Consider the following 72,089-nt stretch of genomic DNA (forward strand, 5'->3'; position numbering starts at 1 on the left):
GTGCTGGGGAGGCAGGCAGCTTCCCCAGGGCACTCGAGCCCACCCCTGTAGCCGCAGGAGCCCGGGGCCTCTGAGCAGAGGGCCAGCGAAGACCAGACCCTGCACCGTCATCCTCAATGGACATCTGAGCCGACGCGGACACCCAAGGCCCAGACGGCAAAGTCAGAACCTCCCACCCACCCAGACATCTCCGCGCTATGCAAGGCCCACACGTGCGTGTGCACACACACCCGAACACAGACAGGCCCCGCCTGGAAACACAGACACGCCCGCATCAGACCCACAGGCAGAGTCTAAGACCAAGTCCCACCCTCTGCACAGACCCTCCCTGGGTGTGACCGGCCTCTGAGATGCGGGGCCCCGTCCAGAGCACCGAGCGCCTCCTTTCGTGGGGCATATCCTCCCCTCTCCAGACCCCACAGGCCTCTGCTACAGAGCAGTGAGAGCCGAGAGTCCAGGCGGACTCCAGCCCTCGGGGGGGTGTGCTGCCATGGGAGGTCCCTGGAGCTTGGGGTTCTTGGGGGGAGGGGAGGGTCAAGGTCTGGATGGGAGGGGCTGCTCACACCCGCGAGGCAGCCTGGCCTCACCACCCAAACGCCCACCGGGGGCCAATTTCTAGCAGCGAGAGTCTTTGTGTCAAGGAGTAGGGACCCAGCTCCTGCCCAGGCACTACATGGGCCTCAGTCTTCTGGGGGTGGCATGGGGGTGGTCAGGAGATGCTCTTGGGGTGACCCCAAGACCAGTTCAGGGGTCACCAATCGCATGAGGGTGCTGCCTCCTGGACACCCACCCCCAGGCTTCTCTGACCCTGACGAGACACCCAGTCCCCGGACCCTTCGAAGGCCCCTCTCGTGAGGGAAGACTGAAGCGCAGAGAGGGAGACAGCCAAGCGTGAGGTTTCCCAGCCCCGACAGCGCCCCGGAACGCTGCGCCCAGAGCCGGACCCTCATCCCTGGCAGGGCACCTGCCCGCTCGGCCTACTCACTGACCCTGCGAGGCCGTCCGGCCGCCTCCTCGCGGGAGGGCCTCTCAGACTCTCCAGAGAAAGACAGGCAGTCAGGGGCGGCTCAGAACCTGAGACTTGGCCGTTTACCTCCTGAACGCCTCCCCAGCCCCCAGAGCGGCCTCTCCGGGCTGGACAGCCCTCCGCAGGCAGCCTGCTCGGGCCTGCGTCCCCAAGGAGGAAGGAGGGCCGGAACCCTGGGGGCCGCGCGGCCTAGTCCCGACCCTGTGGCCCCCGGAGCAGTTAGACGCCGGCTCACCTGGACAGAGCGGCCCAGCTCTTCCTGCTGACCGACATGCTGCCGGACCGCCGCGCGTCCCGTCCGCCCCGCGCCCCGCCCGCGGCGCAGGTGGGCTCACCTGGCCTCTTATCCCGGCCGCGGCGTAGGTAGCCTCACCTGGCCTCTTATCCGGGCCGCGGCGCAGGTGGGCTCACCTGGCCTCGTATCCCGGCCGCGGCGCAGGTGGGCTCACCTGGCCTCGTATCCCGGGCCGCGCCCGCGCAGCCGCGCCTCCTCCCGCCTCGGGTTGGGCTGCGGGTGGGGGCGTCGCGGACGGAGCCTCCCGGTCCCCACTCCGGCCTCCCGGCCCCGCGCCCCAGACCGGTCGCCGCACCGAGGGACAGACGGATGGATGGACGGGCGGACAGGTACCCAGGCCGCGCGGGGCGGGGCGGCCGCTCAGGGCGGGGACCGAGACTTCCTGCTCGGAACTGTCGAACCAGCCCGCCGGGCCGCCCCCTCCCGCTGGTGCCCGACCGGGAGTGGGGTGCCCCGGGTCAAGCCCGCTCTCCGCCCGCCGACCGCCTCGACCACGCGAAACCCGGCTGGGAAGCGGGCGGGCAGGCGCGCATCTTGGGTCCGGAGCCAGAGCTCTCCCCAGGAGCGCGCGGGGCGCGGAAATCTGCGGGCACGCCCCGTGCAAAGCCAGCCCCTCCAGAAAGAAGAGCCGGGATCCCTTCTTCACACACAGCGCTCAGGGCTCCAAAGACGCCAAGGCTTCGGAGGCGCGTTCGGACTTTGGGCTGGCGGGGCAGGGGTTTGAACCAGGCCAGCTTCCCAGCGGGGAACAGCGAACGCGGGAGTAGCGCCGGAGCTCTGGAGCGAGTGAGGTTCCACCTGGCTCCCTTTAGGCGCACGTCCGGCTGCGCGCGCCTCCCATCGAGCAGGACCTCAGGGGACCAGGGAGGGTCAGTGCCTAGCAAGGGAATCTTGTCTTCCCTGCGCATCAGAACTGTTGTGGCTCCCAGAGCAAGGAGGTGCAACCCCCGACACCAGTAGGAGAAGACGGGGGAAGGAAGGCTGGAAATGACAGCGGCCTGCTGGGTCTCCGGAGCTGGTGGTCTCTACAGTGCCTCCCAGCTCTGAGATCCCCAGTGAAGGGCAAGCCTGCTGCTGAGCAAAAAGTCTGGGCTCACAAGGCAGCGCCTTCCCCCAAACACCCCCTCCTCCAGGGAGTCCTCCTTCTTGGCTAGAGGAGCTGAACGACTTTCAAGGAATGAGAACTGGAGACCAGGCTTTGGGCTCTGGCATGGATGAGCCATATGATCTGGGGCCAGTCACCTGTTTCCTTTTCTGGGTAGTAGAAATGACACTTTACCCAGCTTCCTTCCAGGTTGTGGGGGTCAAAAGAGTCTGCCGCTGAATGCGGGCAAACCTGGGGTGAGCAGTGAGAGCTGTGCAGGGCCATGCAGAGGCCAAGGCAGGCCGGGCCACTGTCTCCTCCAGGGAGAGAGGAAGAGGGTGTGGCAACAACCCAGCCCGTGCATGCTGGGACTCAGGGCCACCCCTTCCGGGGCACCCGCTGTCTCCAGGGACCCAGAAAATGTCCTTCCCTTGGTTTGTGAGCTGAGAAAGAAAAGTAACCCTGTATTGGAAGCCCAGCAGTTGGGAGTGTCTCTAAAAGTTCAAACTCCAACACCGGCGCTATGGACACTAAACCGAAAGACACGGAAGGCTGGTGTGCAGACCCCTCCAGAGGTGCAGGAAAGTGAGCTTTGTGCGTGTGTGTACAGGTCAATTCCAAATTCCCTAACTATCCCTTCCCCCACACATCCCCTGTGATAACCGGAAGTTCGTTCTCTAAGTCTGTGAGTCTGTTCCTGTTTTGTGAATAAGTTTGTTTCATTTCTTTTTAAATTTAGCATATAAGAGATATTTCTCTTTCTCTGTCTGACTTATTTCACACAGAATGACAATCTCTAGCTCCATCTATGTTGCTGCCAATGGGATTAATATCTTAATGTGAGGACTCAGGCAGAAGGCACCAACCAATACCCAGGAAGAAGAGGGCTCTCACCAGATAAGGAACCCATGCTGGCACCTTGATCTTGGACTTTTAGTCTCCAGAACTGAAAAAAAGTCTTTGTTTCTAAGCCATATTTTGTAAGAACACCAAGATAACTACTGATTTCCTCTTCTAATTTATTAATTTTTGACATATAATTGATATATAACATTATATAGATTTCAAGTGTACAACATAGTGGTGTACAATTTTTAAAGGTTATATTCCATTTATATTTATTATAAAGTATTGGCTATATTCCCTGTGTTGAATATTATATCCTTGTAGCTATATAACTAGGACTTCCATTTGTTTTTTCAGCTTCTCCTTTTTCTCTTACCCCACCCCTAGTCACTAGGGACACACAGATGAAAAGAAAGATTCTATTCTCAGCTGACTTGAACTGACTTAAGTAAAACATAGAAAAATTATTAGAGCTTAGTGGTTGAAGTGGCTGCTAATCAGACTGTCCTTGATTTAAGCCCTGAATTTTCCACTTAACTATGTAGACTTTACTGTGTAAATGGCTTAATTTCTCAAAGTTTGTTCCCTCTGTAAAGTGAAGAGTAGTGTAGTATTCTGAGTAAGAAGAAGGCATGAAAACAAGTAAAATATTTTGCACAATCTGTAAATATTCGATATATCCAATTGTTGTATTTGGGGTCCCCATGGAGGCATGCATAGTAGGGGGAGAAAGAGGGAGAGTTGACTGAGTCTCCTTGTGGCTCAGGGGATAGTACTTGGGGCAGGGCCTGAGGGTCCCCGAGGAGCTGACCGCGGGGACTGACTGTAAAAGGAGAAGTGTGTGGATGCTCCGCATGGAGATGCAGGTTGACCATGCACCCAGAACAGGTGGTCCCGGACTGTAGCTGGGGGACTGATAGGTAAAAGGGAGTCCAGATGTGTAAATAAGGACATTTGTGTCATTTGAGAAGTTAAACCTTAAACGGATTGGCATTTATAAAAAAAAAAAAATTATTCTGATGGCAGAATGGAGAATGGATTGAAGAAATTTAAAATCAGTGCCTGGGTAGTGAGTGACAGTCCTGAACTGAAACAGGGGCCATGGGGAAGAAAGAGATAGATGTGGGGACTTTTCAGGATTCACAGTTCTCAGAACTTGAAGTTTGGTTGGATGATTTCCTTGGTTTCTGACTCACATCTGTGGATGGGTGGTGATTCTCTATGAAGTGTCAGAATATGAAAGCAAGAACAGGTTTCATGAAGGATGATCTTTTTTTGGACATCTAGCATTTGTGATTCTTTGGGACATGGTAGAATTGGGCAGTCCCTGGAGGACAGAAGAACTGGGGTTAGTAGCTTAGGCGGTGGTTATATGCTAAAAAGGTGGACATATCCATCTCAATCCTTGGAAGGACTGATGCTGAAGCTGAAGCTCCAATACTTTGGTCACCTGATGTGAAGAGCCGACTCTTCGGAAAAGACTCTGATGCTGGGAAAGATTGAGGGCAGGAGGAGAAGTAGGGGGACAGAGGATGAGATGGTTGGATAGGCTCAATGGACAAGAGTTTGAGCAAACTCCGGGAGATAGTAAAGCACAGGGAAGCCTGGCATGCAGCAGTCCATGGGATTGAAAATTGTCAGACACGACTGAGAAACTGAACAACAACAATCCATCTCATAAGTTACGACAAGGTGGAGAGTATAGTGAGGAGCAGGTGTGGAAGGAGTTGAGGGAATGGCTCCTTGGCGGCTTGGCTGAAGGATATTGTTTAAGACCTGAAGGGTTGAGCTGGCCCCCTGATTCTGAAGTCCAGTCTATGCAGTGATTAGAACTGAGGGGCTCAGGTGTCAGCTGAGATTGAATATCCCTAGGCTGGAGAAGTACGTACTGAGAAGCAGACTCAGGGCTAGGGGGCTGAGAGTGGAAGGCACTGCTGAGGAAGTCAGCAGGGGTCTGCAGTGAGGTGGGTCGCTGATGACACTGGGGGTGATCGGGCTTCAGAGGTGGAGAGGAGTTTGCACAAGGTGTGCTTGGCGCATTCTCTGTGTAACCAAATGTCCGGGTTGTGCAGCCACATTCCATGAGAGGAATCAGGAAAAATCACCTTTCAGCTCAGCTGTCACTCGCTTACTTATCACATCCACCTCGTCGATTACAGTCTTGGGTCCTCAGTCCTGGCTCCTCACTGCAGCCCTGTGGTTCTCAGCTCACTGTATGACTGGCAGTGTCTGAGGACATTTGGTCACCACAGTGTGGGGAGGGGTGCCGCTGGCATCTAGTGAGTGGAGACGGGGATGCTGCAAGCACTTCACAGGGCCCTCCCCCAACAGAGTATCCAGTACCAGTGCCCGAGTTGAGAGACCCGCGAGGTGCATTTGACTGTATCGCTTTCCTACATAAAACTTCTGAGTGAGTTTTCCATCAGAGTGAAAACCGGATTCCTGGGCCTCCATGACCTGCCTCCTGTTCCAACACGCTCATGCTTCTCCAGCCTGTGACCTTCTCCCTTTCTATTCCTCCCTACCCCGTTCTGCACACGCAGAAGTGCTTCTCCATTTCCCTGACGGTCCCTGGGGCTGAGTGAGTGTTCCTGCTCCTGCTCCTGAGCTGTTACTTCCTCGTTCGCTTTACTCTCTTTCAGAGTAAGATGTCCCTCCTCAGACACCTTCCTTTACCATCAGCGTCTGCGTCCTCTCTCAGAGGACCTAACCTGTGTCATAACAGGCTGCTCACTTTGCATGCCCCCAATGCACATGGCACCTTCCATGCCTGTGCCCTCCTGATGTTGCAGGGCTGTGTCCCTGTGTTTATGACGAATGCAGGAACCCTGTCTCCGTGAGTGGTCGGAGCAGACTCTAGTCCTAGACTGTGGATCCCGGTCCCCCTCCCCCGCTACCTGAAGAGGTTGGGACTGTTACCCAGGCTCACAGGTTAAGATTTCTCATGTAGGATAATAGTATCTACCTTTGAGGGTTATGGGCATGGACTCATGAAGGTGAGTCCATCATGCCCACTTGCTGTTGGGTTCATGGCCACTTCATAGTGACCACTTGCGTCCCTGGGAAAGGATCACTTGCAGGTATTGGCACATCGCTTACTTATTTGTCAGTTCAGTTCAGTTCAGTCGCTCAGTCGTGTCCAACTCTCCGCGACCCCATGAATCACAGCACGCCAGGCCTCCCTGTCCATCACCAACTCCCAGAGCTCACTCAAACTCATGTCCACAGAGTCGGTGATGCCATCCAGCCATCTCATTCTCTGTCGTCCCCTTCTCCTCCCGCCCCCAACCTTTCCCAGCATCAGAGTCTTTTCCAGTGAGTCAACTCGTCGCATGAGGTGGCCAAAGTATTGCAGTTTCAGCTTTAGCATCAGTCTTTCCAATGAACACCCAGGATTGATCTCCTTTAGAATGGACTGGTTGGATCTCCTTGCAGTCTAAGGGACTCTCAAGAGTCTTCTCCAACACCACAGTTCAAAAGCATCGATTCTTCGGTGATCAGCTTTCTTCACAGTCCAACTCTCACATCCATACATGACCACGGGAAAAACCATTGCCTTGACTTGACGGATCTTGGTTGGCAAAGTAATGTCTCTGCTTTTTAATATACTATCAAGGTTGGTCATAACTTTCCTTCCAAGGAGCAAGCGTCTTTTAATTTCATGGCTGCAGTCAGCATCTGCAGTGATTTTAGAGCCCAAAAAAACAAAGTCTGACACTGTTTCCACTGTTTTCCCATCTATTTCCCATGAAGTGATGGGACCAGATGCCATGATCTTAGTTTTCTGAATGTTGAGCTTCAAGTGTCACCCTAATAAAGGAAGTAAACTGAGGCAAGCTCATATGACCAGAAATTGAGTTTATTGGGGAATAGCAGAAGCCTTGCAGTTCAGGAAGTCAGTTGAGGATTTGGGGGAGGTTCTATTTATGGACAGAGTAAGAAGAGGGGGCATCCAGTCAGCTTCCAGGCAGTGAGTTCATTGGCCATCCCGTGAAGCAGGCATTTAGGGAAGTCAGCCTCTTGGCGCCTCAGTTTACTTCTTGGGGGCATGTGTGCAGGAGTCTCCATTCCCTCCCCCAGTTCCATTTCAGGTTGAAACTTCTGTGGTCACTTTCCCATGCTGTGTTGTGTGTGTATCCAGCTCACTTTGTAGGTAATGTGGCCTGAATGAATGAAAGTGCTGCTATCTATAAGGACCTCTGCTTTACTCATAATTCTTGAGGCAGAGGAACCCAAGGGCTGGAGACTGTTTTTACTCTTCTTTCTGAAGGGCTGTACCATGTGGATATGCCAAGTTTTCCTGGCTGGATAATTCTTATAGGGTAAAATTTTTGAAGGAAACAGTGAATAAATATTAACAGGAAGAAATCTGCTTACTATTCTTAGTTTTCTTCAAGGGCCTTCTTTTTGGGTCCAATTTCAGTGTAGTTAAAAAATAGGTGTTTCCTTAAAGATGGAATAAGTGGATCTGTGTCAAGAGGTCCTAACCTGGTTTCTTTCCTTGCTAGCTGTCAGTCAGTTCAGTTCAGTTCAGTCGCTCAGTCGTGTCCGACTCTCCGCGACCCCATGAATCACAGCACGCCAGGCCTCCCTGTCCATCACCAACTCCCGGAGTACACACAAACTCATGTCCACAGAGTCGGTGATGCCATCCAGCCATCTCATTCTCCGTCGTCCCCTTCGCCTCCCGCCCCCAACCTTTCCCAGCATCAGAGTCTTTTCCAGTGAGTCAACTCGTCGCAGGAGGTGGCCAAAGTATTGCAGTTTCAGCTTTAGCATCAGTTCCTCCAATGAACATCCAGGATTGATCCTTTAGAATGGACTGGTTGAATCTCCTTGCTTTAGAATGGACTGGTTGGATCTCCTTGCAGTATAAGGGACTCTCAAGAGTCTTCTCCAACACCACAGTTCAAAAGCATCGATTCTTCGGCAATCAGCCTTCTTCACAGTCCAACTCTCACATCCATACATGACCACGGGAAAAACCATTGCCTTGACTAGACGGCCCTTTGTTGGCAAAGTAATGTCTCTGCTTTTTAATATACTATCTAGGTTGGTCATAACTTTCCTTCCAAGGAGTAAGCGTCTTTTAATTTCATGGCTGCAATCAGCATCTGCAGTGATTTTGGAGCCCCAAAAAACAAAGTCTGACACTGTTTCCACTGTTTTTCCATCTATTTCCCATGAAGTGATGGGACCAGATGCCATGATCTTTGTTTTCTGAATGTTGAGCTTCAAGCCAACCTTTCCACTCTCCTCTTTCACTTTCATCAAGAGGCTTTTGAGTTCCTCTTCACTTTCTGCCATAAGGGTAGTGTCATCTGCATATGTGAGGTTATTGATATTTCTCCCAGCAATCTTGATTCCAGCTTGTGCTTCTTCCAGCCCAGCGTTCCTCATGATGTACTCTGCATATAAGTTAAATAAGCAAGGTGACAATATACAACCTTGACGTACACCTTTTCCTATTTGGAACCAGTCTGTTGTTCCATGTCCAGTTCTAACAGTTGCTTCCTGACCTGCATACAGGTTTCTCAAGAGGCAGGTTAGGTGGTCTGGGATTCCCATCTCTTTCAGAATGTTCCACAGTTTATTGTGATCCACACAGTCAAAGGCTTTGGCATAGTCAATGAAGCAGAAATAGATGTTTTTCTGGAACTCTCTTGCTTTCTCCATGATCCAGCGGATGTTGGCAATTTGATCTCTGGTGCCTCTGCCTTTTCTAAAACCTGCTTGAACATCTGGGAGTTCACGGTTTACATATTGCTGAAGCCTGGCTTGGAGAATTTTGAGCATGACTTTGCTAGCGTGTGAGATGAGGGCAATTGTCCGGTAGTTTGAGCATTCTTTGGCATTGCCTTTCTTTGGGATTGGAATGAAGACTGACCTCTTCCAGTCCTGTGGCCACTGCTGAGTTTTCCAAATCTGCTGGCATATTGAGTGCAGCACTTTCACAGCATCATCTTTCAAGACTTGAAATAGCTCAACTGGAATTCCATCACCTCCACTAGCTTTGTTAGTAGTGATGCTTTCTAAGGCCCACTTGACTTCACATTCCAAGATGTCTGGCTCTAGGTCAGTGATCACGTTATCGTGACTATCTTGGTCGTGAAGATCTTTTTTGTACAGTTCTTCTGTGTATTCTTGCCACCTCTTCTTAATATTTTCTGCTTCTGCTAGCTGTACTCTTGAGTATTTTCTTTAATTTATACTCCTTTTTAATTTTTTTTATTGTGAAAATATAAGACATTTACAGGAGACTTGAAAAATACAGAACAAAGTTGCATATAGTTCCACTGTATATTACAATTATTCTTTTTCAGGGGACTTCCCTGTAGCTCAGATGGTAAAGAATCTGCCTGCAATACAGGCAGACCTGGGTTTGATCCTGGGTCGGGAAGACCCTCTGGAGAAGGAATTTCTTTTTAAGTAGATAAATTAAGATTTTTAGTTGTGTTTCAATATCATGCTCTCAAAAATTAATAGAATGAGTATATAGAGAAGTAGAAAGATACAGTAGACCTGTAAAGCACTGTGAACCAATTCAACATAATCAATTTAAGATTTATACAATTTTCAAACAACAGTAGGATACGAATTCTATTCAAGTCCCCATAAACTATAAAGGAGGAGACACTGGAATATGTCTGGGGACATAGGACCAGGTCCAGAAACTTCCTGGTCTAGAGGTATTGAAATCGTACCGAGTATTTTCTCTTATCATTGTGGAATTATGTTACGCATCAGTATCAAAAGATATTTGAAAATAACGCACATTATTTTCAAGTGCACTGTGATATTTACCAAGAAAGACCTTTGACTTAGCCATTGAAAGCCTCAGTAAAGTTAGAAAACTGAAAAAGCACAGAGGGTGATTGCAGAGAAGAGAGCATTTAAATGAGAAATTAATATAAAATGAGAGATTAATATCAAATATACTTTAAAAATCCCATGTATTTGGAAATTAAATGTGCACTTTTAAATGATGGGAGTATCTAAGAAGCCATAGCAAGGAAATAGAAAATATTTGTAATAGAATAAAAGTGAAGAGTTTATCAGAATTTCTTACATGCAGCTGAAACTTCTCTATGCAATTAAATACAATGTAGAGGTAAATAAGGTATGAAAAAATATTGAACATAGCATTAAATTTTGTAAAATTTGAGCAAAATCTGCACCTTAGTTAATAATATTGTATAATATGTTAATTCCTATTTTTTTTTTTTTGCAGCATGGTATTTATATTCTCAGAATTGGATTAGAAGTTTCAAACCTCATTCAATTTTTTAAATCACCAAGATAATAAACTTTCTAGATTTTAGCTGTAATACTAGATGCCAACATATGTGGAACTATATCAATGATTTGACAGAATATAAATTAGAAATCTAGCATCTTATTCATACTAAGTCAAAGAAGTGGAATCAAAACATCATAAATTTTTTAATTAGGCAAAAATTTATATATTTTATAAAATATATATATTACACATTCTATATATCAGTTCAGTTCAGTCACTCAGTTGTGTCCGACTCTTTGTGACCCCATGACATTCTATATATAAATGTATACAAAAGTTTTTCTTCTATGCTTGATAGTCTTAAGAAAGAACAACAACAAGAGAAGAGATGGAGAAATTGGGAAACATAAACTAAATGAAATGAGAGCTCTGAATACGAAATAGAAAAAGTGACACTAACTAGGTAAAGGTAAAAGGTCATCATAGAGTCCAGCTGTTTTTATTTTTTGCTTTACTTTTTAAATTTATTTATTTTAATTGGAGGCTAATTACTTTACATTATTGTATTGGTTTTGCCATACATTGACATGAATCTGCCCGGTGTACATGTGTTCCCCATCTTGAACCCCCCTCCCACCTCCCTCTCCATCCCATCCCTCTGGTTCATCCCACTACACCAGCCCCGAGCATCCTGCATCATGCATTGAAACTGGACTGGCGATTCGTTTCACACATGATAATATACATGTTTCAATGCCACTCTCCCAAATCATCTCACCCTCGCCCTCTCCCACAGAGTCCAAAATACTGTTCTATATATCTGTGTCTCTTTTGCACACAGGGTTATTGTTAACCATATTTCTAAATTCCATATATATGCGTTAGTATACTGTATTGGTACTTTTCTTTCTGGCTTTCTTCACTCTGTATAATAGGCTACAGTTTCATCCACCTCATTAGAACTGACTCAAATGTATTACTTTTAATTGCTGAGTAATACTCCATTGTGTATATGCACCGGAGCTTTCTTACCCATTCGTCTGCAGATGGACATCTACGTTGCTTCCATGTCCTGGCTATTATAAAGAGTGCTGCGATGAACACTGGAGTACATGTGTCTCTTTCAATTCTGGTTTCCTCGGTGTGTATGCCCAGGAATGCGATTGCTGGGTCGTATGGCAGTTCTATTTCCAGTTTTTTAAGGAATCTCCACACTGTTCTCCATAGTGGTTGTACTCGTTTGCATTCCCACCAACAGTGTAAGAGGGTTCCCTTTTCTCCACACCCTCTCCAGCATTTATTGCTTGTAGATTTTTGGATAGCAGCCATTCTGACTGGCGTGAGATGGTACCTCATTGTGGTTTTGATTTGCATTTCTCTGATTATGAGTGATGTTGAGCATCTTTTCATGTGTTTGTTAGCCATCTGTATGTCTTCTTGGGAGAAATGTCTGTTTAGTTCTTTGGCCCATTTTTTGATTGGGTCGTTTATTTTTCTGGAGTTGAACTGCAGGAGTTGCTTGTATATTTTTGAGATGAATTCTTTGTCAGTTGCTTCATTTTCTATTATTTTCTCCCATTCTGAAGGCTGTCTTTTCACCTTGCTTATAGTTTCCTTTGCTGTGCAGAAGGTTTTTATTTTAATTAGGTCCCATTTGTTTATTTTTGCTTTTATTTCCAATATTCTGGGAGGTGGGTCATGGAGGATCCTGCTGTGACTTATGTCAGAGAGTGTTTTGCCTATGTTCTACTCTTGGAGTTTTATAGTTTCTGGTCTTCCATTTAGATCTTTAATCCATTTTGGGTTTATTTTTATGTATCATGTTAGGAAGTGTTCTGCTGCTACTGCTGCTAAGTCACTTCAGTCGTGTCTGACTCTGTGTGACCCCATAGACAACAGTCCACCAGGCTCCCCCGTCCCTGGGATTCTCCAGGCAAGAACACTGGAGTGGGTTGCCATTTCCTTCTCCAATGTGTGAAAGTGAAAAGTGAAAGTGAATTCGCTCAGTCGCGTCTGACTCGTAGCGACCCCATGGACTGCAGCCTACCAGGCTCCCCCATCCATGAGATTTTCTAGGCAAGAGTACTGGAGTGGCTTGCCATTGCCTTCTCCGAGGAATTGTTCTAGTTTCATTCTTTTACAAGTGGCTGACCAGTTTTCCCAGCACCACTTGTTGAAGAGACTGTCTTTTCTCCATTGAATATTCTTGCTTCCTGTGTCAAAGATAAGGTGTCTATAGGTGCGTGGATTTATCTCTGGGCTTTCTATTTTGTTCCATTCATCTATATTTCTGTCTTTGTGCTGGTACCATACTGTCTTGATGACTGTGGCTTTGTAGTAGAGCCTGAAGTCCGGCAGGTTGGATTCCCCCAGTTCCATTCTTCTTTCTCAGGATTGCTGTGGCTATTCGAGGTTTTTTGTATTTCCATACAAATTGTGAGATTATTTGTTCTAGCTCTGTGAAAAATACCTTTGGTAGCTTGATACGGATTGCATTGAATCTATAGATTACCTTGGGTAGTATACTAATTTTCACCATATTGATTCTTCCGATCCGTGAACATTGTATATTTCTCCATCTGTTAGTGTCCTTTCTGATTTATTTCACCAGTGTTTTATAGTTTTCTATGTACAGGTCTTTTGTTTCTTTAGTTAGATATATTCCTAAGTATTTTATTCTTTTCGTTGCAATGGTGAATGGAATTGTTTCCTTAATTTCTCTATTTTCTCATTTATTAATTTATAGGAATGTAAGGGATTTCTGTGTGTTGATTTTATATCCTGAAACTTTACTGTATTCATTGATTAGCTCTAGTAGTTTTCCGGTAGAGTCTTTAGGGTTTTCTGTGTAGAGGATCATGTCATCTGCAAATAGTGAGAGTTTTACTTCTTCTTTTCCAATTTGGATTCCTTTTATGTGTTTTTCTGCTCTGATTGCTGTGGCCAAAACTTCTAAAACTATGTTGAATAGTAGTGGTGAGAATGGGCACCCTTGTCTTGTTCCTGACTTTAGGGGAAACACTTTCAATTTTTCACCATTGAGGATAGTGTTTGCCGTGGTTTTGTGGTATATAGCTTTTATTATGTTGAGGAATGTTCCTTCTATTCCCGCCTTCTGGAGGGTTTTTATCATAAATGGATGTTGAATTTTGTCAAAGGCTTTCTCTGCATTTATTAAGATAATCATATACTTTTTATTTTTTCATTTTGTTAATGTGGTGTATTACGTTGATTAATTTGTGGATATTGAAGAATCCTTGCATCCCTGGGATGAAGCCTACTTGGTCATGATGTACGATCTTTTTAATGTGTTGTTGAATTCTGCTTGCTAGAATTTTGTTAAGGATTTTTGCATCTATGTTCATCAGTGATATTGGCCTGTAGTTCTCTTTTTATGTTTCATGTTTGTCAGGTTTTGGTATTAGGGTGATGGTGGCCTCATAGAATGAGTTTGGAAGTTTACCTTCCTCTGCAATTTTCTGGAAGAGTTTGAGTAGGATAGGTGTTAGCTCTTCTCTAAATTTTTGGTAGAATTCAGCTGTGAAGCCGTCTGGACCTGGGCGTTTGTTGGCTGGAAGATTTCTGATTACAGTTTCAATTTCTGTGGTTGTGATGGGTCTGTTAAGATTTTCTATTTCTTCCTGGTTCAGTTTTGGAAAGTTGTACTTTTCTAAGAATTTGTCCATTTCTTCAAGTTGTCCATTTTATTGGCATATAATTGCTGATAGTAGTCTCTTATGATCATTTGTATTTCTGTGTTGTCTGTTGTGATCTCTCCATTTTCATTTCTAATTTTATTGATTTGGTTTTTCTCCCTTTGTTTCTTGATGAGGCTGCCTAGTGGTTTGTCAATTTTATTTACCCTCTCAAAGAAGCAGCTTTTGCCTTTGTTGATTTTTGCTATGGTCTCTTTTGTTTCTTTTGCATTTATTTCTGACCTTATTTTTAAGATTTCTTTCCTTCTACTAACCCTGGGGTTCTTAATTTCTTCCTTTTCTAGATGCTTTAGGTGTAGAGTTAGATTATTTGGTTGACTTTTTTCTTGTTTCTTGAAGTATGCCTGTATTGCTACAAACCTTCCCCTTAGCACTGCTTTTACAGTGTCCCACAGGTTTTGGGTTGTTGAGTTTTAATTTTCATTCGTTTCTATGCATATTTTGTTTTCTTTTTTGATTTCTTCTATGATTTGTTGGTTATTCAGCAGCGTGTTGTTCAGTTTCCATATATTGGTTTTTTAATAGTTTTTCTCCTGTAATTGAGATCTAGTCTTACTGCATTATGGTCAGAAAAGATGCTTGGAATGATTTCAATTTTTTTGAATTTACCAAGGCTAGATTTATGGCCTAAGATGTGATCTATCCTGAAGAAGGTTCCTTGTGCGCTTGAGAGGTGAAATTCATTGTTTTGGGGTGAAATGTCCTATAGATATCAATTAGGTCTAACTGGTCTATTATATCATTTAACGTCTGTGTTTCCTTGTTAATTTTCTGTTTAGTTGATCTATCCATAGGTGTGAGTGGGGTATTAAAGTCTCCCACTATTATTGTGTTATTGTTAATTTCCCCTTTCGTACTTGTTAACATTTGTCTTACATATTGTGGTGCTCCTATGTTGGGTGCATATATATTTATAATTGTTATATTTTCCTCTTGGATTGATCCTTTGATCATTATGTAGTGTCCTTCTTTGTCTCTTTTTACAGCCTTTGTTTTAAAGTCTATTTTATCTGATATGAGTATTGCTACTCCTGCTTTCTTTGGTCTCTATTTGCATGGAATATCTTTTTCCAGCTCTTCACTTTCAGTCTGTATGTGTCCCTCCTTTTGAGGTGGGTCTCTTGTAGACAACATATATAGGGGTCTTGTTTTTGTATCCATTCAGCCAGCCTTTGTCTTTTGGTTGGGGCATTCAACCAATTTACATTTAAGGTAATTATTGATAAGTATGATCCCGTTGCCATTTACATTATTGTTTTGGGTTCGAGTTTATACATTCTTTCTGTGTTTCCTGTCTAGAGAAGATCCTTTAGCATTTGTTGGAGAGCTGGTTTGGTGATGCTGAATTCTCTCAGGTTTTGCTTGTCTGTAAAGCTTTTGATTTCTCCTTCATATTTGAATGTGATCCTTTCTGGGTACAGTAATCCTGGCTGTAGGTATTTTTGTTTGTTTGTTTGTTTGTTTCATCACTTTAAGGATGCCCTGCCATTCCCTCCTGACCTGAAGAGTCTCTATTGAAAGATCACCTGTTATCCTATTGGGGATCCCCTTGTGTGTTATTTGTTGCTTTTCCCTTGCTGCTTTTAATATTTATTCTTTGTATTTGATCTTTGTTAATTTGATTAATATGTGTCTTGGAGTATTTCACCTTGGGTTTATCCTGTTTGGACTCTCTGGGATTCTTGGACTTGGGTGATTATTTCCTTCCCCATTTTAGGGAAATGTTCAACTATTATCTCCTCAAGTATTTTCTCATGGTCTTTCTTTTTGTCTTCTTCTTCTGGGACTCCTATGATTTGGATTTTTGGGACATTTAACATTGTCCCAGAGGTCTCTGAGATTGTCCTCATTTCTTTTAATTTGTTTTTCTTTTTCCCTCTCTGTTTCATTTATTTCTACCATTCTATCTTCTAACTCACTTATTCTCTCTTCTGCCTCCATTATTCTACTCTTGGTTCCCTCCAGAGTGTTTTTGATCTCATCTATTGAATTATTCGTTGTATATTGACTCTTTTTTATTTCTTCTAGATCCTTGTTTAACCTTTCTTGCATCTTCTCGATCTTTGTCTCCAGGTTATTTATATGTAACTCCAATTTGTTTTCAAGATTTTGCCTCATTTTCACTATCATTATTCAGAATTCTTTATCAGGTAGGTTCTCTATCTCTTCCTCTTTTGTTTGGGTTTGTGGGCATTTACCCTGTTCCTTTATTTGCTGGGTATTTCTCTGCCTCTTCATCTTGCTTATATTGCTGTGTTTGAGGTGGCCTTTCCGTCTTCTGGCAGTTTGTGGAGTTCTCTTTATTTTGGAGTTTCCTCACTGTGGGTGAGGTTGGATGGATGGCTTGTCAAGGTTCCCTGGTTAGGGAAGCTTGTGTCGGTGTTCTGGTGGGTGGAGCTGGATTTCTTCTCTCTGGAGTGCAATGAAGTGTCCAGTAACGTGTTATGAGATGTCAATGGGTTTGGAGTGACCTTGGGCAGCCTGTATATTGAAGCTCAGGGCTATTTTCCTGTGTTGCTGGAGAATTTGCGTCGTATGTCTTGCCCTGGAACTTGTTGATCTTTGGGTGGTGCTTGGATTCAGTGTAGGTATGGAGGTGTTTGATGAGCTTCTATCAATAATGTTCCCTGGAGTCAGGAGTTCTCTGGTGTTCTCAGGATTTGGACTTAAGCCTCCTGCCTCTGGTTTTCAGTCTTATTCTTGCAGTAGTCTCAAGATTTCTCCATCTGTCACTTCCAAGGTGGTTCCCTCTGTTTTAGCTTAATCTGTTTGCTGGTGTCTTCAGTGTCTTATTTCCTCCCTGACACTAGGGGGCGGTGGTGGACACTTTTTAAGGCTCATTGTTCAGTCATGCTGTGGGAAGGGAGGAGCACTGCAGACAAATATCTCTGGCATCTGTGGGGAGTGCTCACAGTGCCTCGGCCACACTGGGTTTGCCCCCGCTCACATGGCATATGCTGTCCCAGTCTACACTGCACAGGCCCTAGGTTGGTGTGCTTGGAACTGAGGCCCGCACTGGGTTGCATGCACATCCCAGGTCTAAGCAGCTCAGGTTCAGGTACTCGGGTACTCCACAAAGGCGCAGACTCGTTTGGGCCTGTGTTTTGTGCCCTTCCCCGGTTTGAGCAGCTCAGGTGACCAGGTGTTTGGCGAGTGGGGTCACTGCAACTTATCGCCTCCCCAGTCCCTGCTGCTTGGTTTTTTGAGTGTACAACCGGCTCACATTTTCAGGAGGATGTCAACCAGCCAGAAACCCAAGAAGTCTTGGTTAGCAACGAAGCCTGCTTGCAGTTTGGTATCGGATGCCTCTCTGGGGCTGCGATTGCCCCTTCCCTCTCTGGCTGCTCTCCCCTGCCTGTCTCGGCGGAAGATGGACCATCTGCAGCCAGCTAGCTCTGCTCAGGCCTTTGTTCTGTGAGCGGGTCTGGTGGAGTCTTAGGTTATGGCTTTTCACCTTTTCATGGGGTAGCTATCCCACAGTCTGCTTTGCTATCTCCAGTTACCCCTTCAGATTGCCCTCGCGGCATTCAGGCCCGGTCCTCACTCTAAGAAATGCCACCGGTTCCTCAATACCCAGCTCCCACTTGCTAATGGCAGATGTGGACATCTGCGCTGCTTCTCCGCTGGGAGTTGTCATTAGGTGCATAATCTGTGGGTTTTAATTATTTATTTCTTTTTCTTCCTGGTTATGTTGCCCTCTGAGGTTCCAAGACTCGCACAGACTCACCAGTGAGAGTGTTTCCTGGTGTTTGGAATCTTCTCTCTTTTTTAAGCCTCCCTTCCTGATCGCCGAAGAATTGATGCTTTTGAACTGTGGTGCTGGAGAAGACTCTTGAGAGTCCCTTGGAATGCAAGGAGATCCAACCAGTCCATTCTAAAGGAGATCAATCCTGGGTGTTCATTGGAAGGACTGATGCTAAAGCTGAAACTCCAATACTTTGGCCACCTCATGCAACGAGTTGACTCACTGGAAAAGAGTCTGATGCTGGGAGGGATTGGGGGTGGGAGGAGACGGGGACAACAGAGAGTGAGATGGCTGGATGGCATCACCGACTCGATGGACATGAGTTTGAGTGAACTCTGGGAGATGGTGATGGACAGGGAGGCCTGGCGTGCTGTGATTCATGGGGTTGCAAAGAATCGGTCACGACTGAGCGACTGAACTGAACTGAACTGACTCCCGGGATGGAGCTCCATCCCTACCTCTTTTTTCTCTCTTTTTGTTTTTTCCTACCTCCTTTCGAAGACATTGGGCTGCTTTTCTGGGTGCCTGATGTCCTCTGCCAGCATTCAGAAGTTGTTTTGTGGAATTTATTCAGTGTTCAAATGTTCTTTTGATGAATTTGTTGGGGAGAAAGTGGTCTCCCCATCCTATTCCTCGGCCATCTTGTTCCCTCCCTTTTGTTTCTTTACGTAGATTTTTTCCGAAGTATTTTGTTCTTTTTGTTTCAATGGTGAATGGAATTGTTTCCTTAATTTCTCTTTCTGTTTTCTGTTTGTTAGTGTATAGGAATGCAAGGGATTTCTCTGTGTTAATTTTATATCCTGCAACTCTACTATATTAATTGATTAGCTCTAGTAATTTCCTGGTGGTGTCTTTAGGGTTTTCTATGTAGAGGATCATGTCGTCTGTTTCCAATCTGGATTTTCTTATTTCTTTCTCTTCTCTGATTTCTGTGGCTAAAACTTCCAAAACTAGGTTGAATAGTAGTGGTGAGAGTGGGTACCCTTGTCTTGTTCCTGAATTTAGGGGAAATGGTTTCAATATTTTGCCATTGAGAACAATGTTTGCTGCGGGTTTATCATATATGGCTTTTATCAGGAAAGTTATGACCAACCTAGATAGCATATTAAAAAGCAGAGACATTACTTTGCCAACAAATGTCCGTCTCGTTAAGGCTATGGTATTTCCAGTGGTCACGTATGGATGTGAGTGTTGGACTGTGAAGAAGGCTGAGAGCCGAAGAATTGATTCTTTTGAACTGTGGTGTTGGAGAGGGCTGTTGAGAGTCCCTTGGACTGCAAGGAAATCCAACCAGTCCATTTGAACGGAAATGAGTCCTGGTGTTCATTGGAAGGACTGATGCTAAAGCTGAAACTCCAATACTTTGACCACCTCATGCGAAGAGTTGACTCATTGGAAAAGACTCTGATGCTGGAAGGGATTGGGGGCAGGAGCAGAAGGGGACAAAAGAGAATGAGATGGCTGGATGGCATCACCGACTCGATGGACTTGAGTTTGAGTGAACTCTGGGAGTTGGTGATGGACAGAGAGGCCTGGTATGCTGCGATTCATGGGGTCACAAAGAGTCGGACACGACTGAGCAACTGAACTGAACTGATGTTCATTCTATGCCTGCTTTCTGGAGGGTTTTTTTTCATAAATGGATGTTGAATTTTTTCAAAGGCTTTCTCTGTATCTATTGAGATAATCATATGGGTTTTATCTTTCAATTTGTTAATATGGTGTGTCACATTGTTTGATTTGTGGATATTGAAAAATCCTTGTATCCCTGGGATAAAGCCCACTTGGTCATCTTTTTAATATGTTGTTGGATTCTGTTGGCTAGAGTTTTGCTGAGGATTTTTGTATGTATGTTCATTAGTGATATTGGCGTGTAGTTTTCTTTTTTTGTGGTATCTTTGTCTGGTTTTGGTATTAGGGTGATGATGGCCTCATAGAATGAGTTTGGCAGTTTACGTTCCTCTGCAATTTTCTGGAGGAGTTTGAGTAGAATAGGTGTTAGCTCTTCTCTAAATTTTTGGTAGAATTCACCTGTGAAGCCATGTGGTCCTGGGCTTTTGTTTGTTGGAAGATTTTTGGTTACAGTTTTGATTTCTAAGCTTGTGATGGGTCTGTGAAGATTTTGTCTTTCTTCCTGGTTCAGTTTTGGAAGGTTATACTCTCCTAAGAATTAGTCCATTTCTTCCAAGTTGTCCATTTTATTGGTATATAGTTGCTGATAGTAGTCTCTTATGATCCTTTGTATTTCTGTGTTGTCTGTTGTGATTTCTCCATTTTTCATTTCTAGTTTTGTTGATTTGATTCTTCCCCCTTTTGTTTTCTTTATGAGTCTGGCTAGTGGTTTGTCTATTTTATTTATCTTCTCAAATAACTAGCTGTTAGTTTTGTTGATTTTTGCTATAGCCTCCTTTGCGTCTTTTTCATTTATTTCTGCCTTAATATTTATTTCTTCCTTCTACTAACCCTGGGGTTCTTCATTTCTTCTTTTTCTACTTGCTTTAGATGTCAAGTTAGGTTATTTACTTGATTTTTCTCTTGTTTCTTGAGGTAAGCTTATATTGCTATGAACCTTCCCCTTAGCACTGCTTTTACTGAATCACATAAGTTTTGGGCTGTCATGTTTTTATTTTCATTTGTTTCTATGCATATTTTTTTCCTATGCATATTTTTATTTCTTTTTGATTTCTTCTGTGGTTTGTTGGTTATTCAGAAGCATGTTGTCTAGCCTCCCTCTGTTTGCATTTTTACTATTTTTTCCCCCAGTATTGACATCTAATCTTACCGCATTGTGATCAGAAAAGATGCTTGAAATAAATTCAATTATTTTGAATTTCCCAAGGCTAGATTGATGGCTTAGGATGTGATCTGTTCTGAAAAATGTTCCATGTGCACTTGAATAAAAGGTGAAATTCATTGTTTGGGGGTGAAATGTCCTATAGATATTAATTAACTCTAACTGGCCCATTGTATCATTTAAAGTTTGTGTTTCACTGCTGATTTTCTGTTTGGTTGATCTATCCATAACTGTGAGTGGTATTAAAATCTGCCACTATTACTGTGGTACTGTTAATTTCCTCTTTCATACTTGTTAGCATTTGCCTTCCATATTGCAGTGCTCCTATGTTGGGTGCATATATATTTATAATTGTTATATCTTCTTGGATTGATCCTTTGATCATTATGTAGTGTCCTTCTTTGTCTCTTTTCACAGCCTTTATTTGACAGTCTATTTTGTCTGATATGAGTATTGTTACTCCTGCTTTCTTTTGGTTTCCATTTGCATGAGATAACTTTTTCCAGCCTTTCACTTTCAGTCTGTATATGTCCCTTGGCTTGAGATGGTCTCTTGTAGACAGCATATTACAGGGGTCTTGCTTTTGTATCCATTCAGCCAGTCACTGTGTTTTGGTTGGGGTATTCAACCCATTTACATTTAAGGTAATTATTGATAAGTGTGATCCCATTGCCATTTACTTTGTTGTTTTGGGTTCGAGTTTATAAACCTTTTCTGTGTTTCCTGTCTAGAGAAGATCCTTCAGCATTTGTTGAGCTGGTTTGGTGGTGCTGAATTCTCTCAGCTTTTGCTTGTCTGTGAAGCTTTTGAATTCTCCTTCATATGTGAATTAGGTCCTTGCTGGGTACCATAATCTGGGTTGTAGGCTTTTCTCCTTCATCACTTTTAGTATGTCCTGCCATTCCCTTCTGGCTTGAAGAGTTTCTATTGAACAATCAGCTGTTATCCTATTGGGGATCCCCTTGTGTGTTATTTGTTGCTTTTCCCTTGCTGCTTTTAATATTTGTTCTTTGTGTTTGGTCTTCATTAATTTGATTAATGTGTGTCTTTGGGTGTTTTGCCTTGGGTTTATACTGTTTGGGACTATCTGGTTTTCTTGGACTTAGGTGATTATTTCCTTCCCCATTTTAAGGAAGTTTTCAACTATTATCTCCTCACGTATTTTCTCATGCCCTTTCTTTCTGTCTTCTTCTGCTGGAACTCCTATGATTCGAATGTTGGGGCATTTAACATTGTCCCAGAGGTCTCTGAGGTTGTCCTCATTTCTTTTAATTCTTTCTTCTTTTTTCCTCTCTGCTTCATTTATTTCCACCATTCTTTCACCTCACTTCGGAGAAGGCAATGGCACCCCACTCCAGTACTCTTGCCTGGAAAATCCCATGGACAGAGGAGCCTGGTAGGCTGCAGTCTATGGGGTCGCTAGGAGTCGGACACGACTGAGTGACTTCACTTTCACTTTTCATTTTGATGCATTGGAGAAGGAAATGGCAACCTACTCCAGTGTTCTTGCCTTGAGAATCCCAGGGATGGGGAAGCCTAGTGGACTGCCATCTATGGGGTCGCACAGAGTCAGACACAACTGAAGCGACTTAGCAGCACCTCACTTATCCTCTCCTATGCCTCAGATATTCTATTGTTTCCCTCCAGAGTGCTTTTGATCTGTTACTGCATTATTCATTATTGATCGACTTCTTTATTTCTTCTAGGTCCTTGTTAAACACTTCTTGAATCTTCTCAGTCCTTGTCTCTAGATTATTTATCTCCATTTTGTTTTCAAGATTTTGGATCATTTTTACTATCATTATTCTGAATTCTTTTTCAGGTAGACTCCCTATCTCCTCCTCTTTTGATTGGTTTGTTGGACATTTATCATGTTCCTTTACCTGCTGAGTATTTCTCTGCCTTTTCATTTTGTTTAGATTGCTGTGTTTGGGGTCACCTTTCTGTAGGCTTGAAATTTGTGGTTCCTTTTTATTGTGGAGGTTGCTTCCTGTGGGTGGGGTTGGACTAGTGGCTTGTCGAGGTTTCCTGGTGAGGGGATCTTGCATCTGTGTTCTGGTTGGTGGAGCTGGGTCTCTTCTCTCTGGAGTGCAATAAAGTGTCCAGTTGTGAGTTTGGGGGTGTCTATGGGTTTGACATGACTTTGGGCAGCCTGCATTTTAATGTTCAGGGCTGTATTCCTATGTTGTTGGAGAATCAGCATGATATGTTGCTCTGGAACTTGTTGGCTCTTGGATGGAGCTTGGTTTCAGTGTAGGTATGGAGGCTTTTAAATGAGCTCTTGTCGCTTAATGTTCTTGGAGTCAGGAATTTCCTTGTGTTCTCAAGTTTTGGATTGAAGCCTCCTGCCTCTGGCTTTCATCTCATTCTTACAGTAGCCTCAAGACATCTCCATCCATACAGCACCGATGAGAAAACATCCAGGTTAATGGTGAAACAATTCTCCACAGTGAGGGACACCCAGAGAGGTTGACAGAGTTACATGGAGAAGAGAAGAGGGAGAGGGAGATAGAGGTGACCAGGAGAAGAGGGTCAGTCAAAGGGGAGAGAGTGATCTAGCCAGTAATCAGTTCCCTAAGTGTTCTCCGCAGCCCGGGACACCCAGAGAGCTTCACAGAGTGAAGTAGAGAAGGGAAGGGGGCAGAGGAGAGAGAGGTGACCAGGGGGAGAAAAGGGAGAGTCAAAGGGGAGGGAGCAGTCAAGCCAGTCATCACACCCCTAAGAGAAAATGGGTGTTGAAGATTAGATTCTTAAAGGTACAAAATTGATAACAAATACCAAAAAGCAAAGATTAAAAATCCAGAGTAGAGGTTAGACTCTCAAAAATACAATATTAAAAATATAAAACAAAATCAATAATAAAAATTATAAAATATATATACATGAAATTTGCTTTAAAAATAGGGTCTTTTTTGCAAGGTAATAGCAGGTTATAAAAATGAAAATTAAAGGACTAATAAAGAACTTAAAAATAAAAAATTAAAAAATGATAATAGCAAAAATATATCTAGGAATTTCTCTGGAGGTGTTGTGGGCAGTGTGGGGTCAGCTCAGTTTCAGACAGTTCCGTGTTCCACCTTGAGAAGACTCAAGGTCTACAGGCCCCTTCCAGGGCTTAGTCAGTGTTAACTACAGGATTTTAACCTGCCGCACCTGTCCCTTCCAGAGTGGTTCCTCTTCTTGGTTTATTTTGGCTTCCTCTCCTTCCAAGTCTCTTCAGTGTCTGATTTCCGCCCTGACTCAAGGGGGGGAAGGTGGTCACTTCGTTAGGTTCACTTGTTCAGTTGTGTTGTGGGGAGGGGGAAACACAGCAAACAAGTATCGCTGGCGTGTGTGGGGAGTGCTTGCAGTGCATGGACCACACTGGATTTGCCCCAGCTCATGGCAGCATGTGCTTTCCCAGTCTACACTGCTCAGGTTTCAGGCTGCTCAGCAGGGGCACTGTCCAAAGCAGACGCTGTGTTTTGTGCACTTCCCAGGTCTGAGCTGCTCAGGTTCAGGTTCTCAGGTACTCCACCAGAGCGCAGACTCGGTTGGGTATGCGTTTTTTGCCCTTCCCAGGTCCAAGCAGCTCAGGCAACCAGCTGCTTGAGCGAAGTGTCCCAGGTGGGCTGTGCATCTTAATCACCTTCCTGGTCCCAGCCGCTTGGTTCCCGGGTGCGCTGCCCCGGGAACACATCTTAGGTGTGCCGTGTGTCTCCTCTGGGGAGCTGACCTCAGGCTGCAACCCTCCTGAAGGATGTCAGCCATTCAGGATCCCAGGAAGACTTGGTTAGCAACCAGAAGCCTGCTCACAGTTTGGTGGAGGAAGCTCGCCTCTGGGGCTGAGAATGGAGTAGCCCTTTGCCTTCCAGCTCTGGCTGTCACCCGCCTGCCTCTCTGCCTCCTGTGGTGGGGGAGGGGCCTGTATGCACCCTGCTATCTCTCCATTGGTATTTGCTCAGTCCTTTGTTCTGTGAGAGGGCCAGGCTGTGCATTAGGTTAGAGCCTTTTGCGGGAAAGTTCTTTTTGTTTTTTCTTTCCCTGGCTATCCCACAGTTTGGGTTGCTATCTCAGGTTAGCTCCTTCAGATTCTCCTCAGGGCATTCAGGCCTGGTCCTTACCCTAAGCATGCAACCCGTGCCTCCCTGTCCAGCCCCCGCTTGCTGGTGGCCAAGACAAGCATCTGGGCGACTTTCTCTGCTGGGAGTTGTAGTTAGGAGCGTATTCTGTGGGGTTTTTTGTTTTTTTTTTTTGGTTTTTTCTGCCAGTTATGTTGCCTTCTGAGATTCCAAAACTCCCCACAGACCTGCCAGTGAGAGGGTTTCCTGCTGTTTGGAAAATTCTCCTCCTTCACAACTCCCTCTCCAGAGCGGGTCTCCGTCCCTAACTCTTTTGTCTCTCTTTTTGTCTTTTATATTTTGTTCTACCTCCTTTCAAAGAGAATGGGCTGCCTTTCTGGGTGCCTGGTGTCCTCCACCAGCATTCAGAAGTTGTTTTGGGTAAGTTGCTCAGCTTTCAAATGATCTTTTGATGAATTTGTGGGGGAGAAAGTGGTCTCTCTGTCCTATTCCTCTGCTATCTTGACTTTTCAACATTTGTATTTACCACAGGATTGACTGTGTGGTGGTTCAGGTTATAACCTCCATGTTTGTAGTCAAATGGTTCAGTATGAAGGAGAAGGGTTTTAATACATGTTTTGTTAAAGACATGTTTTGAAAATTATTTATCTGGACTCCATCATTTTAAGGAACACTCTGTCACTTTCATTTTCATTCTTACAATTTATTGTAATTTGTCCCTGGTTACTTTGGTGAGTGGTTGAACTATGACTAGCTCTTGTAGGAATCCGTATCTTAACTTCTATCCATCTGAATTGAAGCACCCGTGTTTTGAGGTTATTTTATTTTTTCGACCTTGTGTTTAGTAAATTTGTGCTACTTTTTGTGTATTCTATTTTAGAAGGCAAAACAGTTGATTCCCCCACCCCCTCAACCCTCCCACTATGCTTAATTCGAGAGTTCTGTTGTGAAAGTAGCAACGGCACTGACGTCACCACCTCACCACAGCATCCTGAGTTTAGAAGAGATGCTGCCAGGACGTCTATGGATTTCAAAGAATCCCCAGACATGAAGCTCATTGAGGGCTAGAAAAATCAACTTTTCAAAGCTTATTTGTCCCCGTCACACTTTTGAAGTCAATGACGTACTGTCTTCTCTGTAGTTTGTTTTTGCTCATTTAAGGATTTTGCTGTGTCCGGGCCTGTTTTACTTTGACAACTGGTGCTTCTTTTCACCCCTTTGTCTACAGTGTGGGTGATGCAGAATTGGTTGGGAATGTTTGTGATGGCCTTTTATTAAAACGGATGACTTAGCCCAGCCTTTTTGTCTTGGTTTTCTTCTATTTCTTGTGGATTTGCCCTGAGTAGTAATCAGTTCTGTGGACATGACTCGCATTTCTGTGGCCTCCCTTTTGAGTCTTGAGAACCAGGAGGAGTGTAGAACCTGAGGACCCAGAGGACAGCAGCCAACCAGGGACTGAGAGGGATTTTCCTCTAGGTTTGTAGTGCACAAAGCTGTTTCTTTCTGACTCTTTGTAACCTCATGGACTGTAGCCCACCGGGCTCCCCTGTCCTTGGGATTCTCCAGGCAAGAATACTGGAGTGGGTTGCCATGTCCTCCCCCAGGGGATCTTCCTGACCCAGGGGTCAAACCAACGCCTTTTATGTCCACCTGCACTTGATTTATATATATCAAGATTGTTCCATCCCTTCATGGCAAACAGATGGGGAAACAGTAGGGGAAAAAAGCAGTGACAGACTTTATTTTTGGGGCTCCAAAATCACTGCAGATTGTAACTGCAGCCATGAAATTAAAAGATGCTTGCTCCTTGGAAGAAAAGCTATGACAAACCTAGACAGCATATGGAAAAGCAGAGACATTACTTTGCCAACAAAGGTCCGTCTAGTCAAGGCTATGGTTTTTCCCATGGTCATGTATGGATGTGAGAGTTGGACTGTGAAGAAAGCTGATGGCCGAAGAATTGATGCTTTTGAACTGTGGTTTTGGAGAAGACTCTTGAGAGTCCCTTGGACTGCAAGGAGATCCAACCAGTCCATCCTAAAGGAAATCAGTCCTGAGTGTTCATTGGAAGGACTGATATTGAAGCTGAAACTCCAAGACTTTGGCCACCTGATGTGAAGAACTGACTTAATGGAAAAGACTCTGATGCTGTGAAAGATTGAAGGCGGGAGGAGAAGAGGATGACAGAGGATGAGATAGCTGGATGGCATCACCGACTCAAGTTTACTTTGTCAAGCAAGAAAAATCTTAAATTAACAACCTAACCTTACACATAAAGGACCTAGAAAAAGAACAAGCAAAACTCAAATTTAGCCAAAAGAAAGAAAATAAAGATAAGAACAGAAATAAATGAAACAGAGAATAGAAAAAGAATAGAAAAAGTCAATGAAACTAGTACATATTTCATTGAAAAGGTAAAAAAAATTGACAATCATTTTGCCAGACTCAACAAAGAAACAGGAGAGATGGCCCAAATCAATAAAATCTAAAATAAAAGGAAAAGTTACAACTGACACCACAGAAATACAAAGGACCATAAGAGATTATTGAAAGCAATTATACACCAATAAGATGAACAACCTATAATGGTAGAAATAAATGAAGCAGAAAGGAAAAAAGAAAAAAGAATTAAAAGAAAAGAGGACAATCTCAGAGACCTCTGGGACAATGCTAAATGCCCCGACATTCGAATCATAGGAATCCCAGAAGAAGACAAAAAGAAAGGTCATGAGAAAATAATGGAGGAGATAATAGTTGAAAACTTCCCTAAAATGGGGAAGGAAATAATGACCCAAGTCCAAGAAACCCAGAGAGTCCCAAACAGGATAAACCCAAGGCGAAATATCCCAAGACACCTATTAATCAAATTAACAAAGATCAAACACAAGGAACACAAGGAATTAAAAGAAGCAAGGGAAAAACACACAAGGAGATTCCCATAAGGATAACAGCTGATCTTTCAAGAGAAACTCTTCAGGCCAGAGGGGAATGGCTGGACATACTTAAATTGATGAAAGAAAACAACCTACAGCCCAGATTACTGTACCCAGCAAGGATCTGTTATATATATATAACATTATTACTGGTGAACATGGGTGCAAAAATCCTCAACAAAATGTTAGGAAGATGAATCCAACAATACATGAAAAGGATTATAAAACATGATCAAGTGGGATTCTTTCCAGCCATTCAAGGATGGTTCAATACCCTCAAATCAATCAATGTGATATACCACATTAACAAACTGAAGAATAAAACTGTATGATTATCTCAATAGATGTAGAAAAAGGTTTTGACAAAGTTCAACATCCATATATGACACAAACTCTCCAGAAGTTGGCCATAAAGTGAACATATCTTAACATAATAAACACCTTATATGACAAACCGACAGCTAACATCATACTCAGTGATGAACAGCTAAAGCACTTCCTGTAAGATCAGGAACAAGACAAGGATGCTCACTCTCACCATTTTTATTTCACATACTATTGGAAGTCCTAGCAACAGCCGTTAGACAAAATATATAAAGTGAATCCAGATTGGAAAGGGAGAAGTAAAACTCTCACTGTTTGCAGATGACTTGATACCATACAGAGAAAATTCTAAAGATGCCACTGCAAAACTACTAGAGCTCATTAATAAATTTGGTAAAACTGAAGGATGTAAAATTAATATCCACAAATCTGTTGCATTTCTATACATTTTAATGAACTATCAGAGAAATTAAGGAGATAATCCCACTTACCAAATTAAGAAGAAAAACAATGCCTAGGAATAAACCTACCTAAGTCTTCCCTGATAGCTCAGTTGGTAAAAAAAAAAAAAAAAAAAAAAACTGCCTACAATGCAGGAGACTCTGGTTCAATTCCTGAGTTGGGAAGGTCTTCTGGAGAAGGGATAGGCTACCCACTCCAGTATTCTTGGGCTTCCCTTGTGGGTCAGCCAGTAAAGAATCTGCCCGCAATGCAGGGGACCTGGGTTTGATCCCTGGGTTGGGAAGATCCCCTGGAGAAGGGAGAGGCCACCTACTCCAGTATTGTGGCCTTCCACGGACTGTATAGTCCATGGGGTCACAAAGAGTCAGATACGACTGAGTCACTTGTACTTTCACTGTTTTTCAAGGAGATAAAAGTCCTATACTTGGAAAACTATAAGACATTGCTGAACAAAATTGAAGATGATACAAACAGATGGAAAGATATACTGTTTATGAACTTGAAGAATTGACATTTTTCAAATGACCATACTACTCAAGGAAATCCACAGTTCAATATAATTCCTATCAAAACACTAAAGATGTTTTTCACAGAACTAGAACAAATAATATAAAAATTTGTATGGAAACACAAAAGACTCCGAATAGCCAAAACAATCTTGAGAAAGAACAAAACTAGAGGAATCACGCTTCCTAACTTCAGACTATACTACAGAGTTACAATAATCAAAACCAGTATGGTACTGGCACAAAAACAAACACAGGGATTGATGGAACAGTATGGAGAGTCCAGAAATAAGTCTGAGGTTATATTGTCAAATTCATCTACAACAAAGGCAAGAATATACAGTAGAGGAAAAAAAAACAGTTTCTTAAGTAAGTGATGCTGGGAAAACTGGACAGCTACATGGAAACGAATGAAATTAAAACATTCTCTAGCATCTTACAAAAAAAACAAACTGAAAATGGTTAAAGACCTAAATATAAGACCAGAAACCATAAAAATCCTGGAAGTAAAAATAGAACACTCTTTGACACAAAAGTTACCAATACATTTTTTTGGGGTCTGTCTCTAAATCAAAAGAAATAAAAGAAAATTTTTAACAGATGGGACCTAATTAGTCTTAAAAGCTTTTGGATGACAAAAGAAACTATCAACAAAACAAAAAGACAATCTATTGAATGGGAGAAAATATTTGCAAATTATATGACTGATAAGGGGTTACTTTCCAAACTATATAAACAGCTCATACAACTCAGCATCAAAATAAAACAAACACTCCAACTTAAAAATAGGCAACTGACCTGAAAATTTTTCTAAAGATGACCTACAGATGGCCAACAGGCCCATGAAAAGATACTCAACATCATAAGTCCTCAGAGACATGGAAATCAAAACCACAATGAGATATCACCTCACAGCTTCAGGATGGCTATCATCAAAAAGAACACGAATAACAGAATATATATGTATGTCCATCTGAGATATGTATATCTGAGTCACTTTGCTGTATAGAAGAAATTAATGCAACACTGCAAATCAGTGATATTTCAGTAAAAGTTTAAAAATAATGATAAAATAATAAAGTGTTAAAAAAAATAAGAACAAGAGAATGGCGAGAATGTGGAGAAAACAGACCCCACATACCCTGTTGGTGGGAGTGTTTCCTATGGAAAATAGTATGGAGGTTTCTCAAAAAACCAGAACTACCGTATGACCCAGCAATTTCACTCCTGGATATTTATCTAAAAAACAAAAAACACTAATTTTTAAAGATACATGCACCCAGTGTTCATAGCAGTATTATTTACAATTGCTAAGATATGGAAGCAACCTAAGCTTCCATCAAGAGATGCATAAAGAAGATGTAGTATATTTACTAAAAATAAACAGACTCACATATACAGAGGACAGAGTAGTGGTTATCAGTGGGGAGAGGGATGTGGGGAGTCGCAAAATAGCTGCAGGAGAATAAGAGGTACAAAGTACTATGTATAAAATAAGCTGCAAGGATATGTAGTCCAGCACAGGGAATATAGGCAGTATTTTATAGTAACTGTAAATGGAATATAACCTTTTAAAAATTGCAAATCACTGTGTTGTACACCTGAAACTTATATAATATTGTATATCAACTATATTCCAATAAATTTTTAAAAAATAATTGAGTTTTGGAAAACACTTCTAGAATCTACTACTTGCATGCCTTTTATCAAGTGGCCTTTTTATATGTCCATTACATAAATGGGAAAACGAGAGCACTACTTTCATACTAGGACAACTCAAAAAAGACTTATCGGAGCTTAATGGTCACTTTTAAGATTATGCTGCAAAAATGTAAACACTAACCCAAGGCAAAAATAGTGAATATTTATAATTTTATTAGGTTGGATTTTCTTGTGCTTACTAGCATCATAATTGGAGAGTGAAGTTAACTACAATGCCCAAATAGGATATTACTAATTATTTTATTATAGTTATTTCTTTTACCATGGACTATTTAGAGAATATATGGCATGATTTCCCAACATATGTACTATAATTCTTTAGTCTTTTGTATAGACATTGGTGAAAAATAGTGACTTAGGTTTCATACACACACACACACACACACACACACGTAAATAGAAGTGCCTCTCACAATTTTGCCTATTTAATGTGTTTATATTTATTTATTACTTAAAAGGTAAGTTAATTTCCTTCTCAGCTTTCTATCACAGTAAGGGCTATTTGGTATTTTTTTATTATAGGGAAATAAGTACCTTATGTAGGTGCTTGTCTTTGAAGTTACAAGTTCTATTCTGCTTTTAATAAGCATCTTAATTGATGTTCAGCAAGTGGAATGTTATAGTAAGATATAGAATTTTTAGAGAAGAAGTAATGGGTTTAGGATTAAGACTGTTATCTTTATACCTTCCCTACCCCCATGCAAAAAGAAACTACCTGTGAAGATTTTAAATAAATATAGGCATAGCATCAAAGATGCTTAATTTATTGTAAATACCCATTTCTGTCTTGTCTGTCTGCAGCTTTTCCACTGTAAATGGGTAGATATTTGTTTTGAATTTAAAAAAATAGCAAAGTAAGTTACTTTTTATTTTGTGGAGACTTTTTTGGATTTGGTGTTTGGAAAGCAGGATAGGAGTTTAGTTTCATACTGTGCATCATCTTTGTATCACCTCTCAATTGGCAGGTTAAGCGCAGGCCTGGCTCCCATGTGGGGAAGGGAGTAACATGTCCATGCCGTGGGTGGTGGCCTCTGTTGGGGTATCATGTGAAAAGCCCTGGACGCTCTGGAGAAGCAGTTCTGGGCCCTCTCATCCCCGAGTCGATGGGGGACAGGTGAACCTGTGTGATCAGGTGTCTGACCTGCGCTTCACTCAGTTGGGGTCTGTCCCCTCTTCTTCCTTCTTGTGTTCCTGCTTTCCTCATTTTTCTCTGCCCACTCCTCTGCCTCCTCTTTTCTTCTTACTCATCTGTTATTGGCAGTCAGTTTACAGAGAGGGCTTTCCCCTTTTCTCTACCCAAAGTCCTTTTCCCTGAAAGGTCGATGGCATGCTTTGGGAGAGAAAGATACTGTCTGGGGGTGAGGGTGACCCACACATGGGCGCAGTTGCTCTTGGCCATTGTGATAAGTTGTGGCGCCAAAGGTATCCTTTTCTGAAATGCCTTGAATAAAATGGTTGACCTGTAGTAAGTGTGATATAAGTTCTATACATGCACGTAAGACATGCTTATACATGCTTGTGTAGATGTTGCAAACATTTCTCATGATTTTACTGGGGACTCCTGTAGAGATTACTTTTTAGAAGTTGCAACTAACTTTAAAACTTAGGGTTTAAAATATCTTTAGGAAATGTCCTTATATAGCAGACGTTACTGGGCAAGAAGGAGAGTGGTCTATGGTGAAATTAAGTGGTTATGTCACTCAGTCTTAGCTTCCGTCTTCAATGAGGTCCACTGATCTTCCACGATTTCATTCGAAGGTTAATTGGAGAAGGGCCTTAGGACCTCATGGTCATCTAGGTAATCCACTTTGAAATCCAAGGGCAGAGAAAAAGGGACACATCAGTTCAGTTCAGTCGCTCAGTCGTGTCCGATTCTTTGTGACCCCATGAATCACAGCACGCCAGGACTCCCTGTCCATCACCAACTCCCGGAGCTCACACAAACTCGTGTCCATCGAGTCGGTGATGCCATCCAGCCATCTCATTCTCTGTCGTCCCCTTCTCCTCCCACCGCCAATCCCTCCCAGCATCAGACTCTTTTCCAGTGAGTCAACTCGTCGCATGAGGTGGCCAAAGTATTGCAGTTTCAGCTTTAGCTTAAGTCCTTCCAATAAACACCCAGGATTGATCTCCTTTAAAATGGACTGGTTGGATCTCCTTGCAGTCCAAGGGACTCTCAAGAGTCTTCTCCAGCACCACAGTTCAAAAGCATCAATACTTCGGTGATCAGCTTTCTTCACAGTCCAACTCTCACATCCATACATGACCACGGGAAAAACCATAACCTTGACTAGACGGACCTTTGTTGGCAAAGTAATGTCTCTGCTTTTTAATATGCTATCTAGGTTGGTCATAACTTTCCTTCCCAGGAGTAAGCGTCTTTTAATTTCATGGCTACAATCAGCATCTGCAGTGATTTTGGAGCCCCAAAAAATAAAGTCTGACACTGTTTCCCCATCTATTTCCCATGAGGTGATGGGACCAGATGCCATGATCTTCATTTTCTGAATGTTGAGCTTCAAGCCAACCTTTTCACTCTCCTCTTTCACTTTCATCAAGAGGCCTTTGAGTTCCTCTTCACTTTCTGCCATAAGGGTAGTGTCATCTGCATATCTGATGTTATTGATATTTCTCCCAGCAATCTTGATTCCAGCTTGTGCTTTTTCCAGCCCAGCGTTCCTCATGATGTACTCTGCATGTAGGTTAAATAAACAGGGTGACAATATACAACCTTGATGTACTCCTTTCCCTATTTGGAACCAGTCTGTTGTTCCATGTCCAGTTCTAACTGTTGCTTCCTGACCTGCACAGGTTTCTCAAGAGGCAGGTCAGGTGGTCTGGTGTTCCCATCCCTTTCAGAATGTTCCACAGTTTATTGTGATCCACATAGTCAAAGGCTTTGGCATAGTCAATGAAGCAGAAATAGATGTTTTTCTGGAACTCTCTTGCTTTCTCCATGATCCAGAGGATGTTGACACATAATAGAACTAATATTGTGTTTCCACGGAGCGAGATTTTAGAAATAACAAATGAATACATTTTACTGAGTTTGGTAGGTCTAGTTTTTGATGTTTGGAGTATCCCTGATTTTCTGTTTAACTGTGATGTCTGTGTTGCCCCCCAGGAAGTGTGTGACATGAAGCCTGAGGGTCAGGCCACTGTCATCCAGCGGCTGGAGCAGACCATCAAGGATCTGAAGACCAAGATAGCTGAACTGGAGAAGCAATACCCAGCCCTAGACACGGGTCTCTAAGCCCTCAGGTTGGGCGAAAAGGATGTCGGATATGAAAGGATAGTACAGGCCAAGTCATCTAGACATCCCCGATGGAAGAGGGTGGTGTGCTGGCACTTCCTCCTGGGGGGGGGCCCCATCGGTGGGCCCCCCACCCATGACCGCACATGGAGAATCAGTGGAGCTGCCCTTGCCTTGGGGACCTCAGACCAAGTTCTGCTCAGAAATCTCTTTGGTCCTGTCTCCAAGGTAAATATCAGTTCAGCCTGATGCACAGCCGTCCCTCCAGCCTCCACCGCCTGCATCCCTCCCCTGGTCTGACAGTCACGAACAAGCCAGGTCCCAGCCTTCCCATCCTCCTCTTCACACTGGGTTTGAAACCAGCCAGGAGCACCCTGCTTTCCCCTCCTCTGGAAACGGCTGTGACATCCCCACTGCACCACCTCTGCCTCCAGAGACCTCTGCTCTGATGCCTGGCCTGGGAGCCGAGGCTTCCCCCGCACCCCTGACCCGCGCTGCACCTGGGCCTGCACTGCCCAGCCTAGCAGACCTCTCACCTCCGCCTTCTCTAGGTCCAGAGATGCTGCCACCCCCTCCTCAACCTTTGCCTGGAGTGGGAGTTCCTCCTGCCCCTGCTCTTCCTGGGGTGGGAATTCCTCCCCCACCTCTTCCCACCATGGGAATCCCTCCCCCACCTCTTCCCACCATGGGAATCCCTCCCGTCCCTCCTCTTCCCGGGGTGGGGATCCCGCCTCTCCCTCCTCCCCCTGCTCCTCCAGGAGTGGGGATCCCTCCTCCCCCTCCTCCCACTTCCCACCATGGGAATGCCTCCTTCCCCACTGCTTCCCGGAATGGGGATCCCTCCCGCCTCTTCTCTTCCCACCGTGGGACTTCCTCCCGCCCCTGCTCTTCCCGGGGTGGGAATCTCTCCCCCTCTCACCTCTTCCCGGAATGGGGATCCCTTCCTCCCGGCCTCTTCCCGGGGTGGGGATCCCTCCTCCCCCACCTCTTCCCGGTGAAGGAATACCTCCTGCCCCACCTCCTCCTCCTTCTCCAGGTGTGGGGATTCCACCTCTTCTAACCCCTCCGCCTCCACCCCCTCCTATATCAGGCCTTCCTCTCCCACGACAAGTTGGGAGTAGCACTTTACCGACACCTCAGATGTGTGGCTTTCTTCCTCCTCCGTTGCCTCTTGGCTTGTTTAGATTTGGGATGAACCAGGAAAAAGGGAGTAGGAAGCAGCCAGTGGAGCCTTGTCGGCTGATGAAGCCTCTATATTGGACAAGAATTCAGCTGCACAGTAGAAAGTAACACACGCGGGGCTCATCTTTGCATAACTTGTCAACATGAGAGAAGTGGTTTCCTCTCTGTACCACTGTAAAGCTAGTCTGTAGATTTTTACATCAATATTTAGTGGAACAATTTTAGACTTTTCTCCAGAAGTATCCAAGTGATAAATCATGTGTATCAATGTACACATTTCTGTCTATATAGTTTTTAATTAATTTTTAAATTGAAGGATAATTGCTTTACAGAATTTTGTTGTTTTCTGTCAAATCGCAACATATTTAGTTTTTAATCGACCTTTTTAAGGATGGATGGATAGATCTTTCTTGGCCTGTGTGAGCTTTTGCCTCATTCTGACAAATAACTTATGAAAGTAAATCAAATTGTTAAACAGACAAACCCTTGAGGATGTAGTGTGCATCCTTTTGAAGGCATGGTCTTGTTTTACTATTCAGAAAAGTGATGCACAAAAATCCACATGTGTGGATTTCACCCGGTGTGTGAAATGATTTAGGTCTGACCATTTCATAGCGCTTCTATAGATGATATGCAACACTGTGAGGTCATAAAATCACAGACTTACATGAATTTCATGAAAGGTATGATGTTTATAAAAGAATGCCTCCCAGCAGGTTTGCTGCTGTGTATTACTTACCTATGGATGGTCCATAAGCTGGTTCCCTGAGCCCTGGGATGGGGCCAGAGAAAACATACCCTTTAAATTTACCCTGAACTTTCGTATCTAAAGTTCTCATGACTTTTAATTTGTGGCTGTCTGTGAGGTGGCACAGATTTAGAAATAGGATATTTACTAGACTCATTGTCATTTCTTATATTAATTTTCTCTTCTCTGAATAGTAGTGGAGGGTCTATTTTGACTGCTTCTAACTTTGCTGTTCATTCTCTGAGTACTTCGCCAGGTCACTTCCAATTGCTAAGGCATCATTTCCAGCTGTGCTGCAAACTCATTTTTTCCATATGCGTTATATGAATTTCTTTTATTTTGTTGTTTTCTTTTTACAATGGACCTTCATTTTTAAGTGGTACTACCAGTCTCTGTGGTCACTGAGGAGTCAGATGACATGCATGCTGGACAGTGGTAGGGAGACAGAAATGCCACTCTGTAGGCAGAAAGTGATTTATTTTTAACCCACGGAACGTATGGGTCAGGTTGAAATGTGAGATGTCAGACATTTCTTGCCTGGAGAGCCATACTGAAAAGGGTTCTTGCATGTTTTATACAATGACTTAATGACTGAGAATTCCTGGAAATGCCTAGAAACAATTTTCTGGGCAAAGGTTTCACCCTGTATTGATGCTGTTTCTCATCATGTTGGTTGATTAAACAAGTGCTGATCTTACAGAAAAGAGCGTCTCTCCCATCCCCAACCTCCCTTCATCCTCTCCTTGCCCCTCTGGTGCCTCTGTCCTCCTGTCCCTGCAGTCCAGTTTGACAGCTTTCTCATGGGTTTTTGCTTTAGACTCCAGTGATTCACTTATTTGGGAAAAAATTGAAGAGCCATCCATAGATTGTCATGAATTTGAGGAATTGTTTTCTAAATCTACTGTCAAGGAAAGGAAGAAACCCATTTCTGACACCATCACAAAGACCAAGGCTAAGCAAGTGAGTATTCATGTGTTTTCCGAAATTAGACTGTATTTTGGGCATAAGTGTGAACTTTCATTGGAGAAAAACTTTGACCCCATTTTCAGGACTGTGTTCCCTCAACAGTCTGTAAGTAGATAGCAGGGGTTAGCATTTTAGAACGTGTGGTTAAGTAAGACTTTCCCAGATAGAAGAGCAAATAATCATCTCCACCAAGTGATCATGTTCTGACTATTTGATTTGTAGTCCCATGATCCATATTTCCAAGATTTTAGCAATTGCTTGCTTTTATAATTAGTTGTCTAGAAACAAATTTGGAGAAGGAAATGGCAACCCACTCCACTGTTCTTGCCTGGAGAATCCCAGGGACCGGGGAGCCCCGGTGGGGTCTCTGTGAGACCATCTGTGGGGCCTCACAGAGTCGGACATGACTGAAGCGACTTAGCAGCAGCAGAAACAAACTGGAAATCAAGCAAAAAATCCAGTCCTTAGTAACCGATCATGTGTTTGGTATTTTGTTCCTATTCTAGTATATTAAAAAGCAGAGACATTACTTTGCCAACAAAGGTCCGTCTAGTCAAGGCAATGGTTTTTCCCGTGGTCATGTATGGATGTGAGAGTTGTACTGTGAAGAAAGCTGATCGCCAAAGAATCGATGCTTTTGAACTGTGGTGTTGAAGACTCTTGAGAGTCCCTTATACTGCAAGGAGATCCAACCAGTCCATTCTAGAGGAGATCAATCCTGGATGTTCATTGGAGGGACTGATGCTAAAGCTGAAACTGCAATACTTTGGCCACCTCATGCGACAAGTTGACTCACTGGAAAAGACTCTGATGCTGGGAAAGGTTGGGGGCGGGAGGAGAAGGGGACGACGGAGAATGAGATGGCTGGATGGCATCACCGACTCTGTGGACATGAGTTTGAGTGAACTCCGGGAGTTAGTGATGGACAGGGAGGCCTGGCGTGCTGTGATTCATGGGGTCGCGGAGAGTCGGACACGACTGAGCGACTGAACTGAACGGAACTGAACACCTGAGTGGATGCTTTGTAGAACCTAGCTAAATAATCACCTTGAACTTGACACAGAGAAGAGACTCTTGTATCCAGTTCCAGCATCTCCATTCTGTGTTAGATCCTTTGATGCATCCTGTGACACTTGAGTCCTCGAGAGAAAGAAAAGTGCATTTGGAAGAAAACATTTTCATACAATATTTTCCCACTGGTCCACACAATTGCCTTGATCATGAAATAATTTTGTATGTCTCTCAATGCAGCCATTCAGGAAAGTATAGTAAAGCCCGGAGCAATGCGCTCAGAAGGAAGGCACTGCTGTTGGTGTGTATATTTCACCCTGAAGAGGGGTGGTAGCAGCTCTGTCTTTTTGGGTGAAAGAAAGAGAATTGAGGTCTGAAGCCTCAGGACTCTCCTGGCACAGCCTCCGCAGATGAGTGAAAACTGAGGGGTGATATGGTCCTGTGAATTTTTGCTCTGACCTGGAAGTTGTAGCTAGATGTCTGCCTCAGAGTTGTTTTCATCTGTGTTCATTTCAGACTCACCCCACACGTCTCTTGCTCTGACAGTGATGCAAACTCAAATGTGACACAGTGAATTTTTCAGAACCATTTATTGTGACACAACTGGTTGCTGGTGACTTTAGACCAGAAACAATCGTAAACCTGCACCCTGTAGGCACTGAATAAATATTTGTTCTGCAAATAAACCAGGCGACTGGAGGAGGAGGACTTTATACATACCCATGACTATTCCTGATAATGATTAAAGCCAGAAAATCACTTATCTCACAATAATCAATTTGGTCAAGGTGGCTCTGTCATGGAATTAAGGTAAATGGAGAACCACATTTTTTCTGGCAGAGGTAAATAGTCTAACAATCTTTCCCAAAGCATCTTTGTATATAGGATGCATAGACTGAGTCATCATGTCTCTTCTCGTGGACGGTGCTGGTGATGGAAAAGCTGTTTAGGTGAGGAGTATGGGCAGGGCAGCATAGATGCCATTGAGGGCTGGGCATCAGGGCCTTACCTATCAAGTGGACAGGAATGACATGGGACATCTATTTTATGGGATGAAATTCTTGCCCTCCCTGCCTCCCATCACTGCCTTTTCTTTGTTAAGTGAACATAGATAAGGAAGTTGTCTCATAATGCCTGAAAGTATAGGATTTTATGATTGCTTTGACATTGTGTTCAGTTTTTAAGCCTCCTAAAATGAGATTATGTCCAAATCATGAAGACAGCAACCTCAGCTAGTTGGCATGAGATGCCTCCTTGCATGCAAGCTGCACATCTGAGTGGAGCATCATCTCAGCACAGTTGCCTCACCCTGTCATGAGCCTTTTCCGTAAATCATGGGGACAAACCTTTGCCAGGGTTATCATTTGTACACACTGGTGGTGATGCAACTGTTGACCTTCAACTTAAAGACAGTTTGTGGATCCGCCTCCATCCTGACTCCCAATGAGCTTGTCAGCATCTTCTTGGCCAGGGTCTAGTTCTCAGCCCTGCTTTTCAGATTTGTTTCTGGAAGGAAACTTTTTTTCCCTCTGATGTGTTGGTGAGTGACCAATCTACTACAACCTACTACATGTAGATTGTAGAGACAATCTACTATATGGCTGAAGAAAGCTGGTTTTATTGAACTGTGTTGTGTTTGGATGAAAAAGCTATCCATTGCATCTATTTTAAAAATTCCATCTAATTTAAAATTTTGTTTAAGGAAAACATATTTTCCAGATGCAGGTGACATGGAGTCAAGGGTGCTAGCCCTCTGAGGAGCTGAAAAATCTCTATATAAATTAGAGTCAGTCCTTTGTATTCGAGTTTCCTCTGTATGGTTCCATGTCCATGGATGCAACCACCCTAAGCTTGTGCAGCACTGCAATATTTACTATTGAAAAAAATCTGGATGTACGTAGACATGCACAGTTCAAACTGTTAACTAGTGGTTCCCCTTATCATATGCAGACATTCATTTCCAGTGAAATTAATAGCCATTAATGCTGTGACTTGGTTTCATGAAGGTGTTTCAAGCTATTCTTCTCATATGTGATGGAAGCTAAGTATTCTGGTTTTCTTTAAATACTTCAAAATAGCTAAAATGTTTTTGTGATCTGTTGTCTTCTTGAAACTAAGAGTGTGGTGGAATGTTCTGGCCTTTAATAACTCTCAGAAAACACATCTTCAGTGTGGTAATGGAGGTTCCTCTGCTGGACATCTTGCTGTGTGGCATGATGAGAAAGAGGGTGCTCTGTGGGTGCCGAGTGGCAGCAGTGTGGAGTGTCTGTATTTCTCAGTCCTTTTTCCCCCAAGTAACTCAAGACAGAGCCTTTCACTTTTTCTCATAGCACCTGTGTTTCAGGTCTATGCTGATGTCTTAGCTCACCCATCTTCACCGTGGCTATGAAAACATAAGGAGATTTGCTGAGAAGGTACAGGGAGTTTATCAGACTGTTATTTCACCTTGTTCTCCTTTAACAAATGAGTGTGATGCTTCCAGGTCAGAATTGAACATCCACCTGCTGATTTGGCACAGTAGCAGCCCCATCTCCCAAGGAATCAAGAGGAAGATGGAAAAACCAGTGCCACCTGAGGCCCCTGTTTGACACATTGCACACACACAAACCTGTCCATTTTTAAGGTTTTTAAGAAACCCTCTAGAGCGAGTCCATGTGACCCATGTCCTGCCACTCACAGGCGAGCTCAGTGACTGTTAATGTTGAGGATCCTAAGCCACTTCAAGATCTTCATGTCCAGTTAAAGATTAACTGGGCTTATGAGCAGGAAAGTGAGAGGATGTACACTGGAATAATTTTGACAGTAAGAATTCCCTCAAAAAGAAGTTTCTTTAATCCAGTGTCAAATGAGTTCCTGAGAAAATATATTTTGGGAAACGCAGCAGCAGCAGCAGCTTCAGCAGCAGCGGTGGTAACAGTGGAAACATGACAGCCGGGGAGCCTGCAGGCGTGTGGGCTCGGTTTACCCTCTGCTGCCACTGTCGCTGCAGCCTCACATCAGCTCAGTCCATCCTTGTGCATGGGCTCCGTGCTTGTGGTGTGCAGGCTTAGTAGCTCCGTGGCGTGTGTGATCTTCCCAGACCAGGGAGTGAACCTGGATTGGCAGGCAAATTCTTATCCACTGGGCCACCAGGGAAGTCCCTGTGCCTTACTTTTACTAAATGCAAATCTTTATCTTTAGATTTAAAAATACGTTTTATCATGCTTTTATGGATATCAGCGTCAGTGGATATTTCACTGTTCACAGGCTGGTGGCCTGCATGATCATCTGACAGGCCTAGTTGTTTGTATTGGTGGTGTTTTCCTGTTGTAGCATGGCAAGGCTGTGTTTTGATTGGATGGTTCTATTTGTCTCTTAGACCTGAAATAATATCTGAAATTCCAATTATAATAAGACAATTTAGATCTGTTTTGGGGAATACATCATAAATATTTAGTAGTTATGACCAACCTTGATAGTATATTAAAAAGCAGAGACATTACTTTGCCAACCAAGGTCCGTCTAGTCAAGGCAATGGTTTTTCCCGTGGTCATGTATGGATGTGAGAGTTGGACTGTCAAGAAAGCTGATCGCCAAAGAATCGATGCTTTTGAACTGTGGTGTTGGAGAAGACTCTTGAGAGTCCCTTATACTGCAAGGAGATCCAACCAGTCCATTCTAAAGGAGATCAATCCTGGATGTTCATTGGAGGGACTGATGCTAAAGCTGAAACTGCAATACTTTGGCCACCTCATGCGACGAGTTGACTCACTGGAAAAGACTCTGATGCTGGGAAAGGTTGGGGGCGGGAGGAGAAGGGGACGACGGAGAATGAGATGGCTGGATGGCATCACCGACTCTGTGGACATGAGTTTGAGTGTACTCTGGGAGTTGGTGATGGACAGGGAGGCCTGGCGTGCTGTGATTCATGGGGTCGCGGAGAGTCGGACACGACTGAGCGACTGAACTGAACTGAACTGAACCTTTAGCGTAGTATCTGCTTTTCATAATGCATTTCTATTGCAAGCCTCACATCAAAATACAAAGCTATAGTTAGATGAACATGCATATTGTAGATTCTAGATTTACTTTAGATGTTGAAAGATTCATTATATTTTTGGAGATGCTTTTCCTAAAACTATTTGTAGAGCATACCCAGTCAATTCAAAGAATGCAACAGTAATAACCTCTGTTTAAAAGTTTTTCTTTTAGTCAAAATATTATTTTTGCATTTCCAAATAAATGGCTAAAAAGCAAATGAACAGAATGCCAAATGGCATTGAAAAAAGGAAATAAAATTAGGCTAATGATCCATGACCTTGCTAGATGTACTAGGAAAATTATATTTGATTGTCCTTCGAGTTGGGAAGATTTAATCATCTTGTTGAAGTTTAATTCTTTGGAACTTTGTATACATATACTATGATGATATTAATATTTTGTTGGTCTAGGTATATTAGAAAAGGGTATTAAGTTTTAACCACTGGGGTGTTTATTACGATACATCAACATTGAAGAAAGGGTTTGGAAAACATACTTAAGATTCATTATGTTATATGATTATCTGTGGGAAACTAAACCCATCTATGCCTAAGGGAGGGAAGACTTTTTGATCAGATGACAGGAGAGTGTTTTATCAGGTGTGGAGAACACAGGAACCTGAAGGGAAGGGGGGACACCAGTTATGTTCAGCACTGCAGCCTTTCTTGGCCCAATAGGAACAGAGTTTATCCACTGGAGCTGGAAGTACAGCAGAGACAAGTGGCAGCCATGCCAGGGAGAGCACGGGGTGGGGGGGGGCTCTTGGGGGCTTCCCTCAAGAACCAACACTGACCAGTTCTGTGACACTGGGCACTGCCTGCAATCAGAACTCTTGACTAGTGTGAGTTTCTGGACTTAGGATGTGGCTGTGAGAGGAGATGAGGCTGGAAGTGGGCCTTGTACAGAGGAATAAATGGTGGATTTGGAAAAGAGCACCATGAGCAAGGATTAACCTTGCATCTTGTTTAAAACCCTAGGAAATCAGGCAGTGGAGCAGCAGGCTTCTGTGTTCGAGAAGCGCCTGTCTGGCAGTTTCAGGGCTGTGGGCGTGGGCTGTTGACAGTCATTTCCCATCGCTGAATGTGTGTCCTTCTCATCCTCCAGCAAAAGCCTTTAGATTTTTCTCATTGGATGCACGTGTGAGAACTGAGATAAGTCAGGCCCGCAGTTAGCTTTGTTGTCTTGGTGCTACACAGTGGAATGATGTTTCTGTACCTTGGACAGCAACAGGATTCTGGGCTCCCCAAGAGAGAAGTGATGCTGCTGACAGTAGACTGGTTGTTCCCGGGGTACTTCCTGTGACCTAAGCTGGAAAATGTTCTCCATTATTTGGGGACACAAATTTAACACTAGAAGAAAAATTAATGTTCTTGTTGGTATCTCTAGTCATTTTTATTTAAAACTTAAAAGACCCCGAGGCTGGGGAAGGTTGAATGCAAAAGAAGAGGGCAGCAGAGGATGAGATGTTTACATAGCATCACCAACTCCATGGCCGTGAATTTGAGCAAACTCTGGGAGATAGTGAAGGACAGTGAAGCCTGGCATGCTGTAGTCCATGGGGTCGCAAAGAGTTGAACACAACTTAGTGACTGAACAACAGCAACAAATAAATAAGTGTATGTTTCTTTTCAAAACTGTGTTCATAATGGAAAATATCTAACATGTCTGCTTATTTTTGGTTATGTTACCAAGTGAATTTTTAAAATTACTAAACTTGTAACTTGAAACTCCATCTGAAATATCATGTTAAAAATTTCTTTGAAGTTGGACCTTCTGGACCGACAAACAAGCAGCTTGGCAGGTCCTCTTCCAGTGAAACAGCAATTTAACTGGTGAGAATTGTAACAAAAGTACTTATCTAAAATCTCTGAAAACTGTCCTCAGGGCATAGAGGAGAGGGAGAAACACCGACTCAAGAAAATTTCCTGAAACTCAGACCCATGGCATCCAAGCCCTGAGCAGCTTTATTCCAGCCACAGGGTGTGTGCACCCGCGGCTCTGTCTTTGACTGTAGCTCTGCCCTGGGGGAGGCAGGAAGCCAGCATTTCTACTTTCTTCAGTCCTCTTGCAGAAGTTCTGTTTCAGGCAAGCATGGAGAACTAAGGAAGCAACTGAGAAGGGTTGTCTGGGTTTGCAGTCAGCTCTAGAGATCGGAAAGGTCGTGCACGTTGCCTCTACTCAGGAGCCATCAGGGCAAGGACACAGGGTACTTGAACAGTGTCCCCAAACTTCATACAGATTCATCAGAACTGAGTGGAATCTTCATTGCACGAGACTCTTAAACACACCTTTGTGCAAACATTACCCGGGGAAGAATCCTAAGCCAGGCTTAAAAATAAAGTCAGTTATGCCTGGCAATCAGAAAGCTGTGTGCATGCCCCAGGCTGCACATTCTCAGGAATGATGAGAGAAAATCAAAGTTACTAGTTCCTGGCTCAGTGTGAAGAGAAATTCTGTAAATGCTTCTCACCCACAAAATGGATAAGAGGAGCGCTTTAAGTGGTTAAGGGAGCAGAAGCACCCTCTTTAGCTTTTGCTTTAGGTAAAATCAAGGAGAAGAGTGTGTGCAGTAAGGTTAGGCTGCACATTGCTTCAGGGACAGACTACCCCAAGGCAGTACAGCCAGGTCATGAGCAAATAAACAAGCAAACACAAAGACAGTAAGTTCTGGGGCAGGGAAGAGACAGGTCTGTACCCAGAGCTTCTAATATGTTATCTGAAATGTCCAGTTTTCAACAACAGTAAATGAGACATGTTGTTGTTTGTTGTTTTAGTTGCTAGATCATGTCCGACTCTTTGCAAACCCATGGAGTATAGCCTGTCATGTCTATCTGTCCATGGGATTTCCCAGGCAACAATACTGGAGTGGATTGCCATTTCCTTCTCTAGGGGATCTTCCTGACCCAGGGATGTTTCATGCTTGGCAGGTCGATCCTTTACCACTGAACCACTGGGAAACCCAAATGAGACATACAGAGAGGCAAAAAAGTGTGATTCACATACAGAGATACAAACAAACAGGCAACAGGAACTTCTTTCACGGGGGCCCAGATATTGTATCTAATAGAAATGGATTTCAAGGCACCATTTTAAATGTCTCCAGAAAACTGAAGAAAATGATTTCTAAAAAATAAAGGAACATATGATGATATTGTCTCATTAAATTGAGAATGCCAGTAAAGAAAAATTATTTTAAAATTCTGGAGTTGAAAAGTACAATAATCAAAATGAAAAAAAGCACTAAATGGTCAGACAGTTGGTTTCTGGCAGATGGCAGAAAAAACTGTCAGTCAACTTGAAGATAAATCAGTAGAGATTTTGTAGTCTGAAAAACAGAAAAAAGGAAGTCAAAACCTCAAAAAAATGTGGGATATCACTAAGTTATCAATGTACATGAAATGAATCAGAAGAAAAGGAGGGAGAAAAAGGTATAGGGAAAATATATGAAATTATAATGGGTGAAAATTTCCTAAATTTGATTAGAATACACACTAATGTACACGTCTAAGTTTAGTGAACTTCAAGTAGGCAAATACAAAGAGATCTCAGTCATATCTTAGTCAAAATGTTGAAAGCCAAAGATAAAGGAAGAATCTTGAAAGCAGTGAGAGAGAAATAACTCATCACATACAAGGAAACCTCAGGAATATCAGAAGCAAGCTTATCAAGAAGTAATGGAGGCCAAAGGCAGTGTGGCAAACCGAGACCTTACATCCAGCAAAACAAGTGTTAATAGATGAAAGTGGAATAGGGGCATCCTCAGAGAAACAAAACTGTGAGAGTTAGTTGCTAACAGCCCTACCTTCTGACACTAATGGGTGTTGTTCAATGTGAAGGTAAATTACAGAAGCCGCGCACACACACACACATCATTGGTAAACACAATTTTCATCTATATAAAATATAATATAGCTGTGTGCTTCTTCTCCTTGATTCCCCTGTCTGAATTTAAAATAACTGCATAAAACAGTGTGTATGTTGTTGAGCCTGTGACATCCAGAAGTGAAGTATATCTGAGAACAAAGGAAACTGGGAGAAACAAAAGCTGTGTTGGAGTCAGAGAGCGACACCGTGTGGGGTGTGTGTCTACAGAGAAGAGTAAAGAGGACAATCGAGGGTAAGTGAGCAGATTAAAGCAACAACAGAAATGCATCTCTCTCCTCTCAACTGCTATGATTATATCAATTAGTTATAACAGTTTGTACCATATAGAAATCACACAGTGTGTGTAACAGTAATAATGTAAAAAGGTGGGGAGTGAGTGGAGCTATGGAGGAGTAAACTTCCTATATTCCTGGAATTAAGTCAATATAAATATAGATTCTGATATTTAAGATAGATATTGTAAGCCCTTGAACGACCACTAAGACACAAATCCATCCATTAAAAAAGAAGAATAGAGAAACAGAAAAGACTCAAGATATATAGAAAACACAGTGAAAAATAGCAGTTTTAAGTTCAGCCATATGGATAATAACATTAACTGTGAATGTATTAAAGAATCCACTCAAAAGGCAGACATTATCAAATTGGATTAAAAGAAATCTAAGTATATAAGACACATACTTCTGATTCAAAGATATAAATATGTTGAAAGTAAAAAAGAACAACTTTAAACAGCCATAACAGAGCTGGAGTAGATGTACTGATATCAGGTAATATAGACTTAAAAAATGTTAGTAGAGATAAAGAAGGACATGCCATAATAATAAAAGAGTCATTCTACCAGAAGATTTCTAAACACAGGCATCTATCAGCAGTGTCCCACAATACATGAAGAAAAAACTGACAGAATTTAAAGGTGAAATCAATAATATGTGAACAGTTTAATAGCCTACTTTCAGTAATGGATGGAAAGTTAAGCAGGGCTTCCCTGGTGGTCCAGTGTTTAAGAAGCTGCCTTGCAGTGTAGGGGACACTGGTTTGATTCCGGGTCTGGGAAGATCCCATGTGCTGTGGTGCAACTAAGCCTGTGTACAACTACTACTGTGCTTTCGCTCTGGAGCCTGCAAGCTGCAACTACTGAAGCCTGCACACTCTAGAGCCTGTGCTCTGCAACAAGAGAAGCCACTGCAATGAGAATCCTGTGTGCCACTAGAGAGTAGCCCCCACTCGCTGCAACTAGAGAAAGCCTGTGCACAGCAACGAAGACACAACACAGTCAAAAATAGGTAAATAAAAGTTTAAAAGTTGAGCAGAAAGTTAACAAGGAACTAGAAGACTTGGACAACAGCATAAACAGACTAGATTTAAGAGAATGGAACGTTGCACCCAATCAGCAGAACACACATGCTGCTCAGACATACACAGAATGTTCTCTAGGATGGACCATATGCTAGGACACACAAAAGCATGCCTTCATATACTTGAGATCAATGCCTTAATAAACTTAAAACTATTGAAAGACAAAGTATGGTTTCTGGTCGTAATGGAATTAAATTAGAAAACAATAACAAAGAAATTTGGGGGAATTTTCAGATCTGTAAATACTAAACTCAAGTAACAAATGACTCAAAAAAGAAATCACAAGAAAAACTAGAAAATACTTCAAGAGCAGTATAAATGAAATCACAATATATTAAATTTTTATACTATGTATAAATATATATACTTAATACATATTTTATATGTAATACATATTTATATTTATTATGATAAATGTATTTAATACTATGCAACTAAATCACTGCTTAGAAAAATTTATAGCTACAAATATCTTATTTTTAAAAATCTCAAATAAATCTTGCCTTCCACCTTAAAAAACTAAAAAGGAAAAGCAAAGTAAGCCTGAAGCAAGTAGAAAGAAGGAAATAATAAACACTAGAGTGGAAATAAATGAAACAGAATAGAAAAATAATAGAGAAAGTAAATGTAACCAAAAGTTGATTCTCTGAGAAGATAACAAAATTGACAGACATTCAGCTGGACCATGAAAGATACAAAGATTCAAATTACTAAAATCAGGAAAAAAGAAAAGATATCACTACAGACCTAATGAAATAAAAAAGGGTAAGTACTATGAATAATCATATGACAACATAATAGTGATTAGGCTCCAAAATCACTGTGGATTCTGATTGCAGTCATGAAATTAAAAGACGCTTACTCCTTGGAAGGAAAGTTATGACCAACCTAGATAGCATATTAAAAAGCCGAGACATTACTTTGCCAACCAAGTTCTGTCTAGTCAAGGCTATGGTTTTCCAGTGGTCATGTATGGATGTGAGAGTAAAGAAAGCTGAGCGCTGAAGAATTGATGCTTTTGAACTGTGGTGTTGGAGAAGACTCTTGAGAGTCCCTTGGACTGCAAGGAAATCCAACCAGTCCATTCTAAAGGAGGTCAATCCTGGATGTTCATTGGAAGGACTGATGCTAAAGCTGAAACTCGAATACTTTGGCCACCTCATGGGAAAATTGACTCACTGGAAAAGACTCTGATGCTGGGAGGGATTGGGGGCAGGAGGAGATGGGGACGACAGAGAATGAGATGCCTGGATGGCATCACCGACTTGATGGACATGAGTTTGAGTGAAGAGTTGGTGATGGACAGGGAGGCCTGGCGTGCTGTGATTCATGGGGTCACAAAGAGTCAGACACGACTGAGCGACTGAACTGAACTGAACTGAATCTTAGAGGAAGTAAGACCCAGACTCCTCACTAACTAGGGGTAAAAGCAGAGCATTGTGCTTCTCTTTTTCTGTATTTTCATACAAAGTACTGCAGGCAAAGAGCATATCTTCTCAAACATAGCACCGGATGACTCCCGAAAAGACATTTTACACACTGGGCAGAACTTCTGTTGGAGAAGATTCCAAGGGTGTAGAGAACTTCCAGAAAAAGGGAACCCATTGTAGAAGAAAGGGAAAGAGACCTTGGAAGGGTGAGTGCATGTGAGCCTTGTATGTGAGGATGCCAGTTTGTGTCTCTTTGAGCCCAAATCAGGTCTGAGTTTGCATGTCGTTTCTGTTCTACCATAAGGAAACATATATCATGCTTATTATTATTGTGATATTGGACTATAACCTCATGACTGCAATTTAGGTGTGTGAAAACCTTCTGTCCTTACCAAAAAAGATGCATGTATATCCATCTCCCTGTGGATGAGTTATAATTAGAAACATGTTGAATCAGATGAAAACTCCTGTTTCCCTGCAGTCCTTCTGAGAAAACAGGTAGTCACTCACTCCCTTACCAACTTCCTGACCTTATCCCCCTAGTCATGTTCTATCAAACCAGTTGTAAAGCTGGAATCATTCTCTTTTCTACCTGTACTTTAGTTAGTAGGTTTTGGCTTCCAGTTCCAAAATCGGAAAGGGAAAAAAAGAGGATGCCTGAGCTCTTGCAGTGAGTCAAGTATGATACCTTACTGTCCTGGGGTGTCTCCTTACACGCCCTGAGGACCCAGGCTTGGCTGTCATCTTTGCCTGATGGAATAGAGGAGCTTCTAGGTTGGGGCAGCAATCTGAGAAGAAGTGAAAAAGTGTGTATTTGTAAAACAGCTCTTGTACTCATTTGCTCTTCTTTTAAAAGCATCTTTTCGTTTAGATGAGTGACTGATTTGTTAAGTCCACAATCTTCCATCAGGGAGCCTTGAGGTTTTCCTGTCTTCAGGTGGCAGAAGTCAGCTGTTCTAAGAATAAGGACTCATCTCTGCTCTCACTCCCTCCCCAGTGTCAGAAAACAAAGAATGGGATGGCAGAAAGGATCCTGCCCAGAAAGCCGGTGCCTTCATCACTAGTTGCTCCTGATCATTCACACTTTCCCTTTTTAATGTGTCTATGTTCTTACTGCTTCAGGTTACTCATGTCTGTCATGTCATGTGTCAGACGCCTCCCTTTTCCCCCTGTCAGGCTGTTTCTGGTGTAGGGTCAGCCTGTGCTATGCTAGTTGTGAGATGGTTATAAGGGATGTGGGGTTGTGATACAAGCCCACGCAGATTCAGCCCACACATGAGCCACTGTGAAAGTCAGGTGTGAGGTCCTGTTGGGAGTTATGTCTTTTTTGCACGGCTTTAGTGAAAGTTCTTCGGAACCACTTGATTCCATTGATAGAAGAATGATTTCTGTTCAAGTGACTACCCAAAAACAGATTTTCCGCTTTCCTCACTGGTCCCACCCACCCTCTTTAGAGAGTCTTCAGAAGATCTAGCCAGGCCTTTACAGATACTCCAGCCCCTGACACAGTAACACGTGGTATTGACTCGTTACCAGCCTTAAAGGTGGTGTGTTTCCTAATTGTTAGGTTTTTTGAAAAGGCCATATATACAGTAAACTGTTCTAGAGCTTTCTCTCAGGGGTTTCATTTTCTTCTTGTTTGGGACTTTGGGCTTAACTTCACTAAAGTGCCTTAGAAAGTTTAAAGTGACACTTCTTTCCATGTCTCCAGCAAGTTCAGTGCCGCTTCTGTTAGGAGCAGCTGAGGTTGGAGGGATGTTGTCTTATAGACAAATCGGGCCAGTCTTGGGAGGCACTGGGGTTTGAATCTTGAGTCTTGTATTATAAAACCAAAAACTGATTTGTGAGCTGGGATAACAATTCTCTTTCCATAAGCTTTAATCCATTTATTTGACTATTGATGGTCTCTGCTGATGCATGACTCTTGAGGAGGTAATTATCAGGTATAATCAGACAGATCACCATCAACTTAGCAAATGTTCAGGGGTTTTCACAGGAGTCACTCAGGTCAGTCTTTGCTCAGCTGTGCATATCAGCTGCGGGTGCCCCCCTGGCTCAGCCCTTTGTACAGACCTTGGGCTTTCGTGCCTCTGGAACCCCATTACCGTTTTCTTGCCCTGAGGTATTGTTGTCAAGCTTTGTTTACCACTCTGCATTTTCAGTACCTTTCCTGTCTCTGCATTTTTAGAAATAGATAAATGAAATACCCCAGCTGGCCATCTTGGGGATAGAGTCCCTTACAGGGTGTAATCCATGACGTCCCCTGAGGTGAAATCATTGTTCAATGATGTAGGGGATTTTGTAGGAGCAGGAGGATAACCAGATTCCATGTGGCATTAATTCAGTGCATGATTCTTTATTGAATACTAATTGCCTGCTTCACGACCAAGATAGTCATGACAACGTGATCACTGACCTAGAGCCAGACATCTTGGATAGTGAAGTCAAGTGGGCCTCAGAAAGCATCACTACGAACAAAGCTAGTGGAGGTGATGGAATTCCAGTTGAGCTATTTCACATCCTGAAAGATGATGCTGTGAAAGTGCTGCACTCAATATGCCAGCAAATTTGGAAAACTCAGCAGTGGCCACAGGACTGGAAAAGGTCAGTCTTCATTCCAATCCCAAAGAAAGGGAATGCCAAAAATGCACAAACTATCGCACAATTGCACTCATCTCACACGCTAGTAAAGTCATGCTCAAAATTCTCCAAGCCAGGCTTCAGCAATATGTGAACCATGAACTCCCAGATGTTCAAGCAGGTTTTAGAAAAGGCAGAGGCACCAGAGATCAAATTGCCAACATCCGCTGGATCATGGAGAAAGCAAGAGAGTTCCAGAAAAACATCTATTTCTGCTTCATTGACTATGCCAAAGCCTTTGACTGTGTGGATCACAATAAACTGTGGAACATTCTGAAAGAGATGGGAATCCCAGACCACCTGACCTGCCTCTTGAGAAACCTGTATGCAGGTCAGGAAGCAACAGTCAGAACTGTACATGGAACAACAGACTGGTTCCAAATACGAAAAAGAGTACGTCAAGGCTGTATATTGTCACCTTGCTTATTTAACTTATATGCAGAGTATATCATGAGGAACGCTGGGCTGGAAGAAGCACAAGCTGGAATCAAGATTGCCGGGAGAAATATCAATAACCTCATATATGCAGATGACACCACCCTTATGGCAGAAAGTGAAGAGGAACTCAAAAGCCTCTTGATGAAAGTGAAAGAGGAGAGTGAAAAGGTTGGCTTGAAGCTCAACATTCAGAAAACGAAGATCATGGCATCTGGTCCCATCACTTCATGGGAAATAGATGGAAAAACAGTGGAAACAGTGTCAGACTTTATTTTTTTGGGCTCCAAAATCACTGCAGATGCTGATTGCAGCCAGGAAATTAAAAGACGCTTGCTCCTTGGAAGGAAAGTTATGACCAACCTAGATAGTATATTAAAAAGCAGAGACATTACTTTGCCAACAAAGGTCCGTCTAGTCAAGGCTATGGTTTTTCCTGTGGTCATGTATGGATGTGAGAGTTGGACTGTGAAGAAAGCTGATCGCCGAAGAACTGATGCTTTTGAACTGTGGTGCTGGAGAAGACTCTTGAGAGTCCCTTGGACTGCAAGGAGATCCAACCAGTCCGTTCTAAAGGAGATCAATCCTGGGTGTTCATTGGAAGGACTGATGCTAAAGCTGAAACTACAATACTTTGGCCACCTCATGCGAGTTGACTCACTGGAAAATACTCTGATGCTGGGAAAGGTTGGAGGCGGGAGGAGACGGGGACGACAGAAAATGAGATGGCTGGATGGCATCACCGACTCTGTGAATATGAGTTTGAGTGATATCCGGGAGTTGGTGATAGACAGGGAGGCCTGGCGTGCTGTGATTCATGGGTTCACGGAGAGTCAGACACGACTTAGCGACTGAACTGAACTGAATTGTCTGTAAGTGCTGAACTTTGTACTTAATCTCCATAGGGTAGGATAAGAAGATTGGGGAATAAGCCTGGACTTTGTGAGAAAGAATTCCAAAGGATATCTGAGTGTCTGCCTTCTTCTTGCCCTAAAATCAACAGAGTGATGCTGAACTGGGAGGAAAAAAAACCTTCATAATCCCAAATAGAATCTGATGCTGAAATTGTATTTATTTGACTTCTAATATATGTGTGCGTGCTTACTTGTATCTGACTTTAGGTGACCCCATGGACTGTACCCCACCAGGCTCCTCTGTCCATGAGATTTTCCCAGCAAGAATACTGGAAAGGGTTGCCATTTTTTCTTCAGAGCATCTTCCTAAAACAGGGATTAAGAATAAGGACTCCTGTGTCTCCTGTACTACAGGCAGATTTTCTGAATCTTAAAAAAAGAAAAAAAAAAAAACTTGTTTCTTTATTACTTTGATCTGATTTAGTTTATCTTCTAGGAACATGTTACCCATATGTCTCTCTTCTAGGAGAGACACAGAATGAATTGACTGGAAAAATCTACTCCAGCAGTACGCTCTTGCCAATAGTGCTTTCCAAGAATGTTTTATTCTTACTCAAGTGTATTCTCATTCAAAATACTTTAATCAACATCTTTATGCAGCTGGCAGTAATGGTGATATAATTTAGCTATCCACTAGAAATGTATTCAGTAGTTTTGTGGACACTTGAAATATGTCTAAAGCTGTATTTCTATATCCTCTGCTTCTAATGCTTTGCTAATGGTCATGGGTAAAGAAAATAAAACTTATTAGGTGAATCTCTTAGTGTTGTGTGTCCTTCGTGTGTGTACTTCTGTGGACTCCAGTGATAGGTGTAACATTTTCCAAAACACCTGACTGCTTTAGAGGTTCCTGGGTGACTTATTGGCATGAAATGTTCCCTTGGTATCTCTAATTTTCTTGAAAAGATCTCTTGTCTTTCCTATTCTGTTATTTTCCTCTATTTCTTGGCATTGATCTCTGAGGAAGGCTTTCTTATCTCCCCTTGCTATTCTTTGGAACTCTGCATTCAGATGCTTATATCTTTCCTTTTCTCCTTTGCTTTTCGCTCCTCTTCTTTTCACAGCTATTTTTAAGGGCTCCTCAGACAACCATTTTGCTTTTTTGCATTTCTTTTCCATGAGGATAGTCTTGGTCCCTGTCTCCTGTACAATGTCGTGAACCTCCGTCCATAGTTCATCAGGCACTCTATCTATCAGATCTAGTCCCTTAAAGCTATTTCTCACTTCCACTGTAGAATCATAAGGGATTTGATTTAGGTCATACCTGAATGGTCAAGTGGTTTTCCCTACTTTTTTCAATTTAAGTCTGAATTTGGCAATAAGGAGTTCATGATCTGAGCCACAGTCAGCTCAAAGTCTTGTTTTTGCTATCTGTATAGAGCTTCTCCATCTTTGGCTGCAAAGAATAAAGTCATTCTGATTTCAGTGTTGACCTTCTGGTGATGTCCATGTGTAGAGTTTTCTCTTGTGTTGTTGGAAGAGGGTGTTTGCTATGACCAGTGCATTCTCTTGACAAAACTATTAGCCTTTGCCCTTCTTCATTCTGTGCCCCAAGGCCAAATTTGCCTGTTACTCCAGGTGTTTCTTGACTTCCTACTTTTGCATTCCGGTCCCCTATAATGAAAAGGACATCTTTTTTGGGTGTTAGTTCTAAAAGGTCTTATAGGTCTTCATAGAACCGTTCAACTTGGGCTTCTTCCGTTCCGTTCATTCTGTCGCTCAGTCGTGTCCGACTCTATGCGACCCCGTGGACTGTAGCCTACCAGGCTTCTCTGTCCATGGGATTCTCCAGGCAAGAATACTGGAGTGGGTTACCGTTTCCTTCTCCAACATTACTGATTGGGACATAGGCTTGGATTACTGTCATATTGAATGGTTTGCCTTGGAAATGAACAGAGATCATTCTGTCATTTTTGAGATTGCATCCAAGTACTGCATTTCGTACTCTTTTGTTGACCATGATGGCTACTCCATTTCTTCTAAGGGATTCCTGCCCACAGTAGTAGATATAATGGTCATCTGAGTTAAATTCACCCATTCCAGTCCATTTTAGTTCACTGATTCCTAGAATGTCTACGTTCACTCTTGCCATCTCCTGTTTGACCACTTCCAATTTGCCTTGATTCATGGACCTAACATTCCAGGTTCCTATGCAATATTGCATGGGTCTTTACAGCATCGGACCTTGCTTCTATCACCAGTCACATCCACAACTAGGTATTGTTTTTGCTTTGGCGCCATCCCTTCATTCTTTCTTGAGTTATTTCTCCACTGCTCTCCAGTAGCATACTGGGCACCTGCCGACCTGGGGAATTCCTCATTCAGTATTCTATCATTTTACCTTTTCACACTGTTCATGATAAAGGTCAGAAATGGTATGGACCTAACAGAAGAAGATGATATTAAGAAGAGATGGCAAGAATACACAGAAGAACTGTACAAAAAAGATATTCATGACCAAGATAATCACGATGGCATGATCACTGACCTTGAGCCAGACATCTTGGAATGTGAAGTCAAGTGGGCCTTAAAAAGCATCACTAGGAGCAAAGCTAGTGGAGGTGATGGAATTCCAGTTGAGCTATTTCAAATCCTGAAAGATGATGCTGTGAAAGTGCTGCACTCAATATGCCAGCAAATTTGGAAAACTCAGCAGTGGCCACAGGACTGGAAAAGGTCAGTCTTCATTCCTATCCCAAAGAAAGAGAATGCCAAAGAATGCTCAAACAACCGCACAATTGCACTCATCTCACACGCTAGTAAAGTCATGCTCAAAATTCTCCAAGCCAGGCTTCAGCAATATGTGAATCGTGAACTTCCAGATGTTCAATCTGGTTTTAGAAAAGGCAGAGGAACCAGAGATCAATTTGCCAACATCCGCTGGATCACGGAAAAAGCAAGAGAGTTCCAGAAAAACATCTATTTCTGCTTCATTGACTATGCCAAAGCCTTTGACTGTGTGGATCACAATAAACTGTGGAACATTCTGAAAGAGATGGGAATACCAGACCACCGGACCTGCCTCTTGAGAAACCTGTATGCAGGTCAGGAAGCAACAGTTAGAACTGGACATGGAGCAACAGACTGGTTCCAAATAAGAAAAGGAGTACATCAAGGTTGTATATTGTCACCATGCTTATTTAACTTATATGGAGAGTACATCATGAGGAACGCTGGGCTGAAAGAAGCTCAGGCTGGAATCAAGATTGCTGGGAGAAATATCAATCACCTCAGATATGCAGAGGATACCACCCTTATGGCAGAAAGCTGAGAGGAACTGAAGAGCCTATTGATGAAAGTGAAAGAGGAGAGTGAAAAAGCTGGCTTAAAACTAAACATTCAAAACACGATGATCATGGCATCTGGTCCCATCACTTCATGGAAAATAGATGGGGAAACAATGGAAACAGTGACAAACTATTTTCTTGTGCTCCAAAATCACTGCCGATGGTGACTGCAGTCATGAAATTGAGTGATGCTTGGCTATGACCAACCTAGACAGCATATTAAAAAGCAGAGACATTACTTTGCTGACAAACGTCTGTCTAGTCAGAGCTGTAGTTTTTGTAGTAGTCATGTATGGATGTGAGAGTTGGACCATAAAAAATACTGAGCACCGAAGAATTGATGCTTTTGGACTGTGGTGGTGGAGAAGACTCTTGAGGGTCACTTGGACTGCAAGCAGATCCAACCAGTCCATCCTAAAGGAAATCAGTCCTGACTTCCCATTGGAAGGACTGATGCTGAAGTTGAAGCTCCAATACTAGGCACATGATGCAAAGAACTGACACATTGGAAAAGACCCTGATGCTGGGAAAGATTGAAGGCAGGAGGAGAAGGGGAAGACAGAAGATGAGATGGTGGGATGGCATCACTGACTTGATGGACATGAGTTTAAGCAGGCTCTGGGAGTTGGTGATAGACAGGGAGGCCTGGTGTGCTGCAGTCCATGGGGTTGCAAAGGGTTGGATATGACTGGTTGAACTGAACTGATACATCGTATTAGAAAACAGAGACATCACTTTGCCAATAAAGGTCCCCATAGTCTAAGCTATGGTTTTTCCAGTAGTCATGTACAGATGTGAGAGTTGGACCATAAAGAAGGCAGAGTAAGGACCATAAAGATCTAGGGCAGGAGGAGAAGGAGGCAACAGAGGATGAGATGGATGGCATCACCCACTCAATGAACATGAATTTGAGCAAACTCCAGGAGATATCAGTTCGTGGGTTTGCGATGAGTCAGACATGATTTAGCAACTGAACCACAACATACTCTGGTGAGAAAACAGACTCAGTTGTAAAGCTTCTCCCACACCCACCTATCACTGCATCTGCAAACCTGGCTGAGGACCTTGGGCTTTGCCTTGAATTTGGGAGAGCAGAGACATAAGAGAGGGTACACTGACAGCCTAGGGGCCATCTAAGGGGAGGCTGCCCAGACTTGGAGGCAGTAGGCCACTTTGAAGATTGTTTGGTTATACTGTTAGAGAGGCAAGGGGCCTGTAACAGGTTGTGGGAAAACACAGTGCTGGAGACGGGATATATTTGAGGGATATTAACAACATAGAACAGAAATCACTTGCTGACCAAATGAACATAAAGGCGATGGATGGTGTCCAGATTTCAGGTTCAATGGCTGGGTGAGTCACTGAGACAGAGAAAAGAAATCCTGGAAAAGTTTTGAATGGGTAGTATAATCACGTTAGGTGGACGCACAGGTGAATATTCCCACTAAGCAGGTGTCTGTATGCAGAGGATGTGGGGGAGGAGCCGAGATGGAGGCTTGCACATCACAGGCCAGGTGATTAGTGCATGTGATCACCTAGGAAGATGGGAAAATAGATTCTAGTGTAGAATTCTGGAGGAGAATACAGTTATCGGATGAACAGGAGAATCCGCTACAGGTGGAAGTAGTCAGACAGGTGGAAAGAATATGAGAGAAGCTATTGTAAGGGAAGCCAGAGTGAGGGATAGTTCAGAAGTGGGGAATGATAATAGTGGCGAAGGGGCGGGGCTGAGGCGCTCCGGTCAAGCGCGCTGGGGGCTCCCAGTGGGTTTGGGCGCCCGGCAGGTGCCGGGCAGGATGGGCGCTCAGGGCCACGGCTGGACTGCGCCTAGGCCCGCAGAAGGCTCAGAGGACCACGGGCTGCGGCGGGGTCCAAAGCCAGACACCGCCGGGTCCACGTGGCCCTGAGCAGCGAATGCGGTGGGGGGTGGGGTGGGGTCGGCGGCCGCTGAGCGGGGGCGGGCCTGGATGGTCCCAGGTGGGAGAGCGCGGAGACTTCCACGCCCCTCACCCCACCCACCAGCCCCCCCTTACGCACGCCCAGCTGGCCGCTCCAGGTCCCTGAAGCCCTGTGGGCCCCCGGGCCGGGCCGGGCAGGTGCTGGCCGGGGGTGGGGGTGTGCGTGGGGGCGGGGCGGCCTCGGCCGGCCCGGAGTCCTGTCGCGGGTGGTGCGGCCCGCGTGCAGCGCGCGCTCGGTGGAGAGCTGTGAACGGCTGGCCCGACCGGCGGGTCAGAGCGCAAGGCAGGTGCAGCGCAGGCTTCTTAGGGCGCCTGGCGGCAGCCGCCTCCCTCTACGGCCATACCACCCTGAACGCGCCCGATCTGGTCTGATCTCCGAAGCTAAGCAGGGGCGGGCCTGGTTAGTACTTGGATGGGAGACCGCCTGGGAATACCGGGTGCTGTAGGCTTTTTTTCCTCCCCTCTCCTTCAGCCCCCGGGCCCCTCCCCCGCCCCCACCCCCGCAAGCCCCACCTGCCTCGGGCCCCTGGCATCCCACCGCGCTCAGAGCGGGTCGCATGCCTTCCAGCCCCTCCCCTCCCGGCCTGGGTGGCCGGCGCCCCGACTCCCGCTGCAGACCGGGATTGCCTCCGCGTGGCCGGCGAGCCCCTCCACATTCGCCTTCCAGGAAACCAGAAGACCGTCGTGGGGGGTTGGGGGGCGCGGGCTCGGTCTGGGGCTCCTTGGCAGGCCTCAGGCAATCCCCGGCGCGGCCCCGCCCCAGCCCCAGCCCCACCCCCACCCCCACCCCACCAGCCCCATCCTTGCAGGCGAAGGCGCGGACTCCCGCACGAGCGCTGGCGCGCGCATCTCTCTCTCTCACACACACACACACCCGCACCCACACGTAGACACACCCCGCCGCCTACACGGTTCAAGAGCCGGAAACCACAGGTAACGGAGACGGACAATGAGGGAGAGAGAGACAGCAAGAGGACCACACGGGCTTCCCAGCCCCCGGCCCCCACACCCTCCCCCCTCCCTTCCGGGGATCCACCCGGGCCCCAGTCGACCCACCCCACCCTCGCCCACCGACACACTCACTCACACACACCCTCTCCCACTCGCAACCTCTGGCCTGGGGGCGGGGGCTGGGTCTCGCCTTAGGTAGCCAAGGCGAAGGGGACCTCTGAGACCTAGGCTGCGAGGAAGTCTTGGGGACCCACGGGTGACCGCCAGCCCCAGGGCACCGCGTCCCCCCTCCCCTGGGGAAGCAGCTGCTTCTGCGCGGCCTCTCTCTGCCAGGGTGTCTGTCTCAGATCGAATGCCATCCTCGCTCCCCTGTCTGTCTCCCGTTTTCCGCCTCTCTGTCCGTCGATCTGTGTTTCTCTCTCTCTGTGTCTCCATCCCTGTGTGTGCATGTCTTTGTGCGACCGAACTTGCGTGTGTGCGTGTCTGTCTGTCTGTCTGCATCTCCTTCTCGCTGTCTCGGAGTCTGTCTCTGAACCTTCCTCTCTTTCTGTCTCTGTCTCTCCTTATACCCGGCTTCCTGTCTCTTCTCCTACACAGTGAGAATAGAAAAAAGGAGTCCAGAATGATGTGACTAAAGACAAGGAAGAGAAAGCCGCGAAAATAGAACAAAGGAGCTCCAAGTAGCAGAGTGAGAAACTCAGGTAGAACGAACAGTACTGGCTATTTCAATTTAGGTAGGGCAGGCCCAGGGGGCGGAGAAGGCAATGGCAAGCCACTCCAGTACTCTTGCCTGAAAAATCCCATTGATGGAGGAGCCTGGTGGGCTGCAGTCCATGGGGTCGCTGGGGGTCGGACACGACTGAGCGACTTCACTTTCACTTTTCACTTAAATGCATTGGAGAAGGCAATGGCAACCCACTCCAGTGTTCTTGCCTGGAGAATCCCAGGGACGGGGGAGCCTGGTGGGGTCACACAGAGTCGGACACGACTGAAGTGACTTAGCAGCAGCAGCAGCAGCAGCAGCAGCAGCAGCAGCAGGCCCAGGGGGAGGAGAAAAAACATGTAAATGATGATCCAAGGCGCCGTGCATCTCTATCTGTGTCTCTTCTTTTCACCCCTTTTGGGCAGGCATGTCCTCATGCCTGCTGCTGATGCTAAGTCGCTTCAGTCGTGTCCGACTCTGTGCGACCCCATAAACGGCAGCCCACCAGGCTCCCCCTTCCCTGGGATTCTCCAGGCAAGAACACTGGAGTGGGTTGCCGTTTCCTTCTCCAATGCATGGAAGTGAAAAGTGAAAGTGAAGCCGCTAAGTCGCCTCCGACTCCTATCAACCCCGTGGAGCAGCCTACCAGGCTCCTCCGTCCATGGGACTTTCCAGGCAAGAGTACTGGAGTGGGTTGCCGTTGCCTTCTCCGGCCCTCATGCCTAGAGGATGTATTTTCCTTTATTTTCTAAATAAAACTGAGTCATAACACGCAGCCGTATTACTGGTCTGTCTGAGAGCTGTAACGCTGGCCAGTCTTTTCAAATTTTTGTTGTGACAAGATAGAACTGTAGAAATTACAAACTCCCCCCACATCTGTGGTGTCCTTTCTCAGATTTTACCTGGCTGAAACAACCTAGGCATTGTCGCACAAGGAAGAGGCCAAGCACAGCAGGAGCCCAACTCAGCGAAAGCTCCTTCGGTGGATGCTGAACGCAAAGAAAACCCAGCAAAGGGGAAGTGACAAGAAGTCCAGCGTGCTGGGAACTGAAACAGTGAAAAACAAACTCAGCAGAAAGCTCACATGACTCACTCTCAGATCCCAAAAGAGCTCTGATTAAGGTGGGAGGTGTCCTCACTCTTAAGGCTGAAAGGACATCAGATCAGATCAGATCAGTCGCTCAGTCGTGTCCGACTCTGCCTAACAAAAATCTTAATTCCTTTACAACCTCGTTTCTTTTTTCCTCAAACCACCTGTGAACAGGCAAGCAGCAGTGTGTTTAACTGAGGGACTATGGCAGGGCCTACTCCTCAGTATGTCCCAAAGGCTCCACTATCTGCTGGGCCCCAGTAGCTGTTGTTACCCAAGCCAGTAGGGGTTCTTCTGTCCTTAATCTTGTTTGTGCCAAGGATCAGGCCAATGAAAAATGAGCACAGGTGAGGTATTTAGTAGATTTTCCAGCAGGTTCTGAAGAGGATTCCTTAGCACGTTTTCCCCACTGCTTTTTCCTCCTGTCCTTCAGCTCCTCTCTCGCAGGACTTGAGCCAGGCCAAAACCCATGATGCCTGGTTTCAGGAGCTAATGAAGCTCAGGCTCTGATGTCTCATTGCAAAAATTCAGTTAGAGTCACAGCAATAGATAAGAGGGGGATTTGTTTGGATTCAGAGAGAAGCACACTCTGCAGGGTATGGGCCATTGCAGAAGGCAAGTGTTTTGGCCATGGAATATATTGTGGCTAGTTTTTCCTGGGTGAATTCATATGCTAATGAGTGGGAGGATCATTGCAACCATTGGGGAACCACCCACTCCTCTGTCTTTTGACAGTGCCTTGGACCTGTCCTGCCACCTCTGGGTGTGTCATTTAGCTTACAGATTGGGGATCAAAGTTTAGTTGAATTTGACTTGTCATTTTAGACCCACTTGATTTTAATCGGTTTATGTTATGCCCTTGTGCCATGTGATTCTTTCAAAAATTGTGCCCTGCCCCTCTTCCCTCCTGTTTCATGCTGTTTTCCTGAGCCCTATCTGGGCCCACAGTGTTGCCTCTACAATCTTCTGGAGGGACAACCAGAATATAGCTGGCCCTTGGGAGGGAAATACTATATAATATCCAATCCCTCTAGATATTCAGGCCTTCATCTTCCATGTTTCCTACATTTGCAACATCAGCATCTCTCAGTGAATCTGCTAGGGTGGGAGACAGGCACACAATGCCTGCTAGAAGTCCATCTGTTGGCATCCCTTCAAAGGCAATTGGGCTTCCAGGGTTAATGTTTGCAGTTTGGGAGTTAGCCCTGCAGGCCGTTTAGGCCCAAACCCTTACCACCGTTCGCCTAAAGTTACAAACATACCCCCAGATCAAATCTCCACTCCACTTTTATGGAACATCTGGTCTGTTGCCTCTCATCAGTTTGTTCTTAAGCCACTTACTAACTCCTACAACTAGGACCCTGCCCCCTTGTAGGCAACATTGCTCCACCCTGCTTATTATTAAAATACTCTAATGCCGCTGCTGCTGCTGCTGCTAAGTCACTTCAGTCGTGTCCGACTCTGTGTGATCCCATAGACAGCATGCCACCAGGCTCCGCCATCCCTGGGATTCTCCAGGCAAGAACACTGGAGTGGGTTGCCATTTCCTTTTCCAATGCATGAAAGTGAAAAGTGAAAGTGAAGTCGCTCAGTCATGTTAGACTCTTCGCGATCCCATGGACTGCAGCCCACCAGGCTCCTCCGTCCATGGGATTTTCCAGGCAAGAGTACTGGAGTGGGTTGCCATTGCCTTCTCCTCTAATGCCTCTAACAGGACCAAATAACCCACTCCTTTGTCATTACTTCTGTTATTACCTAAAGTGGGTCTATGACAATGAAATGTTTACCATTGGAAACACCCTAAGCTGCTCTTAGGGAGGACTAGGGGAGAAAATCAGTGACTTACATTCCCTTAGAGCAGTAAGAGGATAAGTCTTCTGACTGTTTCACCAGGTTTCCAGTCTCAGGGCACAGGCTTGGATTGCTTTACATCATGACCCATCTGTGGTGGACAGACTGGCAATGAGTTAAAATTACAACCCCTTAATCCTACCCAGCACTGGTCATGCTGGAGACCTTGGGGATGGCTAACTCCAGTCTGGGAGTCCCAGGATGTCGACTTGCCTCCAACTGCCTAGGAATATGGTCCTCGAAAGGTTGTCATGCCTCAACCTGCTTGGGGATCTGCCAGTCCAGGGGTCCCAGGAGGTCGACATGCCTCGACCTGCCCAGAGATTTGATCTCCAGGAGGCCGTCACGCCTTAGCTTGCCTGGGGAGCTACACCCTGACCCAGGGATGCCTAGCTCTTGGGTTGCAACAGTACTGGGTAGGATAAACTTCAGAAAGACTCACCCCTAAGGAAGTCCACCCATGGAAATAGAAGGAAGCCTATTACTTGTGGGACTGTGCGCAGTCTCATCAATAACCCAGGAGCCCAATGAGAACCCTATTGCCTTTCTGGAAAGGCTAAAAGAGGCCCTCCAAAAGTTTACTAATCTGGACTTAGACTCTTAAAAGGGACAGGTGATTTTAAAGGACAAATTCCTGTCCCAATGCACATCAGACATCAGGATAAAGTTACAACAGCTACAGCAGCAGGACCCTGCTGACTCTTTAGATAAGATGGTCCAGACAGCTACAAACACCTTTTATAACAGAAGAGGAGAGGGAGGCCAAGGCCCAGGAGAAGGAGAAAAGGAAAGAGACAGGGCAGGCCCAGATGCTGGCTGCTCTCCAGGGAAGCCCTAAGGTAAACCCTGAGTCCTTGAAAGACAAGGCACCAGGCAAATACCTAATCTGTAGACAGGTAGGGCATTGGGCCAAAGAGTGTCAAAACCGTGATAAGTTACCTAAAATGGCTTGCTACAAATGCCATCAACTGGACACTGAGCAGCACTCTGCCCTTGGGACCCAAGAGCCTCGAGGTCAAGCGCCAAGCCTTCCCTCATGATGGTTCAACAGGACTGAAGCGGCCTGCTCCAGTCAGCCCATCTGTCACAGATGACCATCACAGGGCTGGAGCCAAGGGTGCAACTGGATGTGGTAGGTAGGTCTGATAATTTCTTGTTTGACACAGGGGCTACCTACTCTGTCCTGACCTACTCCAGAGCCTTCTCTCCCAAACCTTTACCATTTTGGGTGCTACAGGAAAAAAAATTACAAAATAATTCACCTGAGCACTTTGTCCCTGGGATGGACAAATATTTTCCCACCAGTTTCTAGTGGTCCCTGACTGTCCTCCCTTATTGGGAAGAAATCTCTCCCTGCCTTCAAACTTTTGCAGGTATTGCAGTTCTGATAGAAGATGCTTTGAAACTCTCTTTTGGGGTAAACTAACTATTTTTACCAGCCACCAAGTGAAACAACTCCTGAATGGGAGAGGCCATTTATGGATGTCTGATGAAAGGATCCTCAGATATCAAGTAGTGCTGATGGAAAATCCAGGCCTGACTATATCCCCTTGTGAGGTTCTTAACCCAGCTACCCTCCTGCCTACCCGCGAGGGCTCTCTCCCCTTTCACTCTTGCCTAGAAACCTTGGACCACTGGACAAAACCCCGAGAGGGATTGTCAGAAGATCCTCTGGCCAATCCTGAGGAAATTTGGTACACTGATGGAAGTAGCTTTGTCTTAGATGGAAAAAAGAAGAGCTGGATATGCAATAGTCTCCAATTTTGAGACCATAGAGGCTAAACCTCTGCCACCGGGTACTTCAGCCCAATTAGCTGAGCTCATAGCCCTGACTCGAGCTTTAGAGCTGGGAAAAGGAAAAAGAGTAGCCATTTACACTGACTCCAAGTATGCTTTTCTGGTGCTACATGCACATGTGGCTATATGGAAAGAAAGAGGCCACTTGACCACCCGAGGGTCCCCAATCAAATATGTGATCAAATCCTTAGACTCTTGGAAGCAGTCCATCTGCCCGCTGAGGTTTCAGTCTCCCGCTGTAAAGGGCACCAAAAAGGGAGCATGGAAGTGGCACGAAGGAACCAAGCAGCTGATCAGACAGCTAAGAGAGCAGCGTTACAGAACCATGATCTAATAGAGGTTGCCGCTTTAGTTCCACAGTCTAATTTGCCAGAAACTCCTTCATATACTGAAGGTGAGACTCTTAAAGCTAAGAGTGAGGGCTTTCAAGAAGATCATATGGGGTGGTTCCCAAAGGAGGGATTCCTTTTTCTGTCTGGGAACCTCCAATGGAAGTTGCTTAACTCCTTACGTGCCACCACTCATTTAGGGGAGAAGGTCCTCCCAAGATTACTAGAAAGTTCCTTCAGAGGACCAGGCTTCCAAATGACTATAAGGCAAGTGGTCTCCTCTGGTCCCACTTGCCAATTAAACAACCCCCAAGGAGCTGGACACGGAACAACAGACTGGTTCCAAATAGGAAAAGGAGTACGTCAAGGTTGTATATTGTCACCCTGCTTATTTAACTTATATGCAGAGTACATCATGAGGAATGCTGGGCTGGAAGAAGCACAAGCTGGAATCAAGATTGCTGGGAGAAATATCAATAACCTCAGATATGCAGATGACACCACCCTTATGGCAGAAAGTGAAGAGGAACTCAAAAGCCTCTTGATGAAAGTGAAAGAAGAGAGTGAAAACGTTGGCTTGAAGCTCAACATTCAGAAAAGAAAGATCATGGTATCTGGTCCCATCACTTCATGGGAAATAGATGGGGAAACAGTGGAAACAGTGTCAGACTTTATTTTTTGGGGCTCCCAAATCACTGCAGATGCTGATTGCAGCCATGAAGTTAAAAGACGCTTACTCCTTGGAAGGAAAGTTATGACCAACCTAGATAGCATATTAAAAAGCAGAGACATTACTTTGCCAACAAAGGTCCATCTAGTCAAGGCTATGGTTTTTCCCGTGGTCATGTATGGATGTGAGAGTTGGACTGTGAAGAAAGCTGATCGCCGAAGAATTGATGCTTTTGAACTGTGGTGCTGGAGAAGACTCTTGAGAGTCCCTTGGAATGCAAGGAGATCCAACCAGTCCATTCTAAAGGAGATCAGTCCTGGGTGTTCATTGGAAGGACTTATGCTAAAGCTGAAACTCTAATACTTTGGCCACCTCATGCGTCAAATTGACTCACTGGAAAAGAGTCTGATGCTAGGAGGGATTGGGGGTGGGAGGAGACGGGGATGACAGAGAATGAGATGGCTGGATGGCATCACCGACTCGATGGACATGAGTTTGAGTGATATCCGGGAGTTGGTGATGGACAGGGAGGCCTGGCGTGCTGTGATTCATGGGGTCGCAAAGAGTCGGACACGACTGAGCTACTGAACTGAACTGAAGGAGCTCGAAAACCCCATCGGCCCAGCCTGTCCAATGGCATGGGCCCAGGAGAGGACTGGCTGATGGACTTCACCCAGATGCCAGTTTCTCAAGTGTATAAATACCTATTAGTCATGATAGATACATTCACAGGATGGATTGAAGGCTTTCCCACCCAGACTGAGAAGGCTGAGGAGGTGGTAAAAAGTTGGCCCATGAAATCTTTCTGAGATTTTGTCTGCCCAGGTCATTACAAAGTGACAATGGGACATCATTTACTTCTAAGGTCACCCAAGTGGGTCTCTAAAGCACTAGGCATTACTTATTATCTCCATTGTGCCTGCAGGCCTCAGTTTTCAAAAAAAGTAGAAAGAGCCAACAAACTCTTAAAAATCAGCGGTAAAAAAGATAACCCAGGAGACCTCCCTGGGATGGAAGGAGGTTTTACCAATAGCTCTCCTCTGCACCCATATTGCCCCTAAGGAACAGGTTGGTCTTAATCCTTATGAGATGCTATATGGGAGTCCTTTTTTTATGTCAATGACCTCTTCCTAGACCCAGAGGCTCAGACCCTCCAGTCTTATACCATGGCCATTGGGCAATTCCAACAGGATATATGCTTGTAGGGGTGTCAACCAGGACTCGAAAGATTCTAAAGAGACACCACTATATGGTCCAGGGACTCAACCCCTACTAAAGTCTGGAGAGATGGGTCCCCAAAAGCTCAACTCCAGCCCACATGGCAGGGCCCCTACCCTGTAATACTTTCTACCCCCACAGCAGTCAAGGTACCAGGACACAACTCCTGGATTCACTACTCACTAGTCGACATGACTGAGCGACTTCACTTTCACTTTTACACATTGGAGAAGGAAATGGCAACCCACTCCAGTGTTCTTGCCTGGAGAATCCCAGGGAAGGGGGAGCCTGGTGGGCTTCCGACTATGGGGTCACACAGAGTCAGACACGACTGAAGTGACTTAGCAGCAGCAGCAGCAGCAGTCAAGTCATGGAAGAAAACAGAAGAGGACACTCAATATACCTGTGAGCCCCTGGGAGCTCTCAGATACCTATTCAGAAGTACAAATGAGATCCATTCTAATGAACACTCCCAAAATTAAGTTTCTGGGGATACAATTTCTCAGGACAGCTCTAAAGAGCCAACACAGCTTGGCAGGGGTTGTACTCCAGAACAGACAGGAGATAGATCTTCTGATCCCTGAACAAGTAGGGACTTGAGCCATCTTGAATGATAAGTGTTATTTCTGGGTAAATACCTCCAATTAAGTTAAAGAAAGTCTCACAGTCCTTAAGAAAAACATTCAGACCCTATAGGATCTCAAAGAATGAGCTGGAGTGTTCTCTGGGTGGCTGCAATCTCTCTTTGGGAGATCTACCTGGTGATGGGAATTTGGAGTTGGCTAATTCTCCTACTAATCCTTGTTATACCATATTGATGCTGCTTATGATTGCTCCATGTATTATCAATTGTCTAGCCCATTTTATCTCTTCCCAGGTCAACAAGCTACAACATGCATTGCCAGTTCAACAAGGATATATAAAACTATAGCTGACCACGGAAAATATCACTCAGCCTTAGATGGACACTGCTATAAGGACTCTGAGGCCTGAGACTAGCAAGAGGGGGAGGCCCAATGCCCCTCGCTGTCCCAGTTCAGCAGGAGTAGCCAGAGAGACCTTGACGCCCTTCTTCCCAAAGAATTGGGCCTCCCATCTCTTGAGGGGGGAATGTTAGGTAGTTAGAATAGGAAAAAGGAGTACAGAATGGTGGTGGCTAAAAGACAAGGAAGGGAAAAGCCCATGAAAATAGAACAAAGGAAGGTCTGAGGACCAGAGTGAGAACCTCAGGTAGAACAAACAGCATTCAAGGCTAGCCTAATTCACATAGGGCAGACCCAGGGGGAGGAGAAAAACATATAAAAAGTGGAGTCAGAGGGCCAGGGGTCTCTCTCTCTCTCTTCTCTTCTCTTCACGTCTTTTGGGTCGGCATGCCCTCACACCTCAAGGATGTATTTTCCTTTGTTTTCTAAATAAAACTGAGGTGTAACATGGAGCTGTAACGCTGGTCTGTCTCTTCAAATTTTTGTTGTGATGAGACAGAACTGAGGAAATTACACACTCCCCCAACACTTCCTCTGGCCCCGGCCTCTCACACGTGCTATGGTTGGCCATCTTGCACTGGCTGTGGCTTCCTGGAGTCGCTCCTTAAATTGCTAGCCTGCTTTCCTTAGTGAACTTTCAAGTGCTTGAGTAAAGGGTCTGCTGCCCACTTAGGGCCAGATCCTTTGCTTGTTGGTTGGCTTAGGGGCCGGGTGCCATGGTAGGGCATAGGGGTGAGTCGGATGAGCTTAAGTAACTCCTCCGTTGGCTCCCGCTATTGCAGGGCATGATGGGCAGTCATGATTCTGGCTGGGGTGCCCTTAGTTTGTTAGAGGACTCATAAGACTGAGGGCCCTGGCCCGTGTAACCAGACACCTTAGGAAACAGCTTCCCCAGAGCAGGGTTCTATATCGTGATCCCAGCATGGATGGGTCTAGAGAGGTGGGAGAGCACAGAGACTTTTGCATCCACCCCCCGCCTGTCTGGTAGTACTGTAATATCTCTGGTTGTGAGGACTGGGGAAGCTTTTTTGCAGCCTTGTTGGAAGTGGAATGGGGGTTGTAGGGCTGATCTGTAATTAGGCTTTTTGTTTAGCCATGGCTGCTAGGCTCCTCTTCAACTTTGGTGTAGTTGCTGCCACAAGTCAGCTGTGAGTCTTCCACTGGATCATATCTTTTTTTCGTCCTGGAAAATTGGTTTGCAGAAAGGAAAGGAGAAAACCCTTACCATTACTCAGCTGATTTCATGAAATGTAGCAGATGGAATGCGTTTTCTGAAGATCTCTTTAATTTGAAAAATATATTCTTTAACTGACAGGTAGATCATAGTTCGTTTGCAGTTTACATAGTCTAGAAATATCAAAATGCGATGAAAAGAATTTTCAAATACATGGAGTGCATTTTAGGTATTAATATTTTAAAATGTCTTCTATGGTTAGAAAGGAAAAATACCTTTGGACTTGATTTCTTAAACTCAGAGCTTTCCCTAAATTATTCAAATTATTTTGATGTTAAATAGTACTAGATGGGAAGAGTCAGAGGGATCTTCATTAAATTGCAGCAGCCTTCTTCTCAGGACCTTGGGGTAGTTGCAGGAGAAGAGTGGTCTACTGGCAATGATTGCTGTGGAGTCAGGTGGATGTGACATGGAGTGTATCCCAGCTGTTTCATAGCTCTGTGGGCTTTTCAACAATTTATTAATACTTCTCTTGGCATCTTTATATAAAACTTGTTTGTTTAGGCATGATAATATTGATTGTAAAAACAGTGATTGTGTGTTTTCTACCTATATCCATGCCCTTTGCAATGTGATTTTACAGCCGTGCTGTAAAAAGTGAAACAAAAAATGGAGAGACAGAAATCTGTCCTTTAAACTTTGGGTTGAGGCTGGTCTCACGTGCTTTGGCCAGAAAAATGTGGTAGGTATGGCCCTGACAGCTTTGGGCCTAGGCTGGAAAGATCTTGAATGTTTTGCTTTTTCTCTGGATCCCTGCTCTCCATGAAAACAAGCCCATATGAGCTTGTTGGATGACAGCTGGGTGCCCAGGTGGCACCCAGCTCAATCCCAGAAGTAGAGCACCCTGGTCAACCAGCAGCAGGCCATACACTCACCTTGGTGTCCAGGTGAAATGAAAGAACGGCCCAGCTGAGCTAAGCTCACTGTGCTGACCATGAGTTCAACCATGAGCTAGCTAGGTTTTAGGGTGGTTTATCATGCAATAGTAACAAATTAGCATGCACAACCAATTAAAATGCACATCCATTCCAAGCTGGATGCCAGGTCCAGTGGCTAAGATTCGTAGCTCCCAATGTTGGGGGCCTGAGTTTGATCCCTGGTCAGGAAACTAGATCCCACATGCCCCAACTAAGTAAATAAATTAAAAAAAAAATACTTCTTCATCTAGGTACTTCCTAGTATTGACACAGCCCACAGAGGGGCACTGCTACTGTGTTTGTGGATTTCCATACCAGTCACAGGAAGAACGGTGGAGAAAAGAAGAGACAAAGCAGTCTGGCTCCAAGTCCTCACCAGAACTTCTGGGAGCACAAGTCCTCACACAGGGTAGATCATATATTCTTCCTGGCTGTTAACTTTCCCTACTGCAGCTGCTGCTGCCAGCTTCCACCCCATGTGCTATTGCAGGGTAGTTGTGATCTTGTCCACCAACACCAGCCCACTTGTAGTGGCAGCATGGCTCTGGAGAGGACTGTGAAGGCAAGTTCAGGCTGAGGAGGAGGGAGGCCTCTGCTACCAGCTTCTGCATCAGTTCCATTTCCAAGCACTGCCCTCCTTCCCTGCTGCTCCCACTCATAAGGAGGCACTCAAGAGCTTCAACCAACAGGACTTAGGCATTCAGGGAGCTTCCCAGTCAGAGAACTTTCTTGTTTCACCTTCGCTGCATATATCTGATTAGGATATATTTGCAAGCACAGACATTTATAGATTCTGTTTGTGTTTTGGACTTGTACCCTGACCCAGCAATTAATTTATTTTAAAAAATACCGGAAAATTTTTGAGGAGTTGATCATTAAATTCCCTACTTCTCTTATTTCTAACTTTATTACATTATGGAAATGTAATGTGTAAAATTTGTGTCCTTTTTACTAAGTATATCCTTTTGTTTACAGGATATGAATTTATTAGCAAGACTGTTGGCTCAGGTTTTCAAAAATTTCATTTTGTTACCACAATCATTTGGGTTTCTACATCCAGGTCAGTTATGTTTTCAATTTTGAGTACTTTTAAAAAATAAATTCTGGCCCTTCATACTCTCTCTTAGACTTTTCCTCTAGAATCTGTGATCTAATACCTTTTTTGTTAATTAAGACTGCTTTGGCAGGATTCCATGTTGACTTAGACGGTAAAGAACCTGCCTGCAATGTGGTAGATCCGGGTTCCAGCCCTGCATTTGGAAGATTCTCCTGGAGAAGGCACTGGCTACCCACTCCAGTATTCTTGCCTGGAGAATTCCATGGACAGAGGAGCACGGCAGGCTACAGTCCATGGGGTCGCAAAGGACATGACTGAGAGCAACTAATACTTTCACTTTCAGCTCTAGATGCCCAGCCGAGTCCAGAGGGAAGATTTACGGCAGTCCAGAGGGAGAGAGAAAAAGGTGGCCTTCAAAAGGCAATTCCAGGTCCCTAGGTACCAGGTACTGTACTTCTGGTTTAAACTGGACCTACTGGTTCAGATACCCAGCGTGGGGCTTCAATGTGTTCTCCGTAAAGATCTGAGTAACTAGGGAGGCTCCCCACGCCAGCCTCACTGCACTTGGCAGCAGAGCGGGGACCAAAGGAGAAGGTGCCTCCCGAGGAGTTTGCAGAGAGGCAGCTGAACTAGCCGAGCTCCAGGAACCCCAGGCCGTGCTGCACTGGTTGCCGGAAATGCAAGCCACTCTGTGGTCAGCGAGAAATCCAGTCTCACCACCAGCATCTCGTGGAGAGGTACCTGTCTGCAGGGTGACTCCAACCACACTGGGCTCGCTGACTCACTCTATCTCCGCAGGCAGGAGATGCTGCAGAAGAAAATGCACTCTTTGCGTGGCAGGACATCCCTCGTCCCACGTGGGGGAAAGGTGGGGGGCCCTCACTGCGCATTCTGGGAGAGGTGGTCTCAGCTGCTGCAGCCAGTGGCTTGCAGGGCTGTAGGACTACAATTCCCGGTTGCACAGGGTAGGGCGTAGGGGTGGTGCCCAGCCTTCCCGGCTCACTGAGGGGGCAGGGCAGGAGGCGGGGCTGTCACAGTGCATTCTAGGAGCTGTGGTGTCTTAGCCAGCTGTAGCAGGTGCCTTGGGGAGGTTGTTTAGTCGCTCAGTCCTGTCCGACTCTTAGTAACCCCATAGACTGAGGCACACCAGGTTTCCCTGTCCTTCGCTATCTCCCGGAGTTTGCTCAAACTCACGTCCATTGAATCAGTGATGCCATCCAACCACGTCATTCTCTGTTGTCCCATTCTTCTCCTGCTCTCAATCTTTCCATGCATCAGGGTCTTTTTCATTGAGTTGGTACTTCCCATTAGGTGGTCAAAGTATTGGAGCTTCACCTTCAGCATCAGTCCTTCCAAAGAATATTCAGGATTGATTGGTTAGATCTCCTTGCAGTCCAAGGGACTCTGGATGGTCTTCTACAGCACTACAGTTCAAAAGGATCAGTT

General features: G+C 44.5%; 3 pseudogenes; all 3 read left to right on the plus strand.

The window, feature by feature from the left end:
* The first annotated feature begins 1,298 nt into the window (after positions 1-1,298).
* LOC148775915 (formin-2-like) lies at positions 1,299-37,021 on the plus strand (annotated as a pseudogene).
* Positions 37,022-57,531: 20,510 nt separating this feature from the next.
* Positions 57,532-58,150, plus strand: LOC148775916 (uncharacterized; annotated as a pseudogene).
* Positions 58,151-58,173: 23 nt separating this feature from the next.
* On the plus strand, positions 58,174-58,292 carry LOC129556074 (5S ribosomal RNA; annotated as a pseudogene).
* The last annotated feature ends 13,797 nt before the right edge of the window (positions 58,293-72,089 follow it).

Source organism: Moschus berezovskii, chromosome 12, assembly GCF_049115385.1.
Source record: "Moschus berezovskii isolate FMDL1 chromosome 12, NW_MosBer_1.0, whole genome shotgun sequence".
Taxonomy (NCBI): Eukaryota; Metazoa; Chordata; class Mammalia; order Artiodactyla; family Moschidae; genus Moschus; species Moschus berezovskii.